The sequence below is a fragment of the Panthera leo genome, chromosome A3 (assembly GCF_018350215.1).
Source record: "Panthera leo isolate Ple1 chromosome A3, P.leo_Ple1_pat1.1, whole genome shotgun sequence".
NCBI lineage: Eukaryota > Metazoa > Chordata > Mammalia > Carnivora > Felidae > Panthera > Panthera leo.
Genome location: NC_056681.1, coordinates 52,731,005 through 52,803,093, shown reverse-complemented (window position 1 = coordinate 52,803,093; position 72,089 = coordinate 52,731,005). Strand labels below are relative to the sequence as shown.

General features: G+C 36.7%; 1 protein-coding gene, 1 long non-coding RNA gene and 1 pseudogene across 3 annotated transcripts; 2 read left to right on the top strand and 1 right to left on the bottom strand.

Annotated features, from left to right (window-relative positions):
* The first annotated feature begins 12,602 nt into the window (after window positions 1-12,602).
* Window positions 12,603-13,348, top strand: LOC122215220 (annotated as a pseudogene).
* Window positions 13,349-27,384: 14,036 nt separating this feature from the next.
* On the top strand, window positions 27,385-50,173 carry SLC5A7 (solute carrier family 5 member 7). Its single transcript, XM_042930193.1, has 8 exons — window positions 27,385-27,562; window positions 31,880-31,993; window positions 32,737-32,892; window positions 37,160-37,308; window positions 40,704-40,847; window positions 44,232-44,385; window positions 48,085-48,302; window positions 49,547-50,173. Exons 1-8 carry the CDS (start codon window positions 27,385-27,387, stop codon window positions 50,171-50,173), a joined length of 1,740 nt encoding a protein of 579 aa, XP_042786127.1.
* Window positions 36,967-57,123, bottom strand: LOC122214994. 2 transcript variants are annotated; one of them, XR_006200179.1, is made up of 3 exons: window positions 56,990-57,123; window positions 53,310-53,476; window positions 36,967-37,361 (listed from the first exon to the last, which is right to left on the bottom strand). It is a non-coding gene; the product is annotated as an uncharacterized LOC122214994 (long non-coding RNA). The 2 variants fall into 2 exon arrangements; XR_006200180.1 differs by lacking the exon at window positions 36,967-37,361 and adding an exon at window positions 48,178-48,284.
* Between the last annotated feature and the right edge of the window lie 14,966 nt (window positions 57,124-72,089).

Genomic DNA, 72,089 nt, shown 5'->3' with positions numbered 1-72,089 from the left:
AGGGCTCTCTTGGCAGCTGCATGAGTTCCTTTCTGGGGTCTGGGTTTTCATATATTGCTTATGGGAATGTTTGTGTTCACTGCTTTCTGGCATACTTTGCATTTTCTGTCCTCTTTATGGGTTTCTCTCGCATGTTTTAGAAGCTCTATCCACGTTTTTGCCACAAAGGAGCATTCTGTTGGACACACAGAGCCGTCGTGGCCTTCCCATGTGTCTTTTCAGCCTGCCAGATGAGGCAAAGTGAGTGTCCCACCTTTCTTGTACGCATTTGCATGCGGTGCTGGCACCGATGGATTCGTAGCCCCTGGGGTTTCTTAAAGGTTCTTCTCACAACCTTCGAAAGTGCATACATATCGTTTTTGCTGATTTTTATGTCTGCATTCACAATGCCCCTTCAAGTTTGGTTTTGTGTTGAATTTGTGATCACAGCCACTAGTTGTACAGACGGTTTTTCCCAGGACGGTGAATCAGGACATGACAGCTCAGAAGATAGTCCCCGACAAAGGTTTTGCCCCACCATTCGTGGTAACACACAGCGGGTCTCTCTCCCTGTGGGCTTGCACAGGTGAGGGCCTAGCTTCTGCGCCTTGTTGTGATCTGAGCTGCAGTCAGGCAAGGGGCAGGTGAACCTCTGATAGGGTACAGGGGGGCAGTGGGGCGGGGCTCTCTGTCTCCTGGGGGAAGGGGGGTGGGGATGTTAGTTCTTGACCAAGTATCACCTTGACCTTGGCCTCTGGGCCTGGGCTCAGCTAAGCGCTGAGCTGCTACGCACAGCCAACTATCCCTCGGCTCTGGAAGTCCTTCCGCACGACTTGAAATACTTTGTAAAGTAGAAAATAAGTGTAGTGACAAGCCCTGGGCCAATCATTAGAAATGCACAGCTATGATGACATTCTATAGTCTTTGTTGCTCTATACAAAAGAGTGAGAATCTCTGGTTGAGCAAAGAAAAACACAAATGATGATACGTGCTTCATTTTGCTTACTCAGAATAACAGCAGAGTTTGAAGAAATACTTATTCCCAGAGGATCACAATAACATGATTATATGCATCTTTAAATAAAGTTTTACTTTTATTATGCAACTTTTATGTCAAATGCAAAAAAAAAATGTTTAAAAGCTGCATAAGTGCACATAAGCACATAAAAGTTCACATAAGCCTGGCACGTGGTAGGTGATATATATTTGTAGAAAGAATAAATGGATTATTTTACCAGCAGGAGAGTGTACATGTGTCTAAATCATCTATAACTAACATTAACAGAAACATATAATTAGATATGCTTATGTAACCATCTAAATGTAATTAATTACAGACTAATTGCATGCAGCTAATAAAATTTAATCTGAATAGAAACGAAACATAAAAGTGTCTAAAATGGAATTTATAGTTCAAATAGGCTTAACTATTGTCTGAAACAAAATTAAATTCTTTGCATAAAGAATTAATTTCCTTTTAATAACCTAAGGTGTCTCTAAACTATTTTGCATTGGGAATATAGGTAGAATATCTATCCTTAGTGCTATTTGAAAATTTTCTATTCATTAATTTATTTAAGGGAGTTAGTGACATAAATGATTTCAGTATTAATTTCTATTAATTTTTGTATCAAATATCTTCTGAATACCCACACCCAACTAGTAAAGACAATGCTCATTTTTGTTTTCTTCCTTACTGAGCAGCAATGCTTAATGTCAAAAACATTTATTAACAGAATGTATTTAAATTCAGCATGAACAGAGCAAACAGATTCTAATCATTAATTACAATATGAAGAACATGATGCAAAATCCAGATGATTCTGTGTAAGGAATGATTAATGTCTCTTACTGTTAGGAATTGGAGAAGACTCACCAAATGGCCCATTAGATGCACATTCACAGACTTCGTAAAATTGAATTAAGTGAGGCGTTAATGCTTATAGATGTTTTAATCTTTCAAATATCAAGATTAAATCAACAATCTTTAGGAAAAAATAAGCAAAGAGACCTGAGGTATGCCTATAGTTTCCAGCTTTTAAAATATTTATCTTTTAAAAATCTAGGATTCCGTAATTTGAAACATAAGAGTTCCCCAAAGGGGCTTCTGGGTGGCTCAGTCGGTTAAGTGTCCAACTTCAGCTCAGGTCATGATCTCACAGTTCGTGAGTTCAAGCCCTGCATCGGGCTCTCTATGCTGACAGCTCAGAGCCTAGAGCCTGCTTTGGATTCTGTGTCTCCCTCTCTTCCTTCCCCTCCCCTGTTCACACTCTATCTCTCTGTCTCTCAAAAATATCATAAAAAAAAAACTTTTAAAAAAGAGTCCTCAAAAGAAAGATAGCATATATATTCTAGATGAAGTCAAGATGATGAGAATACAGGAAACTCTTTCATGGTTAAAGGGTAAGTATTTATGTCTGGTGGATTAAAGCAGGGCTTCTTCATTGTAATATTAAATTTCTCCCAACAGTAAATTGGGACATTAATTCTTTCTAGCCCCAAGAGTGATGGATGAGGAATTAGCTTATCTCTTTTCCTTTAATTACCTCTGTACTTCTAAGTAGCAAAAATTAATAATAATTCATTTGAATTAGAGACACAAAAAATCTAAGGTTTACTTTCAATTATTCATTTTAACTGGATTTTAACTTCCTTAAATGCATAAAATAGTTCTTGTGGGTCCTTAGTACAGAGTCCTTTATCTTACTATAGAAAAATATACAAAGTTCAAGGATGGCCTTGGCTAACATTATTTTGTTTTATCATTAAAAAGTGATGCTGAAATTATGAAATGACTACACAAGTACACTGGAATTAAACAAGTAAGTAAGTTGATAGAAGATGATAGAAACCAAGTTTATCACTGTTTGAGTTAGGAGTTACAGGAAAGAGATAACAATGGAAAGAATGATGAAAGTGGTCCTGGATTTGAGTTGGAGACAACAGTATGAATTCATGTTTTAATATAAATATAGATGGGTATAGATGATATATAGATAATAGAAAAAGAAAGAAAGAAAGAAAGAAAGAAAGAAAGAAAGAAAGAGATATATGTAGAATACTTACAGATATATGTGTAAACATGGTTAGTATTCATACATATTTCCAAACTCTTATCTGAGATAAGTAGAAGCAATGATGTTTCAGAAACAAGGAGCACACCCAGAGACCATATCTTGTTTTGTAATACCATTCTCCATAAAAGGAACTAGAATTTCCTGAAAAAAATTACTTATTCTACAACTGGGACAGGAAATGTATTAAATGAACTTGGACCATCTTGCAGTGGTAGAAGGTAAAGAAATGCTAACACACACACACACACACACACACACACACACACCAATGTCAGTATGGCAAAAGGACATGGCAAAAGATCCTAATTCCAAAGCTGGAATAATTTAAGCAACAAAATAAATAATTTTATTTTGGATCATAACCCCAGAGCATAAAACAAATATCCTTGAGACAATACCAATATAAATAAATGGCTAAACAAATAAATGAATAGATTGAAAAGAAGAGACAATTCTATCCTTCCATGTGGAAAAATATCAAGAAATTTATGTAGATATTCCCACCTCAAAGAGTGGAGTGTAAGTCTCTACCCCTTAAAAGTGGATTGCACATAGTAACTTCCTTCCAAAAAGTATAGTATGGAAAGAGGAAGGGGACAGGAGAGTAACTTTTCAGTGGAGATAAGTGAAAAACGCTATCTCAGCCAAGTGATCTAGGTCAACATCAGTGGTGAGAAACTATGTTGATAGCATGTATGCTTGATATGAAATGATGAGAATGATATCATACATCCCCCAATGGCCTACATCCCCCAAGCCCATAATCACAGTCTAATTGTGAGGAAAACATCAAACCCAATTGAGGTACATTCTATAAAATACCTGACCAGTACTCCTTAAAACTGTTGAGGCCATCAAAAATAAGGAAAATCTGAGACACTGCCACAGTCTAGAGAAACATGAGGGGACATGATGACTCGCTATAATATGGCATCCTGAATAAGGTTCTGGACAGAAAGGGACATTTGGTAAAAACTAAAGATGTCTGAATATATTATGGGTTTTAGTTAATAATAATAATATATCAATATTAGTTAATTGTGACAAATGTACCATACTAATGTAAGATACTAACAGTAAGAGAAATTGAGTGTCGTATATACCCTCTACTATCAGAGGTTTTCTGGAATTTAAAAGTATTTTAAAATAAAACTTCATTGAAAAAACCATGATATTGATTTTTCTCCTATTGGAATAATGATAATTGTAGAGTTTTTATTTGATTGGTTTTATTTTACATTAGAGCTTGCTTTCTCTCCATATTCTTGGCATTTATAATCCCCTATTGACTTCAGTGCTATAAACCGGTTACCCAAATCCTTACTGATGATACCTGAAATATAGAGAGTGAATCTGCATTGTTTTAAATTATATTTGCAATAATAAGAAATGTGTTGTTTTTCAAGGTCAAGATATGGAATTGTTACTGCAATCAAAAACCGGTTAAGACCAAATGTGCTCAGGTAGCTCATGGACTCATTTTGAAGTTGCTTTAGCAACAGTTTATTCAATTAATTTGACAGCCCATCCATCATATATCATGTTCCTATGCTCTTTGTAAATGGAAGGTTTTGCGATCAATGAAAAGCACCCATAATACTATTCTCTTAAAAGAGCATAATTTAAATTTAATGGAAAACTTCTCAAAGGGATGCAGGAAAAATGTTACTGTAGTTTTGAAAAACAAAAGCCTTCTGCCTTTTAAGTAACATATAGTACAATAAAATACACATATAATTTCACATATATATGCAGAGAAAGAAATTATTATTAAGTATAACAGAAGCCTTTATTTCCTGGTTGATAATTTCACAGAAAAAGTTTTTATGTCAAAAAACTAAACAAATATAAAGGGGTGGAATGAAATGTAATTATATCCTCCTAAGAGTAAGTGGCATTGAAATTTATTAAAATTACCTTTTTTGCAAGAAGACTAGAAAAGATTTATAAAAGGAAAAGTTTCAAGTATCTAGCCTAAACATGAAATGCAAGTATACAATTTTGGTTTAATCACATGTTTTCCTTCTTTTTATGTTAATCTTTTTTTTAAATTTTATGTAAATCCAAGTTAGTTAACATATAGTGTAATAATAGTTTCAGGAGTAGAATTTAGTGATTCATCTCTTACACCAAGCACCCAGTGCTCATCCCAACAAGTGCCCTCCTCAATGCCCATCACCCATTTCCCCCATCTCCTCCTCAACCCTCAGTTTGTTCTCTGTGTTTAAGAATCTCTCAAGGTTTGCCTCCTTCTTTGTTTTTATCATATTTGTCCTTCCTTCCCCTATGTTCATCTGTTTTGTTTCTTACATTCCATATAGCATATGTTTCTCTTTTTATTACAGCCAATTACCTTAATAAATTTTTTGGTACTGGGCTACAACTTTTAATGAAAACAAACCATAAATCATTAAATAATTGACCCAAATGTTTATTCCAGATATCACATTCCAGGTTCACTTCAATTCTGTAAATCAAACAGGCCCTAAAGCTGAAAACTATGATCAATTAGAGGATTCTGAAATTTTATCCTGTAGATCTCCAAGCCATTTGCTTCTCGACGATCATCTTATTTCCATGGTTTATTTGGAATCTGAAATAGAAACAAAGACATGTAGTGGCAATCCTAACACTTCTTTTTAGATTTAAGTAACAGCACTGAACAAACCTCTGGTGATATTAACAATTTTGTAGAAAATTACAAGTTATTCTTTCTCAATAAAAAGGGGAAGATTCCTACACTTACCAAATATATTAAAGAATATACTGGTCTTAAATATAATTGGCTTACGACCTTGACAAAATACTATTAGTTGGAGCAATACCTATTGTGTTATTTTTCCACATTATATCATGAGAATGTTTAAACATACAAATAAATGGAAAGCACTGTATAGTAAACATGCACAGTCTCATCACCTAGATTCTGTAGTTAACATCTTGTGATTATTTGCAAATTTCACACATTTACTCATCCTTCCATCCATCAATCATTCTACCTTATTTTTTTCTGGATTTCAAAGAAAGTTGTAGACATATTTCACCCATAAGCATTTCATTATGAATATCAATATTTGTTTATGTTTTTTGAAGTAGAGTTTACAAAATGAAACATCTAAGTCTCAAGTATACATTTAAAAAATTTTAGCAAATCTAGATACACAAACAACTAGCGAACTGCTGTCAAGATATCAAATACCGCCATTGCACCAGAAGATTCCTTCACATTCTTTTCTAGCCAGCGCCTACCCCACCCCAACAGAGGGAACTAGTGCTCTATGTTTCACCACAAATCAGTGCTGCCAGATTTCATGCAATTGCATTCATTTAATCTGTACTCTTCTCTGAAGGCATATTACATTCAACAAACTGATTTTGGAATTCATCCATGTTTCATATATCAGTGATTTTATAGCAGTTTTATTGAGGTATAATTTACATATCATGAATGCATCTTTTTTTTTATTCAAGTATAATTAGCATGCAGTGTTATATTAGTTTGTACAACATAATAATTCAACAATTCTATGCATTTCTCAGTGCTCATCAGGAGAAATGTACTGTTAATCCCCTTTATCGATTTCACCTCCACCCCCCCACCTCACCTGTGGCAACCACCTGTTTGTTCTCCGTATTTAAGAGAAATCCCTATTTTAAGTGTAATTCAGTGAATTTTTGGTAAATATACAGAGTTGTGTGACAATACTGCATTTGAGTTTTAGAATATTTTCTTTAGCCCAAAAAAGTTTCCTCACGCCAGTATGCAATTAATTCCCTCTCTGCTCACCAGCCACAGGCAAATAATGATTTCCTTTCTGCCACTCAAGACTTATCATTGCATAGAATCACAAATATACAGTCTTTTGAGTCTGGCATTCTTTCACTTACTATGTTTTTGAGATTCATACATGTATTAGGTTGTATCAGTACTTCATTCCTTTTATTATTAAGTAGTATATTCCATTGTATTGTTATACCATGTATTGTTTATTCATTCACCAGTTTATGGATATTTGGAGTACCTACTTTTAGACTAATATGAATAATGCTAATATGAACATTTACATATAAATCTTTATATTTACATATAAACTTTTGTGTGAATTCCTGTTTTAAGTTGTCTGAAGTTGCTGCATTGTATATTATGTTTATTATTTAAAGCTTTCAAAACTTGTCAAATTATTTTCTAAAGTGGTTGTATCATTTTATGTTTCTGCCACTAATGTGTGAGATACCAGTTTCTACACATTCTTCTCAACACTTGCTGTTATCTTTTTTATTGCTGCCATGCTAGTAAGTATGTATCTCATTGAGGTTTTGACTTCCATTTAATATGCATTCCTCTAATGACAAATTATGTAGAGCATCTTTCCATATGCTCATTAGTCATTCTTCTTTGGGAAATGTCTCCTTGGATACTTTGCCCATTTACAAAATTGAGTTATTTGCCTTTTTTAGTATTGAGTTGTGTAATGGTTAATTATATGTGTCGATTTGACTGACCCACAGAATGCCCAGATATTTCTAGGGATGTCCGTGAGGGTGTTTCCAAAGATATTAGCTTTTGAACTGGTGAACTAAGTATATAGCAGATGGCCCTCCCCCAATGGGTAGGCATCATCCAATTCAGTGAGGACCTAAACAGAGAAAAAGACAGAGGAAGATTGGCTTTGTTTTCTGCATGACTGCAAGCTGGGATATACATCTATCATATATTTATAATATATTATAAATCTATTATATATATATACACATACACACACATATATATAATTTTGGCTCTGTTATATATATTTTATATAATTTTATACATATTATATATTATATATAATTATATAAAATATGTCCTTTTTGTTCTCTTTCTCTCTTGGGACCTCTAATATGTAACAATTCTTTATATTCTGGACACAAGTCTTTCATCAGACGTATGATTTACAAATGTTTTTACTATCTGGAGTGTCTTTTCTCCCCACCCCTCCAACACACACAAACAGGATAAATTTTTTAAGTGAAATTTTTATTGAGACAACTATACATTCATATGTAGTATGAATAGTATACTATGTATACATATGTAGTATGAATATTACTGATATGTAACATTTTTTCATTTACCCCAATGATATCTTGCAAAACTGTAGTACATATACTACAGTACTACAATATCACAGCAATGATATTGACATTGATACCATCTATTAACCTTATTCAGATTTTCCTATTTTCACTTGTACTTATTTGTGAATGTGTGTATTCATGCATGTGCCATGTTATCACACGTATAGGTTCATGTACAGCAGCCTTTATTTTCTTATACTTCGCTTTATTGAGCTTTGCAGATATTATGTGTCTTACAAATCAAGGCTTGTGCCACCCTTGTGTTCAGTAAGTCTATCAGTACCAGTTTTCCAACAACATTTGCTCCCTTAATATCTTTGTGTCACATTTTGGTAATTATTGTAATACTTCAAACTTCTTCATTATGATTATATTTATTATGGTGATCTGTGATCAGTGAGCTTAAAGTTACTATTGTAATTGTTTTGGGGTGCCATGAAGTGTACTTATATAAGGCAGTGAGCTTAATCAATAAATGTTATGTGTGTTAAGACTGCTTCACTGACTGGCCATCTCTCCCTCTCCTCAGGCCTCCCTATTCCCTGAGACAAAACAATATTGACATTAGACCAATTAATAATTTTACAACTGCCTCCAAGTGTTCAAGTGAAAGGAAGAGTCACACAACTCTCACTTTAAATCCAAAACTAGAAATGATTAAGCTCAGTGAGGAAGACTATTCAAAAGCAGAGATAAGCTGAAAGCTAGGCCTCTGGCACCAAATAACCAAGTTGAAAATGCAAAGGGAAAGTTCTTGAAGAAAATTAAAAGTGTTTCTAATGAACAGTGGATAAGTGCAGTTGATGATAGGAATGTGAAGCAGCCTTATTGCTGATATGGAGACAGTGTTAGTGGTCTGGATACAAAATCAAACAGCCAAAACATTCCCTTAAGCCACAGCCTAATCCAGAGCAAGACCCCAACTCAATTCTTTAAAGAATGAGAGAAGTGAGGAAGCTGAAGAAGTAAAGTTTGAAGCTAGCAAAGGTTTGTTCATAAGATTTAAGGAAAGAAGCTTCCTCCATAACAGAAAAGTGCAAGGCGAAGCAGCAAGTGCTGATGTAGAAACTAGAGCAAGTTATCCAAAATATTTAGCTAAGGTAGTGAACAAAGGTGGTTACACTAAACAATATAGTTTTAATGTAGATGAAACAGCCTTCTATTGGAAGAAGATGGACTAGGACTTTCATAGCTAGAGAGAAGTCAAGCTAGAGAGAAGAAGTCAATGCCTGGCTTCAAAGCTTCAAAGGACAAGCTGACTCTCTTGTTAGAGGCTAATGCAGCTGGTGACTTAAGTTGAAGCAAGGGCTCATGTACCATTACAAAAATCCTAGGGCCATTAAGAAGTATACTCTGCCTGTGATCTGTAAATGGAAAAACAAAGGCTGTATGACAGCACATATGTTTGCAACATGGTTTACCAAATATTTTAAGCTCACTGTTGAGACCTACTACTTAGGGGGAAAAATTCCTTTTAAAATGTTTCTGGTCATTGACAATGCATCTGATCACCCAACAGCTCTGATTGAGATGTACAGCAAGATGAATGTTGTTTTCATGCCTGCTAACACAACATCCATTCTATAGTTCATGGATCAAGGAGCCATTTTGACTTTCAAGTCTTATTATTTAAGAAATATATTTTAGGGGGCGCCTGGGTGGCGCAGTCGGTTGAGCGTCCGACTTCAGCCAGGTCACGATCTCGCGGTCCGTGAGTTCGAGCCCCGCGTCGGGCTCTGGGCTGATGGCTCGGAGCCTGGAGCCTGTTTCCGATTCTTTGTCTCCCTCTCTCACTGCCCCTCCCCCGTTCATGCTCTGTCTCTCTCTGTCCCAAAAATAAATAAAAAACGTTGAAAAAATTAAAAAAAAAAAAAAAAAAGAAATATATTTTATAAGTCTATATACAGCTGCCATAGATGGTGATTCCTCTGATAGACCCAAGAAAAGTCCATTGAAAACCTTTCAGAAAGGATTCACCATTCTAGCTGCCATTTAGAACATTTGTGATTCATGGGAAGAGGTCAAAATATCAACAATAACAAAAGTTTGCAAGAATCTGATTCTAGTCCCCATGGATAACTGTTAGGGTTCAAGACTTCAGTGGAGGAAATAACTCAGAAATGGTGGAAATAGCAAGAGAACTACAATTAGAAGTGGGGCCTGAATATATGACTGATTTGGTGCAATCTCATGATAAAACTTGAACAGATGAGGAACTGCTTCTTATTGATGTGCAAAGAAAGTGGTTTCTTGAGATGGAATTTACTCTTGAAGATGCTGTGAAGATTGTTGAAATGACAACAAAGGATTTAGAATATTACATAAACTTAATTGATAAGACAGAAGCAGGTTTGAGAGGACTGACTCCAATTTTGAAAGAAGTTCCACTGTGAGTTTATAGAAAACATACTTCAACATAATAAAGACTATATAAGACAAACACACAGCTGACATCATACCTAATGGTGAAAAGTTTTCCAAGATCAAGAACAAAGAAAGATGTCCACTCTTAGCACCTTTTTTCAACATAGTACTGGAAGTCCTAGCCACAGCAATAAGACAATGAATGAATGAATGAACGAATGAATAAATAAATAAATAAAACAAAACAAAAGACATTCAAATTGTTAAGAAAGAAGTAAAACTGTCACTATTTGCAGATGATATGATACTACATATTGAAAACCATCAAGACTCCACTAAGGAGTTATTCGAATAAATAAATACAGTAAAGTTTCAGGATACAAAACTGAGATGCAGAAATCAGTTGTGTTTCTATACACTAATAATGAACTATAAGAAAGAGAAATTAATAAAAACAATTCTATTTACAGTTGGATCAAAAGGGATAAAATACCTAGAAACAATTTTTTTTAATTTTTATAATGTTTATTTATTTCTGCAAGCCAGAGAGAGACAGAGCATGAGTGGAGGAAGGGTATAGAGAGAAGGAAACACAGAATCTGAAGCAGACTCCAGGCTCTGAGCTGTCAGCACAGAGCCCCATGTGGGGCTTGAACCCATGAACAGTGAGATCATGACCTGAGCTGAAGTCGGACGTTTAACTGACTGAGCCACCCAGGCACCCCTAAAATGGGAAAAGGAATAAATTTAACCAAGGAACTTAAAGACCTTTACTCTGGAAACTACAAGATATTGATGAAAGAAATTGAAGACAACACAAATGAATGGAAAGATATTCTCTTCTCACAGATTGGAAGAATTAATATTCTTAAAATGTCCATACTATCCAAAGCAACTTATATATTCAGTGAAATCCTTATTAAAATACCAATGGCATTTTCACAGAACAGAACATATACTCCAAAAATTTCTATGGAACCGCAAAAGATCCCACATAACCAAAGCAACGTTGAGAAAAAGAACAAAGCTGGAGATATCAAATCCTCTGATTTCAAACTATACTAGAAAGCAAATACTAAAACAATATGGTACTTGCCTAAAAACAGACATACAGATCAATGGAACAGAATAAAGAGCACAGAAATAAGCCCACACTTACATGATCAATTAATACATGACTAACGAGGCAATAATACACAATAGGAACAAGATCAGGGCATCTGGGTGGCTCAGTAGGTTAAGCATCCAACTCTTGATTTTGGCTCAGGTCATGATATCATATTTTGTGAGATCAAGCCCTACATCAGCACAGAGACTGCTTAGGATTCTCTCTCTCCATCCCTCCCCTCTCCCCTCTATGCCTCTCTCTCTCTCTCTCTCTCTCTCTCAAAATAAATAAATAAACATTTAAATATATATTTTTAAAAAAGGGAAAAATACCATCTCTTCAATAAATGGTGTTGGCAAAACTGGACAGCTACATGCTAAAAAATGACACTGGGGCCACTTTCTTACACCATATACAAAAATAAATACAAAGTTAATTAAAGACCTAAATGTAAGACCTGAAACCATAAAACTCCTCACAGAAAATATAGACAATAAACTCTTAAACACTGGTATTGGCAATATTTTTCTGGACCTGTCTCCTCAAAGCAAAGGAAACAAAAGCAAAAAATAAGGAATTGGGACTACATCAAGCTAGAAAACTATTACATGGTGAAGGAAACCATTATCAAAATGAAAAAGCAACCAACAGAATGGGAAAAGATATTTGCAAATGATACATCAGATAAGAGGTTAATATTGAAAATATTTAAAGAACTCACAACTCAACACACATAAACACACACACACACACACACACACACACACACACACACAAACTAAAAAGTGAAAAATGACTTGAACAGACATTTTTCCAAAGAAGACATACAGATGACCAACAGGTACATGAAAATGTGCTCAACATCAGGGAAAATCCAAATCCAAACCACAAAGAGATATCACCTGACTCAGTCAGAATGGCTAGGATCAAAAACACAAGATAGGCCTCTACTCAAGATGGTAGCCCTGGAGAGCATGGCCGCTGATTCAGAGGTCCCAAAGAGGTGCAGGATTAGGGTGGCCACTGATGAGAGGAGCTGGGAGGAGAAGGAAGAGGAAGAAGAAGAGGTAGAGCAGTGGGTTTTGGTGGAATTGTCTGGAATTATTGATTCAGACTTTCTATCAAAATGTGAAAATAAATGCAAAGTTCTAGGAATTGACACTGAGAGGCCCATTCTTCAAGTGGACAGCTATGAAGAATAGTATGGAGAGTATGAAGACACTCTTGGGACCTGGATTGTATCTGAAGAAAATGTTGAATATGATGATACAGAGGGCAATAAAAAAACAGTGCTAAGATAAAATGCCATACAATGAAGAAACTCAGCATGACAAGGACTCTTCTGACAGAAAAGAGGGAAGGAGAAGAAAACAGGTGATGTGGAATGGCTACAAATCAAGGACAACAATTTCTTCTATAGACCCAACATGATTTTAGCTTTCTGCATGAAAATGAAGATAATAAGCCTTCAGCCTCAGACAAACCTTTGGAAGTGGAAGAGGAAGAGATTAAAATGAAAGATAATTCAAACCTGAGTTATGAACAGGGGAAACCACTGAACTTGGAAATAGAGAAGCCTGGTCCTCTTATTGATATCCCTTCTTCTGAGACAGAGGTTCTGTTTTTATGGAAACTCATAAAACTCACTTCTATTGCCTTAGAAATCACTCCTAGAAGAAATGTTTCTTATAACAACTACTAATGAACTTTTTGGAGTTTTTATATAAAATTATCGTGTAACTTTCAGTTTTTTACTATTTTACTAGTTTTGTTGGCTATACACACATTTCCAATATAGCACAGTTTAATATACCAGAATCATTAAGGATGAGATATGAGTTGAAAGTTTAAAATTTGGTATAAATGACTATAGGGACCCATCACTGATAAGTTCTTTACATTGGAAGTTTTATTAAGGTAAGTGTAAAAGTTTTTTTGTTTTGTTTTTGTTTTTGCTTTTGTTTTTCAGCCATCACAAATCACCATGAACTTAGTGGCTTAAAATGACAGAAGTGTATTATCTTGCAGCTTTGTAGGTCAGCCATCTGACATGGGCTGGGCTAAAATTAAAGTGTTGACAGGACTTCATTCTTTTCTGGAGGTTGGGAGTGGGGGATTATATTTCCTTGTTCATTCAGTTGCTGGCAGATTTCAATTCTTTTCAATTGAAGAATCAAGGTCCCATTTTCTTGCTGTCATCTGAGAACTGTGCCCAGCTTCTAGAGCCTGCCTACATTCCCTGGCTCTCTTCAAAACCACTAATGGTCAAGTCTCTCTCATTCTTTGACTGTCTCCTGTTTCTTCCATCATCCTATCTCTGACCCAACTTGCTAATTACCTCACTCAATATCTGTTCTTTCTTTTTTGGGTTTGTAACAAAATCCCAGAATTATTCTGGTTAGCGATGTGTATATGTGGTCACATGGCTAAGTTCTGGCCAGTGACATGGAATTATAAGTATTGAGTGATAAATGCTTCTGGAAAGCTACCTTAAACTTTAAGGCATGAAGGGAAATGGGCCAGTTCATCTTCTCTTTCTTCTTGCTGAAACATGAACATGGTGGCTAGATATTCAGGAGGCTTTTTGGACTATAAAGTAACCTTGGAAATAGAAGTTATGAATGGCAGAGCAATAGATAGAATATTGGACTCTGTAGTACTTGGATGGCTCAGTCAATTCAGGGTCCAATTTTGATTTCAGGTCAGGTCATGATCCCAGGGTCATGGTATTGAGACTCACGTCAGACTCTGCACTAAGTATTCTCTCTCTCCTTTTGCCCCTGACCTCACTCTGCATCTCTGAAATTAAAAATAATAATAACAATAATAATAATAGTAATTAATAATAATAATGGATCTTGATGATAGTGCCCTGTACTGACAAGAATAAAGAAGGTTAATAATAACCTTTAATAGATTAATAATAATCTTTTTCTTCCTGGTAAAATGACTTCAAGATTACCTTTTGGCATTGTTTTCTCTGGAAATCTACTAGATAAAATAACAATAGAATGTCAACTGCGATGTCAGGCAATAGTGTTTATAATTAAAAATATCCCCTTATTGGTAAACTGTATCTAGACCAAGAAGGCTATGACAACTCTGCCCATTGGAAAATATGGACTTTGGGCTTCTTTAAGTGCTGTGTTTCTTATTACAAAAATCCCTGGAAACTACACTCATGGATGTTACAAGAAATATTGCTTCTTGAGGAGACTGAAGTTTCTAAACCAGTGTGGCTTGTGCACCCACCCAAATCATCTTGTTCCCTTACACCTGAACTGACAATTGGGTGCCAGAGTAGAGCCTCCTATTGCAACAAGCCTCAAGCTGCTGTGCTGGTTCGTATGAAATTAAGTGAGCCTGGTGTCGGGTTCAGTCCCATGAAGCCTATTGGGTACTGTAAGTGTGAATACCATTACAAACCTGTGACTACTGCTGCTGTTCAGGTAGATAAGGCACTGCAACTATCTACTTCTGGCCTTTTATGTGAGAGAGAAGTAACTTTTCTCTTCTTTAAGTCACTCTGTATTAGCCACACATAATCCTACTTAATTCATTATGCATTTTGAAAAATAGAGAAAAGTCCAAGGAAGTAGAATGGAAGATTCTTGAGATTTGTAATCTTGCAAAAGGAACTGATCTAGACTGCAGTGTAGTTCTACCTTATTGGGGAGTAAGGTTAGGAATTCCCTGAGCCTGCACCAATGGCTTAACACAGTTTAGGACGAAAGCATCCAAGAATAGACAAACAGAAAAAGTGCCCCCAGCATAGAACAAAAGCAGAAAGCTGCTTCCACAGGATGAAAGCATCTGAGAAGTGGTAAACAGGGCAATAGACCACAGCAGACGGGTGAAACTGCCTGGAGCTAATTAGCAAAAGAAAAGTGCCTTGTTGACCCTGAGGTAGCATGCTCTATCTATCTTACCCCCTAGGCAAGTTAAGATAAACAGACAGGATGCCTGGTGCCTGCCATAAACAGCCACCTGCTCAACACCAGGGTTTTGTTTTGTATTGACCCAAACCCCTAACACCACATATCTTCAAAACCCCCTTTCTCTCACACACTGGATTTAATGATCATTGTTTTATTGTCTCTTTCTGAACATCCATCACATTTGTAAGCCTTCTGATCCTAATAAATAGGGAGTAAGGACCCATACTCGGGGTTCTTGTCTCCTCCCAGACATTAGCCTCTCTTGTATTTAATTCTGCATCTGCTGTCTTGCTGGACAAGAGAGAATTCCATACTCAAAGTCTGCAACATACCTTACATTGAAGAAGTTAATAACGTCTTATATTCTGAAGAAGAAGAAGAAAAAAAAAAAGACAAGATATAAGTGTTGGCAAAGATGTGGAGAAAAAGGAACAGTCATGCACTGTTGGTAGGAATGTAAATTGGTACAGCCACTGTGGGAAACAATGTGGAGGTTGCTCAACATATTAAAAATAGAGATACCATATGATCTAGTAATTCCACTTCTGGATGTTTATCCCAAGAAAAAAAATGCTAATTTTAAAAGATATGTGCACCCCTATGTTATTGCAGCATTATTTATAATATCCAGAGTATGGAAGAAATCTGTCTATTGATAGATGAATGGATAAAGAAGATTATATATATAAATATATATATATATATATTTTATATATATATATGTATATAATGGAATGTGTATACACATATATATACACATTACATTATATATATATATATATATATATATATATTCTGTTTTAAAAAACAGAAATAAAATCACAAATACAGAGAACAACCTGGTATTGACAGAGGGAAGGAGGGTGGGATGATGAGCGAAATAGGTGAAAAGGATGAAGAGGGACAAACTCTCAGTTATAAAACAAATAACTCACAGAGATGTAAAGTGCAGCATAGGGGATGAAGATAATATTGTAATAACTTTGTATGGCAAAAATGGTAACTACACTTGTGGCGAACATTTTATAATGTATATAATTGCCAAATCACTATGTTGCACATCTGAAACATAATATTGTAAGCTAACTATACTTCAATTAAAATTTAAAAATATGTTTTAAAAACAGAGAGACAAGTCCAGTATTTGGATATGAAAACATCATATATAGCAAAATTCTTTGGAAGAATATACCAAAATCCAAAATCTGTCATTCATATTATCTAGGATACAAACCAAACTACTCAACATAATTAATAATGAAAAAAAATGTGAAAAATTCCCAGTAGAAAAGATAGTAACAGGAAATAAACTGTAGGTGACCCAGATGCTGCCATTAGCAGACCAGGACACTAACATACCTATTTTTAACTATGTTTGACTACATAAAGAAAATATGTCATACTGGAAAGATAGGGAATTCAGCAGAGATAACAATTTAAAGGTAACAAGTAGAAATACCAGAACTATAAAATACAATGTGTGCGTTTTTAAAAAAATATTGGATAGAGTAAAAGTACAATAGAGATGACCCCCCACACCAAAATTTCAAAAGTCAGTGAACTTAAATGTATCTCAATAAGAATGATCTATTCTGCAATACTAAGGGGATAAACTGAAAATACAACTAGAATCTTAAGAATCTGAGGAATAAATTTCAAAAATCTTTCATGGAGACACAGATGTGGAAAAAAGAGAGATTGGGGCAGAAAAAAATTTTAATAATGTAAAATTTCCTGATACCATACACAAAATTAATTTGAGATAGATTATAGAACTAAATGTAAAACCTAAAATTATAAAGCTTTTTAAAGAAAATATTAGAGAAGATTCTTTGGAGCTATAAAGTCTTAGAGGAACAAAAGAAACTAAACAAACTAGAAACTAAAAAAAACTACTCAACTACTTTAATAAAACTAAAGAGAAAAATTAGATTTGATCAGAATGAAAAACTCCTGATCTTCAATAAATAAATAGATATATAGGGGCACTTGGGTGGCTCAGTCTGCTAAGCATTTAACTCTTGATTTTGGCTCAGGTCATGATTTCACAGTTTGTGAGATCGAACCCAATGTCAAGCTCTGTGCTGACAGTGTGGAGCCTCCTTGGGATTTTCTCTCTCCCTGTCTCTCAGCCCTTCTCCCACTCATGCTCACGATCTTTCTACATCTCTCTAAAAACAAATAAACAAACATTTTTAAAAAGGTAAAATAGATATATAAAGAAGGTCTACAACAAAATAATTTTTTTAAAAACAAGTAACTCATCACAAATGGAAACAAAATTGAATGTATATTTCACAAAAGAAGACATACTATTTTTTTTTAAAGATTTTCTTTTTTTAAAGTAATCTCTACCCCCAACATGGGACTGGAACTCACAACCCTGAGATCAAAAGTCACATTCTCTATTAACTGAGCCAACAAGTACCCCAAAAGAAGACATACTATTAATCATTAAGCACATCAACAAAATGAAAAATAAACTCACAATGACACATCTCTACATAAAGCCAGAATGGCCAAAATTAAAAGGAAAATTATATATATATATATATATATGTATATATATATATATATATATATGTATATATATATATGCTGGCAAGGATATGAAGCAAAATCTTATACGTTGTTGGTGGGAGTGTAAAATGGTACCTCTACTTTGGGAAATGATCTGGCATTAAAAACAAAATCTAAGTATACATTTTCTGTGACCCAGAAATACCACTTTTAGGCATTTACCCAAGAGGAATAAAAACCTGTAACCACAAAAATAGCTGTTCATAGCAGCTTTATCCATAATAATAAAAAATTGAACGCACCCAGATGCCTATCAATAGATTATCAACTGTGATATATTCACACAATGGAAAATTACAGCAAAAAAGGAACACATTGCTTATTCAGTCAGCAACGTTGATGAATCTCAAAAAAAAACATATGCTGGGTGGAAGTACATACATTGTGGTTCCATTTACATGAAGTTCTAGAATAGGCAAAATTAATCCACAGTAGAAGAAAATTTAGAACTTCACTTGTCTTTTTGGAACAATGGCAAGGATTGATTCAGAAGGGGTATAAGAGACTTTATGGGGTGCAAAGTAATGTTTTATATCTTCATCAGGGTCTGGTTACATTGGTCTTTGCTTTTACCAAAAATCAGCTAATACACTCTCAAGATTCATGAATTTCAGTGCATGTAAATTTTACCTCCATAGGAAAGGAAACAACTGTAAACAATTAGTGAACTCTAGTTAATGATATGTTTGTTCAGGGGGAATTGTACTTATGTCATTTGTTTTCAAATGCATCAAACAAATGAGATAAATTGATGAATAGGTAGAAGATAGATATGATAAAAAGAAATGTTCTGAAAGAATCTAAATTGTGGCTATACAAGTATTAACTTTGATATGTGTTTCAACTTGAATGTTTTTTTGAGTATTTTCATAATATAATGTTAGGAAAAAAACATAAGGAAAAATGTCTTCTGCTACTACCAAGAATAACAATGGTTTCACAGAATGACTTTGACACCACCAATAGAGGGTGACCCTAAAATACATTACTCATCACTGTTATACTTTTAAAAACTATGATGAGGCTATACAATTATATAATTCCCATATAACTTCTTGTTTCAAATATATGAAGATTTAGTCATCATGTGCCATTTATCATAAGGATAGAAGGAAAAAACTTGGCATTTGCTAGCAATTGCATTTGAATCTAATTGATTTGTTTCCAAGTGATTAATTTGAGTGTTATTGTCAGCACATGGAGGTCTATTCTAATGCACTCAGGTCTTCATTTACTTTGAGTCTCAATTTTCCTTCTGTAAAAGAATAAGGCAGTTCAGCTCAACTAAATTTTTGACTAGTAGTATTCCAGGCACAGTGCTAAGTGTGACTAGATAAAATTTATGGAATGTGATCTTTCCCTTCACAGAGTTCACAGGCTAATAGAAAAATAAACATATGATCTGTTGACCATCAATAGGTAGCAGTAAGTGCCATGGGAAAACAGCCTGGAAGAGGGACATATCACTCTGGCTGCATGTAGACAAAGGATCATGGAAGTTTCTCTTGGATGAAAAGGGGTTAGCCTTATACAAGGTGACCAAGGTGAAGAGGGTTTCACTGAAAAGTTTCTGGGGACTGTTGGTGAGGACTGAGTGTCAGGAAGATGATGAAGTTGGATGTCTCTTCCACATGTATCTCTATGAAAGTGAATTTTTACCTGTCCTTCCAGCCTTACCTACAAAGGCATAAATTGGCTTTAGCTAAAAATGGATCAAGAAGTAGAATTTGCACCTTAGTCTATGATGTGGTTCATGTAATATATGAGCTTCTGAAGCAGCTCTGAGGTTATTAGCAAAACATTTCTTCAACATTAGGTAAGGAAATGGTCAGGAACATTTATCCACCACAATAGTTGTGTAATTAACTGCTATCAGAGGCTGGAACATCAGCAGTTCAACAGTGAATCAAGCAGCAATAACAGAAGTTACAGCTGAGGCAGCAATTACCTACTGTATACTGATCACCAGTGGGAAAATACATGTTGCACTTAGTGTTTTAAAAAATACTGTCCCAATCATTACATTCTTATGAAATCAACAATAACCTTGCACATTTTTTTATTTCCATTTTAGAGGAAAATAATTAAAACTCAAAAAAGGCAAAATAATTTTCTGAAGTTCCCATAACTAGCAAATATCATCTAAAGTTGTGTGGTTTGACTTCAAAACTTTTTCCATCCTGAAAAGCAGTAGGATCCCCAACTTAGCTGATTATCAAAATCACCAGGAAGCCTTCAAAAAAAAATTCTGCTTTCCTATATACCTATAAACACAATGAACAAGTGGAATCTGAAATTAAAATCACAATAACACATTAGTACCCCTAAAATAATACAGATATAATAAAAAAAAAAAACATGTACAAAATCTATGGGATAAAAACTATATAACTGATGAAAGAAGTAAGTAAATGGAGAGATATCCTATGTTCATGGATAAGAAAGGAAGACTTAATATTGTCAAGATGTCAGTTCTTCTCAATTTGATCTATACAGTCAATATAATTCCAGTCAAAATCCCAGAAGTTATTTTTGGGGATGTTGAGAAACTGATTCTCAAGTTTATATGGAGAGGCAAAAGACCCAGAAAAGCCAACACAATATTGCAGGAGAAAAACAAAGTTGGAGGACCTACACTACTCAACTTTATGACTTGCTATAAAGCTACAGCAATGAGACCAAATGGTATTGGTGAAAGAATAGATAAATACATTAATAGAAAAGAATAGGGAGCCCAGAAAAAGACCCACATAAATGTAATCAACTGATAACTGATCTTTGACAAAGGAGTAAAGGCAATGTAATTAAGCAAAGGTAGGCTTTTCAACAAATGGTCCTTGAACCCGCTCCCCCCCCCCCACACACACACACATGAATGTAGTCACAGACCTTACACTCTTCACAGACATTAGCACAAAATGGATCCCAAGCCTATATGTAAAACACACAACTATAAAAGTCCTAGAAGATAACAGGGGAAATTTAGATAACCTTGGCTATGAAGATGACTTTTTTATATACAACATCAAAGACACAATCCATGAAAGATATAATTGATAAGCTGTACTTTATTAAATTAAAATTTTCTGCCCTGCAAAAGACATTGTCTAGACAATCAAAAAAAAACACAGACTGGAAGAAAATTTTTATGAATACATAGGTAATAAAGATAGAGATACAGAGAACTCTTAAAATCCAACAAAAGATACAGAGAACTCTTAAAATCCAACAACAAGAAAATAACATTTAAAAATGGGCTAAAAGTCTTAAACAACACCTCATAAAGGAAGATATACAGATGGAAAATGAGAATATGAAAAGATTATCTGTGTCATATGTATCAAGGTAAATGCAAATTAAAATAAAAATATAATAGTATACATCTATTAGAAGGGCTAGACTTCAGAACACTGACAACACCAAATGCTGCTGGGAGTGTGGAGCAATAGGAACTCTCATTTATTGCTGATTGGAGTAAAAATTGGTGTAGACATTTTGGAAGATAGTTTGACAGTTTCTTACAAAACTGAACATACTCTTATCATGTGATCCTGCACTCATGCCCCTTGGTATTTACCCAAAGGAGTTGAAAACTTATGTCTACACAGAAAACTGCACATAGATGTTCATAGCAGCTTTACTCATAATTGCCCAAACTTGGAAGTAAACAAGATGTTCTTCAGTAGGTTGATAGATAAAAAAAAAACAAAAAAAAAAAACAACAAACTGATACAACCAGACAATGGAATATTATTTAGCACTAAAAAGTAATGAGCTATCAAGCTATTGAAAGGCATAGAGGAAACATAAATGCACATTACTAAGTGAATTAAGCCAACTTGACAAGGCTACATACCATTTGATTTCAACTATATGACATTCTAAAAAAGCAAAACTATGAAGACAGCAAAAAGATTACTGGTTGCCACAGGTTAGTGAGGAAGGAATGAACCAGTAGAGTACAGATTATTTTTAGGGCAGTGAAACTACTCTGTATGACACTATAATGGTGGATACATGTCATTGTACATTTATCCAAACCCACAGAAAGAACACCAAGAGTGAAATCTAACATAAACAATTGACTGTTGGTGATAATTATGTGTCAGTATAGGCCCATCTATTGTAACAAATGTACCCCTGGGTTGTGGTAGTGCTGAGGATGGTATTGATAACAGTGGAAGGTGTACATATCAGGGAGGGAGTATTTGGGAAATACCTTCTATTCAATTTTTCTGTGAACCTAAGATACTCTTAAAAAATAGTCTATTTAAAAAGAAATTTTTGAACTCTTACCCAAGATTTACTGAATCATAATTTTTGCTGTGGGGCCCTAGGATCCACAGTTTTTAAAGTACTCTGTGACTGTTGATGATCACCCTGGTTTGCAAATGACAGGGCAAAATTATAATTGAAGCTGAATGTAATCAATTAGAAATTATGAAAGGTTCAAGTAAAAATTGTATGAGGAAACTGAGACATGATGAAGGATAATGGCTTAAAGAAGACGGATCCCTCAAAATCTTATTATGCATTGTCATTCATATCTGAGTGATGTTCAATGTGTGTATACCAAGTGATGTCCTTCTCAAATTACCAATGTTATAAAAACAAAAGAAAAAGAAATAGAGATGATGTTTGACACTTGTTTCATGGACCATAGTTTGAGTAGAAAGGCCATAGACTATAAACTCGATGAGGACAGGGCTGTCTTCATTTCAGGCTATTCACCTCACACCTTTCGTAATTCCTAGCACAGAGTAGGTCCTCACATTGCATTTGTTGAATGTATAAATCTCCCCTTCCTCCAAGAACAATACCCCAGTCTTATCAAAGCCTTTTTGTGTGTTTTCTCTAAAATCTGTGTGCGTAGATATGACACGTCTTTGCCAGTATTTATAATAGTATATTCAAGTAGAGCTTTTGCTTGTTTGTTCCTGCTTTCCTTTCACTAATGATAAATTGCTTGAGGGCAGGGACTATATAATTTTCCACATGCTTCTTAGTACTCAGAACAGTGCTTGGAACATAAAAGGCGCTTAGGAAATTTCTGTTAAATAAATAAATGATTTGGAAAGGCAAAACCTTCTTTTTTTATTGTCCAAAGCTGAAGTTGAACTTCCATTGCCATGTACTTCACATATTCTTAGAAGAGCAGAAGAAGAGGTGCATATTAAAGACAAAAGAGGAGTGGGTGTCTGGAGCAGACATCCTACAGCAGAAAATCACAAGCAGCATCCTGATCAGATCAGAAGCAGGAGCTCAAAGGGCTCAGCAAATGAGGAAATGTCTCCACAGAAGTAGGCTCAATACATCAGCAATTGTTATTTTCGACTGGTGCTTTCTGTCATGAAAGATAGCTGCTCTGCCAGGTCAGAATTGTTTTGGCCACCTTCAAGGTCATCGTACCTTCCCAGATCTGGCACTGAATCTAGAAGCTGGCAAATCTGGCTTCTTAAAGTGGATTAGGTGGGCCCCACAGAGAGCTTTGTGCCCTGGCTGCCTTCCTGATTCTTGTAGCTGAAAGCCATGGTGATGTTTCTCTGAGGACAGCCACCTCTTTTGTCCCTCTTTGGATTTGAGTCTAGCCCTCAGGACCTTAGCCTTGTGCACTATTTCAAACACTATCACTGCCCACATATGCCCTGCTACAACCACAAGATTTTTATCATTTTGACCTGAAGTGTATTCTGGTAAGAAAGACAGAAATTACTCTGTGGCCTAAGTCCAGAATCAGAAATTGACTTATACATAACTGTCAAATACAAAATCAAGAATGAATGAATGAATTTCTATTGAAAAGCACTTGAGGGGCCCTTGGGTGGCTCAGTCAGTTAAGCATTAGACTTCAGCTCAGGTCATGATCCTGCGGTCTGTGGGTTCAAGCCTGGCATCAGGCTCTGTGCTGACAGCTCAGAGCCTGGAACCTGCTTCAGATTATGTGTCTCCCTCTCTCTGCCCCTCATCAGCTCATATTCTGTCTCTCTCATTCTCAAAAATAAATAAACATTAAAAAAACTTAAAAAAAAAAAAAGAAAAGCACTTGAGTAATAATATGAAATTCCATCTATGTTTTCCTTCTATCAGTTCCTTAAAATTGCTTAAATTCATAACCCCTCATGTAAAAAAAAAAAAAAAAAAAAAATGGAGTGACATTGAAAGGTTATCTAAACCTTTTCCAGAAAAGCAGTGAGCTAATCATTCAAACTAAATGAGATAACTGTTCACACAGACCCTTCTCCCTTGTCTTAATTTCAATTTGAATTCCATGGGACTTCTTATCTCAAACAAGGTGATCTGATGTAGTTAGTGTTTATACAGAGAACAAAGAAAAGGGGTAGTGACATAAATTTGAAAGTTAACTTTCAAATGCAGCGTAAGAAAATGGGGGATGGTGTGAAATTTCACCTTGCAAGAAGTGGACAGTAGTTAAGAACTACTCTTACTTATTCTATCAGTTACTAGATTTTCATATTTCACTGGTTAATACATTGGCATGTTTCAACGTGGAAAGAAAGAAAAACGTGGCCAGAGGGACTTGTTGCTATTCTATCTTTTTACATACACTCACAAATGTATATAAGGGGTATACAAGGTATATACAAGGGTATATAAGGGGTAGCGGGAGGGTCGGTGGGGGTTGGGTGGGGGGGTGCTTGGGGAGTCCCCAGGCTGGGCCCAAGAAAGAATGTATATAAATAAGCAGATATTTATATCTACCAATCCATCTATATATCTAGATAAATAAATATAACTCTATGCTATGCATGTGTAACTATATCCGTTCATATGTAAATAATCTAGGCATTAAATATAGCTATCTAGGGATGGATAGATAGATAAATGATAGATAATATTAAACTTACAGCAAAATTTTTTGTGACGCTAGAATAGGGGATTTGGGTGGGTAAGCAACCTAGTTACATCTACAAGGAAAACTATCTTGTCTGGCTTGTGCGATACTTCATTGTTTTGGACAACTCTTAGAGTCTTTCATTTTAACCCCATTTTTAAGCGAAAGGGATATGAATTTAAAAATGACTTCGGAAACTTTCCTGAAAAGTCTTCTTCAGAGAACCCCTCACCAGGGCAGCTGGAACCAGCCTCCACCCAAGGCCCATGGGACGCAGTGGGAGATAGCCCCTCTACTCCGTGAGAGGCACAAGAAACCACTTCGGGCCAGTCTGGGAAGACAAGAATTCTAGACCCTTCCGGTCTGTTGGACTTCCGCTGCTCCATCTGAAAACAAGATGCCCTGGGACCCTCCCAGTTTCCCCATCCCCTGCTTCGAACCAGAGCCCAGGGAAGTCAGAATGGAAAATGACCCTCCGGAACACGCCCTCCTTTCCGGAGGAGGGGAGAGGGAGTGGCAGCCACTTGGTCCGCACCGCCTGGGCTCGGGATCCCGCAGAGGAGCCACCCCAGAGCCCGGGCTCCCGCCCAGCTCCTCAGCCCCCGCCCCTCCTCACCCCCACACCCATCCCGCGCGTGAGGGCACTTTCCCCGGCACCCGCCCCAGCACCACTTTGTTCTGACGTCCGCCTGCCCAGCTCTGACGATCGCCCCCGCCAGCCACCCTTATAAAGGGGACTTTTGCCAATACTGGCATCGATCGCCACCTCAGCCGCGTCGCGCGTCCTCCGCCGGGGCGCCCACACCTGTCAACTCCGCGCGCGTCCAGGTTCTGGGAGACCTGGGGCAGGAACCCAGCAGCCTGGCGCTACTCCTCGCCCCTTGGCACCCCGGACCCTCCCCCTCCCTCGGCAGCCTTGCAGCCCCCAACCACCAAGGTGCCTGGGCGGCGGTCCCGAGAGGAGCTCCAGCCGGCGGAGCACTTCTCTGCGCGGCGACGACTCCAGGTAGGAGCAGAGCAGCCATCCCGGGCGCGTCGGAGCCCGCTCCCTCGGGGACCCGGTGGCCGCCCAGCCGGCGTTTTAGGTCGGAAGGACTCGGCTTTTGTTGCCTCTTGGTGGGGATGCGCGGGCGGGTCCACTGTCTGGCACCCAAGGCTCTTAGGCTGCAGCGGCGGGAAGTCTGGGCGCAGGAGAAGGACCGAGGGGTAGCGGGAGGGTCGGCGGGGGTTGGGTGGAGGGTGCTGGGGAGCCCCCAGGCTGGGCCCAGAAAAGAACTTCCCAGCTCGGTTGCTCACAAAGGCGGAGCGCACCCAGCCCGCCCGCGCTTCTTTTGCTTCCCCTGAATCAGAGGGAAGCTAATTCTTTCACCCAAGGACTCATCACCCACCTGCGAACACAAATACCTGCATTTCCCCCCAGAAACGTGCTTGTGTGAACGGCGAGTGCTTGAAATAGCCATGGTCACGAGGGTTGAAAAATAACACAGAACAAGAATTCCTGAAGGTGAAGGCGTTAGAATTTGACATATGTCTCTTAAGAAGTCTTGTTTTTAATACGTTTGACCCCCTCTTATATATTTAGTCAATACTGTATTTTTAAATTGTTTTCTTGTACCTACCATTAAGTTCAGGAGGAGGGAGAGATGAAAAGAGCAAAGAACAATGGAAGAGCCAGAAGAGCAGGCTAAAAGGTACATTCTTTAAACAATGTACCATCTATAGTTGCTACAGTAACTTGGACCACAGGCACTTGTTGAAAATTAGAGTTGATGTGCTTTTGAAACTGGTTTTCCTAAAGTTTTTTTTTCCCCAGATATTTGTATGTCACATTACTTTTGGAACCATTCCCTACAATTGTTTGAAAGGAGAGATGGAAGAATGAATGGATGACTGAATGTAAGAATATGTTAGAATTCTCAGGGTAGTCTTACAATAATTCTAGATGGAATAGTAAGTTAGTTCCAAAAGCCAGATGCATCCTCTTTGTAAATGATCTTGACTGAGACTCAGTTACGATACAAGACAAGGTTAATTTTAAATTAAAAGAATTTATTAAGCACAAAAAGTGACCATGATTACATTTGGTAAACAGCCATTTCTATTTTTTTTCCCCCTTGGAGGCTCAAAACAATGTTAAACTGTTAAATACTAATTAGAATAAAATAGTGGACATGTGTTGGCAACTGGTAGTGTCATATGCGATTTCAATGTGCTTTTTCTGTAAGTGGCACAGGATCTTTCATGAGCCAGCTGGTTTATTCCCAGCTGCTTATGCATGCTTGGCTGGTTTATAATGCATTACTGTATTTTCTTCAGAAATCTTAATGAAGTAGCTCACTGTGGAAGAATCTGGACCCCTAGATAAAAATGGCTTTCCATGTGGAAGGACTGATTGCTATCATCGTGTTCTACCTTCTAATATTGCTGGTTGGAATATGGGCTGCCTGGAGAACCAAAAACAGTGGCAGCTCAGAAGAGCGCAGCGAGGCCATCATAGTTGGTGGCCGAGACATTGGTCTGCTGGTGGGTGGATTTACCATGACAGGTAGGTTCTGATGCCTCTGATCCATGCTGCCCACCCTTCCTTGGCTTCTCAGAGTGACAAAGCAAACATTAGCCTTTGTCCTTTGGGGATTCTTTAAGTTCATTACTTACATATCCTAAAAATAATTTTACTTTTTTGAAACAAAAATAAGTGGGTGTCAACTCAGTAGTACTTGAACAAAATGATTTTATAAAAAATCGCTGGACACAATATCAATGAAACAAATCTGGAGGATCCGGACAGTTCAGTGGGTGGGAACAGAATAAAAACAAAGGAGAAAAGTGTCTTAGTCTTACAAGCTATGTGATAAAGTCAGTGTCTCATCATGTTCATTAATACAGGTACAAAGTTGTGAATTTTTGTTGTCTTAAATGATGAATGTCAATGAACATTAACTCATGATAGTTTTCAACTGAATAAATCAATTAGGGGCAACACAATTCCATATTGAGAGATGCCCTGTTTTGAAACCTAATCCTCCCATTTAATAAACCAATTTCCTCAGAGGAAGATAATCACATGTGAAAAATCCACAGCACTGGGGAAAAAAAAAAAAAAAAGATTTCCAGGAGGCTTGATATAAAAGGGGGAAAGCTAGGGCGTGTCCCAACTGAAATGCCTTAGCCTGCATCTGCAGCCCTTTCCTATTCAAAACCCTTTGGGCTCAGAGAAGCTGATATCTTTCCTCCTGTTCCCAAAGGTGGTTCTGTTTAAGTGGTAACTTGTTTCTCTTTTATATTCTTATTTGTTGTTGAAAATATTTCTGAAAAACAACAATTTAAAATTATATCTTTAATATTATTTGATATATATTCACTAACAATAACATTTCACTTCTGATTCTTACTAGGTTTTTAAACATTAGCAACATAATCCAGACTAACCAGAACTCTGAGGGCCCATTGGAAAATATCCCATGAGAAATCATATCCAAATGATGCCCAGTTTCCATCCTGATGTGCTATTTAAATATGACTCATCTGTATATGAAATAGTTTAACAGAACAGTCTGTGAAGACTGCATCCCTGCTGGCCATCTGAAACCTACAATGTTCTAGAATAGTTTATGGACTATAGGTTTTATTTTTCAGACATGCACATTTTATGTTCCTTTAATTCTTCTTCAACTGTATATAGTTTCTTATGATCATTATGAGGCAGTTTATATTTGACCACTGTGAAAGGTCTCTGGAAGTAAGGACTAGAATTAGCACCAAACCCTGGTCTTTTGGCAGCCACACCCTGGGACCCCTCCGCAATGCACCAAGTGCAGGCCTCTAGCTGGCTTTGCTTCCTTTCTAGAATATAAAGGCACAACATTTGTAAAAAGGTCCTTTCTTACCCCCGTGTCTCAATTTTTCTATATACTCACATATATAGAACAAATTGTATTGTGCAAAATATTTTCTGTGATATCTAATATACACAGATAAGTAGGAAAACATAAAGATTAAGAATCATCCATAACGCTACAACTTGCGTATGTTTACTGAAATGTTGGTATAGATTTTCAGATGTTGTTTCCTTATTATCCTGATGAACACCATGCACAACTTTACATCTTAATTTTCATTTTTCATTATAGCAACAATGCTTCTTTTTTACCCTAAAGATCCAGATGTGATACTGGCATCTGAAGTGAAGCAAAACATTGTGATTATGTATTCCCTTCAGGTTTCTTCTATACCAAGAAAATGAGAAGAAAAGCGAAATAAAACAATAAAAATTGATTTCACTCAAAAAATTGTTGAAAAGAATAAATGAGTTGCTGTACATCAAAGTTTTTATTCATTGAAAATTATTATAGTGTTCTATGACTCTAGTTTAATATTAGATCTATTGTGTTCATAAAGGTAATATTTCAGAATTTGTTTTTATGATCTAGAATGATTATTTCAACCTAACAGTTTTTTAAAGTGTATAGAAGAATTTGAATCATGATTATTTCATATGAAGTTTCATAGTCTATCTCAATTTTTAAAGATTTTTTTTTTCAGTCTTTAAGAACTGAAAAGACCCTTGGTCAATATCATAACTCATTTAAAATCTGAACCATATTATCTACACCTTGTCAGATTCATTGATCATATATATTTGTTAAAGAATAAAGATTAAAAAATAAAAATGCATATAGTTTAAAAGAGTTATTCTCACTGATAAATCTGACATGAAATATACAAACATGCAGAGCAAATTCTGGCATAGAAGGGACTAGAGTGATAAAAATGGATGGACTTTAACCAGGATAAGTAACCAAGCCTTCACTTCTTATGTTTACAATCATTCAGACACCAATTTTGTTTTTGGATAAGGGAGAGGACATCTACACAATGAAAAATGATCACTTATAAGCTTTGTGCTCATAAGACCATTTCCTTTATGCAATGAAACATTGCTAGTGTGTTCTTAGGAGTTCCAGTTTCCTAGTTTTCAGATTCTCCTATAAGGAGGATCAAGTCTGATTCTATGACTGTGAAAATAATTTCTTCAAGTCCTAGTTAGACACTTAGTGGAGGGGGAAACCCTGTTTAAATTTATAGGAGGGCTTAAAATGAGAAAAACAAATAATAGCTTTTGTTATTTATTCACAGCCATGTAAAAGCTAGCAAGCAGATGAGAGGGGCTGATATATGCATATTTGTCCTAATTTAGGGTTTTTGTATTTCCATTTAAATGCGCTTAAGATTTTTTTTCTAGGGAGGTCTTTTCATGTTAACCTTTAAAAAAAAACACTAACCTTAAAACATTCCCTTCTTTGCTTGGTATCTGGATTAAATGCAGATAAATTTTGGAATGAACACAGTAGAAACACTTGTCTTTGATAGTTTCAAATACATGTTTACTTTACTTACATTCTAATTGTGAGATTTCAGAGAACTTTTCAGAGTCAAACTTTTTTCCCAGTTGGATGATATAGCCTAGAATTCAGACTCCTATCTGATAAGCCAGCCCATGTTCCTCATAATTTTTCACACATTCTACAAGGGATTCTTTTAGATATTTTGGCAATATTCTTAAAAGGAAATAAACTATAAAGATTTGGGGCACCTGGATGGCTCAGTTCAGTGACCTACTTCGGTTCAGGTCGTGATCTCGTGGTTCATGAGTTTGAGCCCTCTGTCAGGTTCTGTATTGACAGCTCAGAGCCTGGAGCCTGCTTGAAATTCTATGTCTCCCTCTATCTCTCTGCCCACCCACCCCCCCACCCCCGTTCTTTCTCTCTCGCTGTCTCTCAAAAGTAAATAAACATTAAAAAAAAATATAAGGATTTAAGTGTTCCATTAACTTTAGCTTTTCAGGAAGAAGCATATATGATACTGCCTTCTCAGAGAAAATGGTAGAGTTTATAGATCCTTCTTTGCCCAAACTTGTTTACCCAACATGTGTTTTCTTTGGACCCTTGACCTCTTCCTTCAACTGTTATGCTACAGGAGTTCTATTAAATAACATCTGGAGAAGACATATTTCTTATTATTCTCTGTGAAATATCAAATATCTTACTAAAAGACCCAGGTTAGAATGAAGAATGCAAGTGGGTATGCAGTCAACATTCAAATTCTAATATCAGCCCAGGTCCTAAGCATATGTTAGGTACTTGAAAAGAAGGAGGAAAAAGATAATTTAAAGTCACTTTAGGACACCTTGGAGTAAAAGTGTCCTCTCTCCTTTAATAATTCAAGACAGTAAATAAAATGTTAGGATGCAGAACAGCTCTGCCAAAATCCTATGTACCCAGAGTGTTTAAGAAGTGACCCTATTAATTAAAAATAAAATTTTTAAAAATACATACATCTACAACTGTGAATGCCTCTCCCTGCCCCCTCCTTGAGAAGATAATCGTGATCCATGTGAAAAGATCAATACAATTAAAACAGAAAAACCTTAAAATAAAGAAACTTGACCTCAACAAACGCCAGGCAACACTGTCCAATAGAAATACAATGTGAGTCGCAGAGGTAATGTTAAATTTTCTACAAACCTTTTTTAAAGAACATTAAAAAGTAGAGGAATAAGTATAATGTAGAATAACGTAATAAAAAATAAAGTAGAATGTATTTAACTCAATACATTGAAAATGTTTCCATTTCACCATATAATTAATGCAAAAACAATTATTGAGACACCTTACATTCACCTTCACATATGAAGTCTTTGAAATCCAGTATATATTTTACACCCAGAACACTTCAATCCAGACTAGCCACATTTCAGGTGCTCAGCAGTCACAGGAGGCTACTGGCCACTGTGTCAACGTGAGCAGGTCTGGGGTATGAGGAGTTTGGCAGCGTCTTTCCCTCACTCTTCATTCTATTTCAGCCACCTGGGTCGGAGGAGGTTACATCAATGGGACAGCTGAAGCAGTGTATGTACCAGACTATGGTCTAGCTTGGGCTCAGGCACCAATTGGATATTCTCTGAGTCTGATTTTAGGTAAGTGAAAATTTAAACTTTAGTGACACACTCGGTAAAGCATAAAGAACAGGAGTACAAATAACAAATGAAATAACAAGTCAAATTGTAAATAACTATTGTGCAAAAAAAATGTTACCAGAATTCTCTCAAGTAGGTATTACAAGAAATCAGTAACACTAATGCTTAGATTATTTGGTCTCTTGATTATGGAATATGTTTTTAGTCCCTTGATCTGTTGGCAAGAGAATAGTTAATTTCCTAATGTATGATTTTTTTCTTTCAAAAATAGTGTAGAGATATCATTAACAATGAATCAACTTGAATTGTACCTGAATTTCTTTTTGTGAATAAAACTAAGAAAAGGTCAAGAATACTATATAACAGAGTTCCTAATATTTTTTGCCCTTAAAATACTTTTATTGGATTTTGTGCTTAATCAGTGTCTAAATGTTATTCTGGGTGATACAAAGGCATTTTAGCGAATGCCACGCTGGTCCATGTTTTTAAATTTACATGCCTCAGATATACTATTCAATGGCCCTTTCGATGCATACAATGACAAACGTATTAAGAAAGTCATGTTTTGTTACTAAGTATGTCTTGGTTCTGTATTCACAGTGTATTTTAGTCTGGTTCCTCCACACATATAAATGTTCTAAAAAATGTATTTCCCTTGAGAAATTATAACATAATAAAATGTTGGCAAAGACTATTATATTATGAATTTTTTATTTTCTCATAAACACTTTAATTTCTTTTAGGTGGTTTGTTCTTTGCAAAGCCTATGCGTTCCAAAGGATATGTGACTATGTTAGACCCGTTTCAGCAGATCTATGGAAAACGCATGGGTGGGCTCCTATTTATTCCTGCGCTAATGGGAGAAATGTTTTGGGCTGCAGCCATTTTCTCTGCCTTAGGTAAGGACCTCTGCCTCTCTCTGGTTGATGAGCAGCACATACACAAATTTACTCCCTTCAGCCACAAGCCAGGCTACCTGCAGCTTCCCTCACCTGATTTAATGCAACCATCTCCCTGCTTATGGTTCAGCCCTCTTCCTCTGGTCTACATATGGTAGCCAGACTCATCCTTCTAAAACACAAATCTGATCATGTCCCTTTACTGTCCCTTTCTAAACTTTTAAGTGGGCCCATAAAGCTTTTTATGACCTAGTCTCTTGTTTCTTTCATCATCCTCCCCCCCACTCCTCCTTACTTTTCCAGAACTCTAGACCTCCTGTCTTGCCTCTGACACTGTGCAAGCCCAGGTGCCCTCTGCTTTGGACTCCTTTCCCCCCCTACAATTTTGCACATCTGCCTAGAAAACCAGGAAATGTCCTTCAATCTTCTTATAGATGTCACTTCCTTGGGCCAGACATCCTGACCTTGCCAGATGCCTTTCCCATGGGCTTCCTTAGATACCTAGAGTTTTATTTTCATTGGACTTGTCACTTTGTATTATTATGTGCCTGTTTATCTATATCATGCCCAAATCCAACCTCACAAAGGGAGTTCTAAAGTTCTTGAAGATAGGACTTGTATCTTGTTAACAGTTATAATCTTCTCACAAATGAATGAAAGAATGAATGAATGAATGAATCATCTATGGCTATACTTTCTTCAAAAGAGGAGAAGAAGAACAACATTATTTCTTTTCTCAGTGTAATCCCAGTACATCCTAAAGTACTGGGTTGTATATATGTTTAGGGATCTAGAAAATGAATGGAGACTTCTTAGGGTCTAACTTACTACTAAGACCAATTAATGCTAAGAACAACTTATCCTTGGCCCATCAGTTCTCAGCCCACTTGCAAGGTTTAGAAAACAAGATAGTGGAAGATCGGTCAGGCTCAATAATTTGCCTTTTCATCAAGGGGAAATTTCACTGAGTGCTGAGTTCCTTCTTGAAGATTAATAGAGTTGGAAGTTCCATAACCTTCCTCAGTGAGCTGTGTCCGTGTTTGATATCCAGGCATCCACATATGTTTCTCTCCATCTCTTCTTACAAATGAAGATAAAAGGCTTATGTCTATAGCTAGACCCTAAGTGGTCAAAGCAAAAGTAAGATAAGATGAATTTCCTTCTATGGTGTATATTCTATACTACAAACTTACCTTCCGGCTTCAGTATTATCATCAGATCTGACCTCTGTAATGTCAGACATTAGTTTATACTTCCTTTCATGACATTATTTTTTAAACTCCCATATAATCTTATCTTCTTGATCTCCAACTATAAAATGAAGGGATGATTTGATGTAGAAAAGAAAAGAGTTTGATAGCTATAAAATATTGTAATAACTCAGTGGAAAATGTTGCACTTTCTAGGTACTATATAATAATTCTCCACAACTACCACTGCACCTATAGCCTAATGAAATAATGTGTAAAAATACATCTCCTTTCCCACCTCGCTGTCATTAGCCTACAAGCAATGGTAGTTTGTCATTGGTTTTAACACTAGAAAATGTTGGTTTTAAGAACAGCCTGCTGAGATATTTAAAAAGGAGTGGGCTCAGTAGCTAACAGAATGAATACAAAATGTTCACTTTCATGGAATACAGATCAATTTATGTAACAGAGCCCTGAAGGGAGAGTTAAAATAATAAACTAATATTTCTAAAGTATTTTTGAAATATAAACTTAAACCAAACTCTAAACTTCACTCAGTTACTTATTATTGTATATGTGTGTGTATCTACATCTGTGTGTTATGTCACTATATATGTAAAATGTGTTGATATCTATATATCCCTCTCTACACAGATGCACACACATATCAAAAACATGTATAAAAAACATTGCTGCTATTGTTTGGAATATATGCTTTTGTAAAGAGAATGTGTCTTTCTAAATTAACACATATTTTCTTCAAAAATAATAGTGGGACAATTCAAAATTAGTGTCTATTAGAAATAAGTTGGAACACTTAAGAATAGACAAATATAACATTATCACCTTCTTGTGAATGTGCTGAAACTTAGGAGAATTTTAAACTACCTTCTTGGCATAAATGGACAACATCCTTTACATACTTTTTTTTTTTTAAATGTGTATTTATACTTCTCACAGCTCAAATTCGATGAATTTTTATAACTTTATTGTATGTTTATTTTTATGGCCTCATGATTAAACTAATATTTCACAGCAGATCTGGAAATGTAACTTCAATTTTAGTCACTATAAATGATGGAATTATTTAGAAAATATTTTAGAGAAAAAATTAACCCCAATCTTAATAGTGATAGAAAAATTGGTGATTTCTTTAAAACCACTGAGTTACAACCAAATGGCAGTATTTACCAGGACCCAAGTCTTTAAAATCCTAGTCCAGTGATCTTTTTTTCTGTAGCATGCAGTCTCCCTCCCTACCTTTTGGAGGTATGGAATTAATAAAAACGTCACAACGGTAGAAAGTTAAACAGCAGCCCAAAGAGGCAGGTAATAATTGGAATTTTCATTCCTGAGACATGACTTAGAAATGTTGTTAAAGTCAAGAACCAGACCAAAAGAAGATTGGCAAAGAATCACAACTAAGGTTTCAACATGAAGCAAAAACTCAGTCTGCTATCCAAAGTCACCACCTTTGCACTGATCCAAATTGACCACCTTCCTTCATCTTCATTCTCCAATACCAGACTTATCTTTTTACTAATTCATTTTTACTCATAAAAATAATTTAATTTTGTTACCAAAGCCAAATCACTCAGAAAAAAATTCTTGAAAAATATTTTATATTGTTATCTTAGATCAAAATAGTTTACACTGCTCCTTAAGAAAATGGATTTTCGTCTCTGGTGGTTTGCATACGCTATTAGCATGCATTTGAGGAGTGGTAGCAGAACATAAGATTGAAATTAATGATACAAAAAAATCACAGATTTGTTGCAGGTATGTTGGGGTTCCTATAATTGCTGTGTTTAACAATATGAAACATAAACTATGTAACTTTTGAAAATGGTGGAGAAAGGATTTGTAAAGCAGCAGGTGAATTCTGAACTGGAAGTCCAAGAACCATAGTGGTCCAGTGTCCCTATCCTCATATTCTCATTGGAAATATAGACATCAAAAACACATAAACAGTCAGAAAGTAAGAAAAACATAAATTTTATTTCTAAGGCAGGTTTAAAATTCTGATAAGGAAAATTACTTAAAAATATGATGTTGAGGGGCGCCTGGGTGGCTCAGTCGATTAAGCGTCCGACTTCGGCTCAGGTCATGATCTCACGGTCTGTGAGTTCAAGCCCCGCATTGGGCTCTGTGCTGACAGCTCAGAGCCTGGAGCCCATTTCAGATTCTGTGTCTCCCTCTCTCTCTGCCCCTCCCCGTTCAAACTCTGTCTCTCTCTGTCTCAAAAATAAAATAAAATGTAAAAAAAATTAAAAAAAAATATGATGTTGAAATCTAGGGTTCAATACGTTTGTGTCCTAGCAGTAGGACTGGATTAAATTTACCAGTTTTATTACTTTCTCCTACAATGTTGTCTTAAACCTTGGCACTTTATACCATCTGTCATCTAAGAAAAGCTAGCAGGGGTCAGAGTTAATGCAAAATGGAAAATGAACATTAATTGTAAAATGTGGAAGTGGGTGATTGTGCTTATCTCGTGAATATGAGTAGATACATTGCATATATTTAATTAAAGTCTGTTTCAGATAGCTAGTAAAATTATTGTAATTTCTTTTTTTTTTTTTAAGTCTATTTATTTTGAGAGAGACAGAGATAGTGCAAGCAGGGGAGGGGCAAAGAGAGAGAGAGAAAGAGAAAGAGAATCCCAAGCAGGCTCCACACTGCCAACCCATGCAGGGCTTGAACTCACCAACCATGAGATCATGACCTGAACTGAAACCAAAAGTTGGATGGTTAACCAACTGAGCCACCCAGGTGCCCTTGAAAGTTCTTATAATGGTATTAAATTTAATATATTTCATGGAATTCTGAGGTCATATCATCAATTTTGGGTGCCCCCACCTATATAAGTTACCAAAGTGCCAATTTCAGGAAGGAAGAATATATTATAGATTTTAAGATTTTGATATGACAATTCACTTTGGCTGTTATCATCCAATACATTTCACATGACACAGAGGCACTACCTGCTGGTACTGAACATTCAGTGTATCCTTGAACAGAAAGTGGAATCCATTTGAGTACCTTGACCATAGCATTCTCTTGTCTGCTTTCTTCAGGAGCCACCATCAGCGTGATCATTGACGTTGATGTGCAAGCTTCTGTCATTGTTTCTGCGCTCATTGCCACTCTGTACACGCTGGTGGGTGGTCTGTACTCCGTGGCCTACACGGATGTAGTTCAGCTTTTCTGCATCTTCATAGGCCTGGTAAGTGGGGCCATTCACAGACTTTCTTTCTTCCTTTCCTTTCCTTCTTCTTTCTAAAAGATAATGTGGTATTTTATACTAACTCAGCAAAATTGAATAGAAACGTTATTTTCCATCATGAGCAATACATAGTAAGTTGTGTATGATTTGAGACTTTAAATTTCTCAATTAATTGGATGAAAAAATGTAGTCATTTAGTTGGATTTTGACAGAAAATATGCCCTCAGTTTAATTCTTAGCAAGGTCTAGGACTTGCTTTGCTTCATGCCCACATTTGATGGAAACTTATGTATGCTCTCCCTTGAGTTTGAAAGCAAAAAACACTTCACTCAGAGTTAAAATGTCAATGTTGGTGCTTACCTGCATTAGTCTTTTAACCTTCCCCTGTATTAGTTTTAATTCCATAAGACTGCTCATAAGACAGAAACTATCCCATTGGAAAAACTGTGGATTTCAATATTTATCATCACTATTTGGGGTCTCGAAACAAAGAAAGGGCACAAGATTTATTATGTATTGTTTGTAAGTTCTAGATTAAATTAGGTAATATATGTGTGTTTATTCAGTAAAAAATACTGAATTATGGAGACGTGAATATTGTTGGTATTATATTAAAAGTGCTTTTGTGTTTTACATGCACATTTTAGTCAATGTTGAGCCTTTGCAAACTCAACATCTTAAAATGTCAAGACTGTATTATTATCCATATAATATCCAATGCCTAAGACAATTCTAAGGTAGTATAAAGAAAATGGTGTGACCACTCCGTGCTGGGCACTGTATTGAGTTCAGACATGTGTATGTTATCTCAGCTGTGTGTCCTGTAGGGGTGGTGCCCTTGTAGAAAGGCCACGGACAGAGCACATTGAGACTGCACATCATGACTCACTTTCCACAGATGATTAAAGCACCCTTGAGCCTCCTCTTTTTTCCTTATTTTTCTCATAATGAAAAGCTCTTCACCCTATGCTAGTGTTCACACTAGACAGTCAGAAAAATTAAGTTGAATCTCAGACTCATTTTTTGTTTTTGTTTTTTTTGTTTGTTTTCTAGCATCATTAATAATGGAGGAAAAAATTTAAAAGAACTGACTACAACTAAAGTTACAGTTCAGCCTTAAATTAACATATGCTAGCAATGATCATAATATTTCCTCTTTTTCCCCTAGAATTGATGTGCATTTCATGGAATTTCATTCACTTATATTTTAATTGAATTCAAGTATATTTAATTTGCTCAATGACTCCTACTTTTTTAATTTTTAAATTGCCAAAAGCAAGTGGGCAGTGCTGAAATTCACAATTCTCCTTAGCATCATCATACACTTCCAGAAATAAATCTCTGTTCAGAACCTTGGAGGCATGGTTGGTTTGGCAATGACAGCTCTCATGATGCACTTGGTATTCTAACAAACACAACCCCAGGGGATGAAGCTATTTATTGACAATAAATGTAATTTCTCATTGCATTTCATGAGACCAGACCTTAAAATGCACAGGTGCATAAATCAAGCATGCCAGTAGAAAGATGGTAGGGCAAATATATGTGGGTATAAATGTTAGAGTGCTTTTATGCTACAGAATGTAACTAAACTGATAAGGAATCAAGTTGTCTTGGTTATAAGTTAAGGGTCTATTGATCTGACTGAATAAAAGGCCAAGAATGGTTTGTTTTCCAACCTTCAAATGGCTATACATGGGTGCATAATTAATGTATCAACTCACACCTTACCATTTCCTTTTCTCAAATTCTCCAATTCTGTTGATTTTATCACCATCCTTGGAGCTCCACAACTGTAAACATGAGGTTCATCTGCTCATTTTCCCTCTCTGAACTCTCTTACCACTCTAATGTAAGGACTGTTGAATCTCTCTTCATAATCCTTTTTAGTACCAATGTCTTTCTATTTCCAATATCATCACTCTATTTCGGGCCTTTACCTGAGTCATATCAGTGTACCTACTGCTTTTTCTGACTTATCCTTCTCCTAAGCTCACTGTTCACATCTAGAAATTAAAATGCAGAAGAAATATACTAAACTCTTTTTAAAACTCAGAAGAAACAACAGGTGTTGGTGAGGATGTGGAGAAAGGGGAATCTTCTTACACTGATGGTGGGAAAGCAACAGGTGCAGCCACTCTGGAAGATATTATGGAGGTTCCTGAAAAAGTTAAAAATAGAACTACCCTGCATTCTAGCAATCATACTACTAGGTATTTACTCAAAGAATACAAAAATACTAATTCAAAAGCATGCATGCACCCTGATGTTTACAGAAGCATTATATACAATAGCCAAATTATGGAAGGAGCCCAAATGTCCACAAACTGATGAATAGATAAAGAAGATATGGCTCATATACACAATGGAATATTAGTCGTAAAAAAGGGAGTGAAATCTTGCCATTTGCAATGACATGGATGGAGCTAGAGAGTATTATGTTAAGCAAAATAAGTCAGTTGGAGAAAGACAGATACCATATGATTTCACTTATATGTGGAATTTATGAAATAAAACAAACAAGCATATGGAAACAGAGGTGAGCCAAGAAACAGACTCTTAACTATACAGAACAAACTGATGGTTACCAGAGGGGAGGTCAGTGGGGGAATGGATGAAATAGGTGATGGGCATTATGGAGGGCACTTGCCATGATGAACACCTGGTTTTGTAAGTATTTAATTGTACACCTGAAACTAATATTACACCGTATGTTAACTAACCGGAATTTAAATAAAAACTTAAAAAAAAAAAACTTAGAAGAAATGCCACTAGCTTCTAGCTGCCTGCAAAACAAAACACCAACCCTCAGCTTACAATTCAAATTTCTCTCCATATATTTATGTTTATCTTTCCCATTTCCCTAAGCCACTTGTAGCCCAAAAGATGTGTGTGCACATCCTGTGTGTTCTCCTCTTTGCCTTGTTCCATATAGATGGTCTCCCCATTCACTTCCTTCTTTTTGTATTAGCACTGGACTCATGCCTGAAGGTTTGTGTCACCCACCAAGTTCTCAATCAGGTCTTTCCTTGTCATGTTAAAAATTGGACATCTTTATCTAATTCAAAGAAAACAACAAGTGCTTATATATCAATATACTCAATGTTCTCAAATTTAACATTTTCTTCTTCAAAGATTTGTTGACTGCTCTTATATTTGATATGATATGGTGTAATTAAGCACAGGTATAGATAATATGTTAGTCTAACTTTTGTAAATAAGTATTTCATGGCATCCCACAGAGAACTTAATTCCAAGTTCTCCTCTGTCTGAACAAGAGGAACAACCAAGCTATGTGGTCTATGAGGAAACAAAATATGTGGCAAAACCTTGCTTATGTTAAACAGGTAAAAAAAATTGTAGCTTAACAGTCTCATGTCCCTCTTTGGTTGCAGTGGATCAGTGTCCCCTTCGCCCTGTCACATTCTGCAGTTGCTGACATTGGGTACACTGCTCTGCACACCAAATACCAAAAGCCTTGGCTGGGGACCATTGAATCATTTGAAATCTACACTTGGCTTGATAGTTTTCTGTTGTTGGTAAGTAATGCCCTTACCTGAGGAATGCAGTCTCATTTTTCCTAAAATCAAACATATTTTTAAGATTTTAAGACTTATATGTATATGTCACCTACTGGCTCATGTATGTTTCCACACTGACTACTTCCTGTTGGAAGGCTGGAGCCACTTACTGACTGTGGTAGCTGATTAGTGTCAAAGTGGAGAGAGAGTGAAGCCTTCAAGGGACAATGTCAATGGGGTAATATATGGTGTGTACCCATTTCTGCTGTGCTATAAGTGAAGAACACCATGCCCTACCCCCAGGTACCTCCCCAATCTGAAGCCAAGCCTTCTAAAAGCTTTAATTTGTATTTTTGGTTTAGGCATTACAACCCACTTATTCTGAAATAAGTAATCCATTCAGTCTCTAATTACTGAGTAAGTTAGTCATGCCATAAGACCTTTAGTGCAGACAGAAATTGGAAAAAGAGGTGTCCCTCAGGAAAGATCCCAAGAAAGAAGTCTTGGGAAGTTGGAGATAGCTTGGGAACTTGACAGGACTTTGTGGTGAAGGTGGGGCACAGAAGAAATAAAGGCAGATCACAGATTGAGGAAAAATGGGAAAACCAAAAGAAACTGCCAGGTATTGTGATTTTGCTACTTGGAATGGTTACTTACAAAAATAAACACTTATTTTGATTTCAAAGTAAGAAATAGATTAACAGTTATATCAAAATTAAAGAGAAATTGTTTATTTTTTTTCCTTTTTAGAGGGTTCACAATAGTTTGTAATTTCACTTTGTCATTATGGCACTTCGGTAAATTTCAGCCCTGAAGGCAGATTTGTCTGTCCCAATAAGGAATTTCCTGGTAAGAAGACAGGAAAACAAGAAAACAAGTTGTTTCTAGTGTTGGTGAGGAGAGCTTCTTTCCCAAGGATTGTAAATGTATTGGCCGACATTTTTCTAGATTGGATTATAATTATGAATTCAATGGATAATGGGGTTAAATATTATGTGTGTATGAACTTATATCTGCATAGCAGATATATTTATGGTTACATAGGAGAAGATTATGACAGAGAAGATAGGCAGTTTGTTCATAATCACACCATTGTCTGAGTGAAGGATTGAAATGGAGAATCAAGACCCAAAAGTTATTTCTCCTACACGACACTTTAGTCCTCAGATTTACAGATCTTGAAGATAAGGCTATATATCCAATGACTGCTAAGGTTTCTTCCACCTCAAAAAATTATATGACTAAGTTATGTTCATTCTTCAAAATGCAACACAAGTGAAAAGTGGAATAATAGATAATGAATGAATGGATGAACTACAGAAGGAAGCCTCCAAATGTTTCACGAGTGGTCTCCAGCCTTCCAATTGTCTCTCTGAACTTCCACTTGTCATAAATTTATGATTTATGGACTCCTGCTCTGGATACCTTTAAGGTATCACCCTGAACCTGCTCACTGACAACATTCCTCACCTGGCCCATTGTAATGGCCCTTCATGGTCTCCCTGCAGCAGCCCACCCAAATCTCACTTCTCCACACCCATCTTCCACCTCACCATCAGAGCTTCTGTTTGTTTGTGGAGGTCAGATTTCACCTCACAAAGCTCTGGTGACTTAAATATCCAGAGAGATTGGCATGTAATTTATGGTGTAGAGATTCATATAAGCATCTAAATTGTTGATGAATGTTCATTGGCATAGAAAATGTTAGTGATATACATACATTCCTGACTTATCACGGTTTGACTTAACAATTTCTCAACTTTATGGTGGTGCAAAAGCAATAGAATTCAGTAGAAACCATACTTTGAATTTTGATCTTTTCCTGGGCTGGCAGTATGCGGTACTATCCTGTCTCTTGTGATGCTGGGCAGCGGCAACCAGCCACAGCTCCCAGCCAGCCACGAAGAGTAAACAACATACACTGACAAACATTCTGCACCCATACACCGTGTTGTTTTTCACTTTCAGTCTAGTAATCAATAAATTATATAAGATATTCAATGCTTTATTATAAAGTAGGCTTTGTGTTAGATGACTTGTCCAACTGTAGGCTAATGTCAGTGTTCAGAGCACCTTTAAGGTAGGCTAGGGTGAGCTATGATGTTCAGTAGATTAGATGTATTAAATGCATTTTTGATTTTGACTTCAGATATTTTCAACATATGATGGATTTATTGGGATATAATCCCACTGTAAGTCAGAGAAGATCTGTATTGACTTACAGGTTGCAAACCAAAGGAAAAGTTTTGGAAAAATATAGACTTGAGACATGGATTATGTATTTTAGAATTTATTATTTTACTTTTTTTTTTTTTTAACTTTTGAACATGTATAGCTTTTATAAGGAGGAGATTGTTCTGGAGTCAATATGTAACAAGCACTCTCATTGGCACAGGTGTGACAATGATAAACAGTACATTCCAGAGGCAATTAAAGAAACAACTTCAATACACTGTGATATGGGGAATTCATTCACCAGTTCACTCATGAGCAGTGACTGTATGAGAGTCAGAGGACCATGGCAGTAATCAAGGGGAAGGTATTCCCTTGCCTCCTGTCTCCCACACACCCTGACCTTTAATTAAGCCAAAGACATGGTGGTCTCATAGTTGTTTCATTGTTTTTGTTTGTTTGTTTCTTCTTGTTTTCACATTAGATTCTTTGCCAGGTGCTGCTGTCTTCTCTCTCCATCTCTGCCTAGTGACACCTTCTCAGTGCTTCAGAACTGACTCCCTGTCATTTCTGACAGGTGTTCAATCAGGTGTTCCTGATTGCCATGCAGCTGTATATACTTCTTTATAGCAGGCAACAAATTACATTATAGTTCACTGTATCCAAAATGTTTATGATTGTGTATCCTCAGTAAGAATTTTAAGTACATCCCCAGGCACCTGGGTGGCTCAGTCATTGAGTGACCTACTTTTGGTGTCAGCTCAAGTCATGATCTCATGGTTCATGAGATCAAGTCCCACTTCAGGTTCGGGGCTGACAGCATGGAACCTGCTTTGGATTCTCTCTCCCTCTCTCTGCCCCTCCCCCATGCTTGTTCTCTCTCTCTCTCTCTCTCTCTCTCTCTGTCTCAAAATATATAAATAAACTTTAAAAAAAAGAACCTCCAGATGAAAACAAAGCTAAGGCTTCTGGGCTTCTGGGTAGTTGCAATGCAGCTTAAAGTAGGGAAACCAAAGAATAGAAAAGATTGTGTGATATAATTATGAAGGAAAAAAACTTGAAGAAATTCTTTGCAGTTGAAAATGTGATGATTGCAGTTGAGATGTTTGGCATGTATGAGAGCCATACAAATGACTACTGTGCATGTAACTGTACAACTTCTTATTTAAAAAATACCTAATAGATGTTATTTGCCTCTAATTTATTCTGAGTCCCTGCTGTTCCATGCAGATGCTGGGTGGAATCCCATGGCAAGCCTACTTCCAGAGGGTCCTCTCTTCATCCTCAGCCACCTATGCTCAAGTGTTGTCATTCCTGGCAGCTTTTGGGTGCCTGGTGATGGCTTTACCAGCCATACTCATTGGGGCCATTGGAGCATCAACAGGTATATCTCTTGCAACTTCACTAATGGACCCACTGAGGCTTCACTGAAGTGACCAATTACCACCCAACCGGCCTCCCTCCCCCGTTTTCCCTCTTATCCGCACATAGTTGATTGTTTCTCATCATATTCATATACAGACATTTGTTATAGCACTCAAACAATTGTATTTTAGCTCCATGCCTCCAAAAAGTGTTTGATTGCTCTCCCCACCAATAAAACACTTGTGAGCATGCCCTTCTCCCCCCCCCCCCCCTTGCTGGTATACTTATCAATTGTGTCTATGTAATCCTGTTAGCAATGTTTCTCAACCAAGGTGCACATTGACATCATCTGGGGAGGGGAAGGGACTCTTGAAAAAAATACCCATTTCTATCCTGCCCCACAGGGATTTTATTTTAATAATCTAAGATGGATCCTGAGAGCAGTGGTTTTTAAAGCCTCTTGGTGGCTCAAAGTGCAGCCCAAGTTGAGAGCCACTGGCTTAGAAATTTACCTGACACCTACAGACCATTTTGAACTTGAGATTCCTGATTTACATTTTTTATAGTTTGCTAATTACAGGTTTTCTTTCTTGGAGAAATAAATAAATAAGTTTTCAAGATAAAGATAAACTCAAGGCACTAAGTAACTTAGAGAATAATTTACTCAAAATCAGTAAAAAAAAAAAAAAAAAGCATTATGAAATGCTTATCTCCCAGTAGCCTCTATCTAGAACATTTTTTAAATCTCACCCTTAATTTTACTGAACTTGTTAATTACTCTTGATGCTTATATATCTATGCTATGCAGCTTCCAAGGGTATTTCATGAAAATACAACAGAATAATCCAAATTCAAAGGGGTCCTGTAGGTAAAGGTCATTAAAACAGATTAAAGAAGCTTACCTTTTACTCTGCTGTGTTTGTAAAGTTGATACAGGATGATACTCATGTGGATACTTTTATTTTCAATTAGTACAGCTGTTTATTAGATTATTTAACTTTTACAAGAAGTAGTCATGATTCATAATGTACACTCTTAATTCCAATTGTTCATCCATGACATAAACAAACACTTAACAAGATGACTGACAAAGGTGATTATGTGCCTTTGAATAAAAGATAGCATTTATGTCACAATCAGAAAACAGATCCGGCCATCAGGAGCACTCATGCATATGTGCATGTATGTGTGCGTGTGTGTATGTGTGTGTGTTGTAGGGCAACACACTGAAAAACACAATGTCAGCTATTTTTTTGGAATAGGTTCATATTCTTGGTTGTTGTTTCTGGTACCATAATATCTCAAGGAATGCTGTAAAATTGGCTTCAACAAAGCATGGGTTTGAACTGCAGTGGAAAATGGGGGAATAAAAAAATAGTAGGATCCAAGGGAAACCACTCTTATTCAGTCCTGTACTTATGCCATCAAAGAAGTTCAGCAAATAAAAAAGGAGCTATAGTAATGTACATTTAAAGATTCCATTTTATTCTTCAGCATATAATGGTACAAACAGTAAAGAACTATATATTCAAAGACAAACTTTTTTGTTTGTTTTTCACCACTATTTTCTCCATCTTGTGTGGTGCACAACAGGATATTTTTTGTAACCCTTACAATGAAGCCTTCATAGCCATTCTGTGAATAATATGCAAAAGCATATTAGCACAATGCAGAATTACCTTTGTTAAAAAATAAATTTAAAGATGTAATTCCTTCTATGAATTCTAGAGTTCAGCAGGCAAACATATCATAAAATTTAAATGATCTTATCGCATATTTTACTAGTGGTTCACCTGAGATTCTGTTGGAGAAGCATAGTATTAATGTTGGTGAGTCTTAGACTGCTAATTGATAGGTTTTTATAATTCAAAACACTCAGTTGTATGAAAAATTAATGGTTCATGAAATCAAGCCCTGCATTGGGCTCTGCTCTGACAGCACAGAGCCTGCTTGGGATTCTCTCTCCTCTCTCTCTGCCCCTCCCCAGTTCATGCATGCACACTCTCTCTTTCTCTCTCTAAATAAACTTTAATTCATAGATACATGCATAAACAATGGAAAATTTTGGAAAATAATGCTGACCGTGTTTAATTGATCATGCAATTCCTTCAATTATGATAAAAAACTTAAATTTTCTGAAATAAAAAAAGTACAGTGTTTTATTTTCTTTATAGTATCAATAGCAGGAATAATTTCCAAGTTTCAAATTTTAAAACTTAAAAGCACATTTACCTATTTTATTTTTTCAAAAAACCTTTTATATATTTCAAGAAACTTCATGTTGCCTACTTTAGCTTTTTAAAAAATGTTTCGAACATTTACATACATTCTTCTCTGTATGAAAATGTACAGTTGTATAATTTATGTATGTAGTTTTTCTTCTTTTTTCTTTTTTTTAATATTTATTTATTTTTCAGAGGGGGGGGAGAGAGAGGGGGGGACAGAGGATCTGAAGCAGGCTCTGTGCTGACAACAGATAACCTGATGCAGGGCTTGCTTGAACTCATGAACTGTGAGATCATGACCTGATGCTTAACCGACTGAGCCACCCAGGTGCCCCATGTATGTAGTTTTTCTAAGTCAGCTTCACAGTGTTATTTTGTGAAGATCACATAAATTGATAGTATTCTGTAATTAAATTTTACTCCAAAGGTCAATCTATCGAATTAACTATAATTTGGTGAATTCCCAGATTTGGCTGAATATTATCATCATTCAGACATATGCAATCAGAATATTTCAGGATAGGGATGTAGGACTCTGCATTTTAAAGGCACGCATGAGAGATCCCAATGTTCATTCAGGTTTGCAAAACACTGGATTAATCCAATGGTGATTCTTCCTTTTATTTCTTGCTTTAACAAGATCCGACACTTGCCATCCTCTGCCCATTTTTTTCCTTATCCTCACAACTATCAAACTGATTCATTGCTTTTAATAGCCTGGCCCACAGACTTAGCCAGAGATGTGCTGCAAAACATTGCCTGTACACCTCTGATGCGCATGCCCTCCTGCTTCCTCAGGAGTCCTTTTGCCTTTTATGTTTTGAGTTCCATTACATGGAGTTCAAAAACCTCCTGAAAATGTCAGCCTCATACCTGCACTTTCTACTCAATAAAACAAGGACTTTGCTTTATCTATCATGCCTCCTATTTCAAGTAAGTGGAATTCAATGCAAGAAGGGATTTAGTTGGGAGAAAAACAATGCTGAGGGAGCTCCAAAACCAAGTTTTGGAGGAACTTGTCCCCTCATACCTCCAACTGGCTGAAGAAATATTCTATGCTTTTGTTTTATAACATGTTTTCTATGTTTCTGTACAATTTGATGTCACAACTGCAGAAAAGAAATAGATAATAGGCAGGTAGTAGATAAATGAATAGATAGATGATAGCTGGTGATAGATAGATGATAGATGATAGATGATAGATAGATAGATAGATAGATAGATAGATAACAGGTCTTGTGAATAGGGCTAAGTGTAACCAAAACCCATTAGAAGCCAGAGTTGAATATAAGACCATTTCACTTGACCAGTACATGGATTTCCTACCTATTTAGACCAATGTACCTAATTATACTAATTACACTTCTCTGATCAGACTAATTCATACATTCTGAATTTATTTCAAAAGCTCCCAGAGAATAAGATGACCCCCAAATGGATAAAGAGCATGTGGTTCTTTAGTTATTATTATATTTGTCATTTCTATTCAACAGACTGGAACCAGACTACATATAAGCCTCTAGATCCCAAGGACAACGATGAAGCAGACATGATTTTACCAATTGTTCTGAAGTACCTCTGCCCTGTGTACATCTCTTTCTTTGGTCTCGGTGCAGTTTCTGCTGCTGTTATGTCATCAGCAGATTCTTCTATCTTGTCAGCAAGTTCCATGTTTGCCCGGAACATCTACCAGCTTTCATTCAGACAAAATGTAAGAACAGTCTTTTCCAGTGTAGCATTATTGCTTTTGTCATCATTGCATTTATTTTATCTGTAATATTATATATTTACTAATATCCTATATTAAAATCTGACCCTACTCTGATTAAGCACACAAGATTAAATAATGCTGAATTTTATTTATGCTGTATATGAATATTTTTAATGCATGTTACTATTCATGTTAGTACGTAAGGGAACAAACCAACGTAAGCATTTTTCAAGAGGTACAGTCATATTGCTACAATTCACATTTCTTGTCTTTCTAATGAAAGTAATGAAACCCAAAACATCTTAGAAAAACTTTGAGTTTAATCATGTACTATAAGAAACTTGAAGCAGAGCATGGTGAGTATGTTATTTTGTGGTCATTTGTGTAGCATCTGCCCCACCCTTCACTTGAACTCCCAAGTCCATGTTCATGAGAAAATAGCCTCTCAGTGTGATTGTCCTTAATGAATCAAGTGGGTGCAGAACAGCCAGGAGTTCCTGCCCACCTTCTTCCTTCACTAAGGCTTTGTTCTTTGTTTTTCCCTAGTTTTCTAGGTCATAGTTAACAAAATGGCCCCACATGTTTTTAAGGTGGCTGGCCTTAAAGATGGTAGGACTCCTAGAAGAGAGGAAAGAAGGGTGGGCCATACATCCTCCTGGCCACATAAGAACTATTCCTTAATATGAAAAGTACGTAAAATCCTCTCTTCATTATTTTTTTAAATTTTTTTAATGTTTATTTCTTTTTGAGAGAGAGAGAGACAGAGCATGAGCGGGAGAGGGGCAGAGAGGGAGACACAGAATCTGTAACGGGCTCCAGGCTTTGAGCTGTCAGCACAGAGCCCGATGCAGGGCTTGAACTCATGAACCATGAGGTCATGACCTGAGTCGAAGTCAGTCACTTAACCAACTGAGCCACCCAGGTGCCCCATCTCTTGCATTATTATTCCCCTGTGACAGCACATAAGCTCCTCTCACCTCTCCCCCTGCATATTCAGAGAAAAGTGCAGCTGACCTGTGCTTCCTGCACAAGACACACAGAAACCTCTCCCAAAGGCCCGCCAGGGAAGCCACCTGGATTGCTTGCTTCCTATACTGTCGTTTAGGTTGGTTTTGCCTGCAATGAGCTATTTGAACCAGGGGAATTGTTTAGACCTGCTTTAAAGCACAGAAATGCATTTCATTCTTCACTTAAATGAGCCAGTGCACTGTGTGAAAAGCTGTCACTGTGGCATTTTCTTGCAGGCATCAGACAAGGAAATCATCTGGGTTATGCGAATCACAGTGTTTGTGTTTGGAGCTTCTGCCACAGCCATGGCCTTGCTGACGAAGACTGTGTATGGGCTCTGGTACCTCAGCTCAGATCTCGTTTACATCATCATCTTCCCGCAGCTGCTCTGTGTGCTCTTCGTCAAGGGAACCAACACATATGGGGCTGTGGCAGGTTATGTGTCTGGCCTTTTCTTGAGAATAACTGGCGGGGAGCCATATCTGTACCTGCAGCCCTTGATCTTTTATCCTGGTTATTACCCTGATAAGAATGGCATATATAATCAGAGATTCCCATTTAAAACCCTTTCCATGGTTACCTCGTTCTTATCCAACATTTGCATCTCCTATCTAGCCAAATATCTATTTGAGAGTGGAACCTTGCCACCCAAATTAGATGTGTTTGATGCGGTTGTTGCAAGGCACAGTGAAGAAAACATGGATAAGACAATTCTGGTCAAAAATGAAAATATTAAATTAGATGAACTTGCACCTGTGAAGCCCCGACAGAGCATAACTCTCACCTCAACTTTTACCAATAAGGAGGCTTTCCTCAACATTGATTCAAGTCCAGAAGGGTCTGGGACTGAAGATAACTCCTAATGACCCCATCCACATAAAATACTGCTTTCACAAACAGAGTGTTATAGCAGGCTAGTCCAGGAAAGATGGGTTGCAGCATATAAAAAATATACTTAAAAAATAAACAGCATTCAGGTGGATAAAAATCCATACAAAAGTGCAGTTGCACAAATGCAAGCCAAGTTAGAAGGAATCATGTATGAAAGCAACAGATTGCTTTCTCATCGGTATTTCTCATCCTCGTTTGATTCTGACTCTAGATATTTTTGTTAAATATTCAAAAGTGAATTAAGCCCCACTCAAAGAACAGAGGGTTAGAGTATTTATCTTTATTCAGAAAAAAGAAGTAGGTATGAAACAGCCAAGGAAATTCAGTAGACTTGATCTAGACCTTGTCTGCTAATGCACTCACTAGTGGGTCTGGTTTATTTTCATGATGAAGTTCAGAGAGTAACTTGCCATCACTCAAATGAATGGTGCAAGAAATTAATGGGTGATTGTCCTGGTGTCCTGACGGTTAACCTATTCTTGCATCTTCTTAACTAGAACATTTGCTGAATATGCAATTTGTTTCTCTTTGTAGTGACACACATTATTCTGAGCACAGGCAAAGCAAACACATATGCAAAATACTGTGTCGTGGAATTTCTTTATGCACAAGGTAATAGGAAAAGTAGAATCCATCTTTGTAGAGGAGCACTGGCTGCTCTGAGTATGCCCAACAGCTACCATGTGTATTGAGAAGCATACCTAGAGTATGGAAGGCATGATTATTAGACAACCTTAAAGCAATAAATCAAGAAGGCCATTAAGCAGAAAGTGACAAGAGCAGGTTTTTGTCTTCATCTGAAGTTTATAAAGTTTTGCTTCATGATGAAAGAAGTAGTGTCCCATATTACTATCTAAATTGGTACTGGAAGTGACATTGAGCCTTATCTAAGGTGAGATAACAGTATAGCGCCAATTAAGGTTAATGAGAGACAAATGGCACCTCCTGATAAAACTAGAAAAATAAAACCCTCTCAATTTTGGATATTCATTAGTGAAGATGATTTAATGTTAAGAGAGTGACTCTGTGGCACTTTTTGCAAAAGCCAGTCTTAGGTACTAGACAAATCATCACTACACAAAGTAGACAGTGAATTTTAAGATGCAGATGAAAGAAGAAAATAAAAATAAGTCCTAAAGGGAAAAAGCCATCGATTTTAACATTTGGTGTCCACATAACTTTCATGAGGTTGGTCATTAAATATTATTTTGCTCCTTTTCTGGAGTTAAAAAATATGTATGTGTGTGTGTGTGTGTGTGTGTGTGTATATATATACACACACATGTATATGTATATATTTATATTTATTTATTTATTTATTTATTTAATGGTTTGTACCATTTTAGAATTTTAAATGCTTTCCCCGTAGCCACATTATAGAAATAATCAGAGCTATGTCTACAAAAGCAGAGTGAATTGATGAGCTAAAAAATTATCTGAGCATTTGATCAAATAAAGAAAGGCACCATGACTTATTTAAACTAAAACATTTTGTCCAAAAATGTTTCTGTTTTGCAATTCATAGACAAAATGAAGTTAATTCAGTGTTCAACGTTAAGTATGAAAGTGTTGTTCAGGAAGTTACCATTCCTTTTTTAAAAAATTGTAATTGCCTAAAAGCATCAAATGACACATGAGATAAATTCACAGGTGATTCTTAGAATATGAATTAGATAATTCTACCTGTTGTAATATCCCATATTTTAATGCTTTATCAAAACTTGATGGAGAATATGATGTCGCATTCAGAATGTTTATAGAACATCATCTATACTTTGGGGCATCTGGGTGACTCAGTCGGTTAAATGTACAATTCTTGATTTCAGCTCAAGTCATGATCTCACGATTGTGAGATCAAGCCCTACATGGAGATCCACATTGGACATGAAGCCTGCTTGCTTAAGATTCTCCCTCTCTCTGTCTCTCTGTCTCTGTCTCTGTCTCTGTCTCTATCTCTATCTCTATCTCCCTCTGCCCCTCCCCAGGTGACACACACTCTCTCTCTCATAAATAAAAACATCATCTATACTTAAATAAAAAGAGAATTCTTTTTACTCATCTATCTGCTCAGAATCTACTCCATGCCTATTACCCAATAGAGCACTTGGAAGGAGCACATTTTTGGAAGTGGTGTGGGAATCCCAAGGTTCTCAGACATGGATGGAGAGAACTGGGCATGAATCTCACTAAGGACAAAGTGCAATGATGGAAACATTTGGCATGGAAAAGTGATTAATTGTTGGGGACTACAGTTCCTGATGCATCTAGTCTTTCCAATGTACCATGCTCTCCAACACACTGCCTGAATAATTATTTTTATGCACTCCATCACCCTAAGTTTTTGTACAACTTATTTATGCATCAGCTTCCATAGAAGACATCACCCATATTGTAATAGAGTAAGCGGGCATGTAGAGTCTCTTTGAAGATGTTATAGTTCATAATTTTGTTGGGCAACAGTTGTCCAAATATGCTCAATATGTGCAATAACCATATTTAAATCCAGTGAAAAAGAATAAATATTAACAATGAAAATTTCTTCCACTCCACTTATTTTGTAATAGTATAAAGATAAAAAGGGAAAAAAGTTTAACTCATCTAAAACATTAAAAACTAGGCAACTTAAAATGATGTAAGCCAATAAAAAATGTTCTTTTTTAAAAATTTTTTAGTGTTTACTTATTTTTGAGAGAAAGAGGCAGAGACACAGAGTGTGAGTGGGGAAGGGGCAGAGAGAGACACAGAATCTGAAGCAGGCTCCAGGCTCTGAGCTGTCAGCACAGAGCCCGACTAGGGGCTAGAACTAATGAACCGCGAGATCAAGCTTAACTGACTGAGCCACCCAGGCACCCTGACAATGTTCTATTTTTATTTGACACATTATTTCATACCTACTCTCAAACTAGATTTATAAAAATCTAATTTAGTATAAAATACACTTACAAATGTGCTAAATATTAACAAGATGGTTTTTTAAAAGGACAAAAAAAATGTTGACGATCAAAAAGAATGAAACAGCAATCACAGGATGTTTACTTAGGCTCATTTGCATGCATATTTCTCCATTTCCAAGGAAGAAACAAAGTTGTGACATGCAGAAGACAATACCTTATGCTCATCCCTCGCTCTGTGTTGACATCATGGGCAGTGCTGGAGGCTTTGTATACTTCCAGCTTTGCTCAGTGGACTTGATTTTCAAAAATCCATCCTCCATGAAAATAAAACGACAGGAACATTTTAGACACTGGCTATATATTAACCTCTGGAGGCAATACCTGTGGATAAAGCATTAGAATAAAGCATATATTTTATTTTCATACTTCTACAATAATTGTAACATGTTTCTTGGATGATTTTAATGTGTTTTTTTCACACATATTTTCTAAAACATCAAGCTTGGACTGAAATGTCAATAAGACTTCAAACTCTCAGTGTCAAAATTCAACATCACTGCTACAGTTAATAGTAATGAATTTTATGTGAATGTAAAATGAATGTAAGCCTGAAATAAGTGAATTTAGTGGAATGGCTATTAGGTTTTTTAATTTAGAAATAATGAATTAACATTGTACTTTAAATATAAAGTGTAACATTTTCTTTTTAGTCTTCGAGAAAATCTACCCTGGCATAATGTATAATTTATTATAAGTTTGCTCCTGAGCAGACAGATATGTATAATGGTTCTAAATATATATTTTTGTCTGTCACAATACTATATAAACTATGCTTAAATTAAGTAGATTTTCAGCTATACATGTAAATGTTTTCAATGTAATGATATTGTATTAAATTGTCCTGGTGAGATTCAGGAGATCATTGTCTAGGCTTGGCTTTTTGGGGCCCTCTCTTAAAAAAAATATAAGTGGTGCTTCCAGGCAACTATGCAATAGAATTGAAATAAACCATCTCATTGCTGGAACCTGTATAAATATGAAATGGAAATGTTGCACCTTGTATAAATCTTAGGGCAATATATGAATATCATGTCTCAAAACAATGTGAATTATTTTTCCTGGAAAAGAAGTTCTGCCACCACACACAGTACTTTCTTTGAATCAAAGAAATCAATAGACAGAATATCTCTTCCACTAATACCAAGAAATCTGCATCTTAAAAATCAAATAGCTGTTTGATAATTATTGACCTGGGATACACAACCAATCACTAAGAACTGGTTCTCATTATTCTCTATGTACTTTAATATCTCTCACCTAACTCTATCAAAGTGTCTTTAAACGTGTAACTATATATACCCTCAGAAGAACCTTGGCCCCTTAAGCCTAAATCATAAGCATGTGTGCCTCTGGGTATATAGAGAGAAGAGGTCTAGGATGAGCTTCAGGATGAATTAAGGAAAAGAATAAATAGTTATAGGAGGAAATATACCAATTTGTCTGCTATCATGGACCCACTACTGGAGAGTCTGTATTTTGCTTTATCACAAATCTATACTACAGAAAATTAGGAGCTAGAAAAGACAATGTATATTGGAGCCTATGTATGCTTTCTTCATTTTACTCCTGTATTAAGAGAGTTTAATTTGATCATGAGCATTCTCTTAAGGCAGATATTCCAAGAGATACAAAGAGCTACAAAGCTCTTTGTAGGACAAAGATAAGGACAAATTATTACTTCTTCATTTTTTGTACAGTGACCCAAAGAAGAACCCCCAAATGGTATTATTTAATACTCCTATTATTTAATACTTTGGAAAGTTTATTTATTTATTTTGAGAGACAGTGAGAGACAGAGCATGCAGGGGATGGGCAGAGAGAGGGAGAGAGAGATCCCAAGCAGGCTCTGCACTGAGTGCAGATGTGGGGCTCAGACTCATGAACCGTGAGATCATGACCTGAGCCGAAACCAAGAGTCAGATGCTTAACCAACTGAGCCACCCAGGCATCCCTCCTCATATTTAAATTCTCTATAATCAAAAAGCATATGGTAAATTTGTTTTTATTTTTGGTTGAAAAGCTATGGTTCTATATTTAAAATAAGTACCGCCCTATGTACTTTGAAGCTAAAATGCTGTGTTGGTTTATTAATTTTGAACTAGAAGCAGTTAAAAACATAAACCAGGTAGGACCCAAAGCCTGATAATAAGAGTAGTGGATACTAATGAGAGGAATAAGTGAAAACCCCCCTGGTGTTGCTACAAAATTCAGCTGGAGTGAGTGAGCCATAGTACTAGAATGGCTCAGACTCCATGGCTTTTGGCCTCATTGTGGCATAACCTGGAAGACACTAGGTAAGAGTGGAAAGGCAAAGTAAGACACATATAGCTCCCACTAGTTACTTTGCCTTAGACTGAGGATCTCAATGGTATGACCAAGCCACTTAACCTCTGCAGCCCGATTCCCAAATGAAGATTGCATTTATCTGTTATTAGGCTGAAGTTATATGATAACTAAATGGTTAGGTGGTTAGATAGAACACAAACAATGTAAAAATATGGAAATATAAACATAGCACTCCAACTGAGAAAATTGGACAAAACCTATCTAGCTATTTGGGAAATTATTTTGCCTATGAATCTTGTCATATTCAACTAGTTTTAAACCTGGATTCTAAATTAGGGATGAAGAAAGAAGAGTCATGTTTTGAAATATATTGAGCTACAGGTTATATTTGCTTTATGTGGCTTTTCAAGGACCTAATGTAACAGAATTTTAGTGCTGTTCTGCAAGCACTTAAATTATGGTCCATGGATGAATACAAAGTTAACAAGGAGTGACTAAATCTATGGGAAAGTTTATCTCATTATTCATGTGGGAATTTTCAGGCAATACCACCTACCAAGAGTCCTTTGTGCTCAGAGTAAGGAATGGAAAGTCTATAGGAGGTTTGTAGGCTTGGAAAAGTCAATAAAAAATTTCTTTAATTTAGTTATTTTGTATATTTCTGATCATTCCATTTAAAAGCATCACATAACTCAATCATTTTTTAAGATAAGAAAAATGAGAGGAGATTGAAAAAGCAAATTGTGTTTTTTTAAAAAAAAAACTACTCAAAGCTGGCCTTCGAAGCTCATAAATGTTAATCCTTGGGCAGGAATGGAAATACGCTGGCGGATACCAATAGAAATTAACATGAAGTTTAAAAGCATCAGGATCCAAAAAGTATTGCAAACCATATTACTCTATATAGGTTAAAATGTCCCAAGAACAGATGGCCATGGGCATAAAGTGTGAGCTATGACTTAAGTGCAAGGAACAATCTGGGCTGAATCCATGCAAAGCAATTGCAGCCCAGACCACATTTGTCTGTGTTCACAGAGCGTGAATAGATACAATGGATGCCGCATGATTTATTTTCTGTTACTTAAGGTTGAATCAACATTTATCCTTCAGAAAAAATCTAACCCACATTGGCTTCCATTTCATAACAACTTACTTTTCATTTTATTTCAGTTTTTAGAATAAAATTTCTATTAAATAACACTAAGTTTAGTATTTCCTACATTTCACTTTTTGGAGAGAACTATAAAGCTCCAGTAAACCACTTGCTACTAGAGATTTTAAAACATAACATAAAATAAACCCATCTATCTGACAATGGCCTTATGAATATTTGATTCAGTCTTCTTTTTTTACATCTATTATTTTCAAAATAATTCTGAGATCACTGTTTTTAGAAAGATGGCTAAAAGGAAAAAGTTAAAATTAATTTTAGTTCAATTTACCTTCTAATTTAAGAAAAACTTTAGAGAACTTTAAACAACATAAGCTAAAGTAAAACAAGTTTTCAACATTCATGTTGATGACCTATTAGAAATTTTACTTTCTTACCTTCATCCCAGTTGAACCAAGGAGTTAGGAGATGGTACCCTTCATTCTTGGTTTAATCTTGAATGAGTTAATTGACCCTTCATGGTGCCAAGTAATTTTTTGTAAATGATCTTTAGAGTATAACTCTAACTTGGAATTTAACAACTACATGAGTCTACATCTGACACAATTGCATAGAACAATGGGATTACAAGAGTTCTCTGGATATCTTAGTATTCCTGTCAGTGCCCAAGCTTTCTGTGACTCTAAATACCATGAGAATTATCTCTGAGGCCATTTTTCTAGTTAATTGATAAGACCCAAAGTATAAGAAAACTTCTATATTAAATGACTGTTGCCCACAGTAGGGCTCTGGATTATACCCAAAGATGTTGGGAAGACTGGAGTGTTTTCTTGCTATATATTTACATTTCAGGAGAAACAAAGCTCAGATCTTGGAAGAGCTAGATCATAAAAGCCAAATTTTGAGTTTTTCTGAATTTTGGAGATTTTATTTAAATACCAAAAAGTTTGGAATTAGAACCCATGCCCATTATCCTTCCAAGGAGACTACAAGGTAAGAGGGACAACTGTGTTCTTCACCTCTATAAGCAAAGAAAAATCATTTGTTTTCATCTCTCATCTGTAGTGTTCACTGCTCAGGAACACTGTGTGCCATACACTGTCATACCTTTCTATGTGTCATGCCCCCTTAACCCAATCTTGTTGCCTATTAAAATAATTATATCTCCTGACTTACTATGATTGAGTACCTCCACTTTGACTCTACTGTTTTGAGGTCCTATCTCCTGTCGCCCTGACTGCTATCAATGAGCCCCTGCTACCATTAGCTTTGGCCTACAAAAGAAAACACCACTGAATTTCCATCACTACTGTGTATTCCACTCCAGTAAAGCACACTTCCCAGAATGTTTTAATCCCTTCCTCTACTATCTAATATGGTAATTCTGGTATTTCAACTTCACTGAGCTAGGCCAAAACATTTTTATGTTTCTGGGAACCATTCCAGGAGTGAGTTTATACTATCTCCAGTGGTCCTTGCCAGGATGTTAAATCCCGTACCTCAGGCAAGTGTTCCCATCAAAAAATTTCTCATTTGGAAGAAGCACCAATGATTTAGCATACAAGACACCACCACCCCTTGTCACTGAACACTCAAGTGCTGACAAGATGACCACATGAGTGAAGTGGCCATGGTGGCAGGGATAGAAGTTATAGATGGTACTGGCAACACAGGCTCCTTTTTACCAAGTTGATCTAGATACTGCTACCCCAAGTGTCTAGTCTACAGAAACACTGAGTCCTGATATGGCATCATTTTTTAGCGAACCAATGGGCCATGTGGTGCCAAGTTGATTTTACTGGGTTTCTTCTGCTCTGGAAGAATAAGCAGTTAATTCTGAAAAGGATAGAATATATATATATATATATATATATATATATATATATATGTATGTGTGTATATGTATATATATGTATAATATATGTATACATATATATGTATGTGTGTGTGTATATATATATATATATATATATAGTTTTTTTTCTGGATATTGGCTGACTTTCTTGACAGTGCTCCCATCTAAGAGTTTATAGAGTATCGCTTCTCCAATACTGGATTCCTCATAACTTCACATCAAACCAAGGGACCTACTTATAGCAAAGGAGGTGTGCAAAGTAGGCCTATGTCCATGGGATTCTTTGGTCATATTTTGCAACATATTACCCCGAAGTTGCCTGCCTATCAGAGTGTAACAACCTGGTGAAGGTACAGGTGAAACACTGCTTCAGAGGAAAGACTTTATGATAATAGAGTGACATTTTCTAGAATGCAGTATATACCTGGGAATGACCTTTATCTGGTACTGTGTGCCCAGTAGGAAAAATGGGAACCAAGGAAGGGGGAAGCATAACTGAGCCTACTAACCAACACCCCTACTGACCCAATGGGGAATTTGTGCTACCTATCCCTGTGACTGTGAGCTCTGCATAGTTGAAAATCCTGACTCCAAAGGGGAAACACTTCTGCCAATGAAATCAGCAAGAATCCCATTGTATTAAAAGCTACCCCTATCTCCTGGGCACTTCAAGCTCATTAACTGAGGCTCTATCAAGCAAGAAGAAAAGTCACCATCTTAATGGGGATATTGACCCTGATCATCAAAGGGAGCTAGAACTGCTGTTGTCCCCTGAGAGTAGGGAGGAATGCATTTAGCATTCAAGAGATTACTTTGTGCCTTTGTTATTCCATTTCTTACTTGTGAGGATAAAGGGAAAAGTTCAGCAAATATACTTGAAAAGGGGCAAGGTGGCCCACCCTTATATCTCTCAGGGATGAGGCTTGCATGAGTCACCAAGTTTGTCATCAAAACCTCAGACTTGCTAGTGAGGGTAAAGGGAATTTAAGATGGCTAGCAAAGAAAGGAGACCATGAGTCCTGGTCATGGCCCTGAAAGCAGGTACACTGGTAGAGGTTATAGTTGGTATCGTTTTCTTTCCTTTTTCAAGTTTTTCTAGGAAAAGAGATCCACTGGAATCTTGAAAGAGTTGGTTAAAGTTCTGGACCCCTAAAGTAATGTTTGCCTACTCCCTCCTTCCAGGTGGTCCTTTAATCCATGTTGGAACATACTGGTGAAGGATAGTCACCTATTTCTGAGTCAGCTTACTCAAATACTAGAAAGTTCCCCATATTCAACATGTATTCATTTTATTGAGCAAAATCTGCATTTCCCTAGAACTTGAAACAAAATTTTATCTATATGACAAAGTGCAAATTAACCTTTTCCCACAATTTTGATTGAAAAAATATAACATGTAACAGAAGAGTCCCACTCTTGCCACTCAAACATCAAAGATAATGTCATATGGGTAGTAACAATCTGATTAATATGTGAACTTCTGTCACCTTTTGTCCTCATGGGGAAAAAATGTAGCTAAGGTAGTAGAGAGATGGTGGACTGTAAGATGGCAATTCAGAAGAAATCTGTCGTATGTTCCATTCAGAAGAAATACAAATTCTAGTCTAATATACTGTAATATAATTTGCCATCTTGAAGAGGCAACAAAAGGAAATTTCTACCAGTCCACAAACAGTCATAAGTTCTCCACATAAGTCCAAAATTCCACCACGTCTGGCCTTGCCCTGTCTTCCTTCTCTTTCTCTCCCAAAACTTCTGGCCAGGATTTCTCTGTGACCTTCTCTTGCTTTTTCTTCCTCCTGGGAAGGGATTTACCCATTTTTGTCTTCCTCAGCCCTATATCTTTACTCTGTACTTTGACTAGCAGAACAAAGGCAGTCCTTTTCAAAGCATGAAAAAGTAGGAGCTATGCACACTTCCATTTTTACAAAAATGTATTTTTTCAATATTTGAGCATCAACTCTGCTAATATTTTAAGAGCACAACTTCTTCATGGTTTCTAAAACAATATTTAGGTGTTCACAAAATCTAGAGCTTAATAAAATAAAACAACAGAAAAAAATGAGAATGCTTTTAATTTTACAGGGAAAATCTACTGCCTATCAAAGGCCACTGTCATAATGCACATGGTTATAAGATATCATATTCTGTGGATTAATCTCTCCCTCTTCACTGAAGGAATAGCTTCCATGAGAGCATGAAATGATCCATCCTTTATCTAGAAGTTATTTATCTTGTCTGGCCTTTTGCTTATAGATAATGGTTGTTGGTTTCAGACATATCTTACAAAGGACTTCAGATAATTCAGGGAAAGTGTCCTAATTTATGATCATTATAAATATGTCAAAAATTGAATTGAATAGAGAGGAAGCAAACCATAGGATTCCCTGCCTTTGCCCTTTGTAGTTCCCTTACTAGAAATATTTCAGCTAATTAGGGGTACCAAAGAAACAAAATTGTACACATATTTCATTCTGGTTTTTCCCCCTTTCTGGTTTTTATTATAGTATGTGAAAAGAAACCAATCCAATACCCTAAAAATATTACTCTGTCAATATTAACCCATTGGTTACACAAATAAAACTTACAGATACTTAGAGAGTTATGGAACTCAGATCTTTTTCCTCTGAGAATATTAGTAAATCCACAGGTCAGAAGTATAATTCCAGGTATTACCTAGTACACACATATTATGCTTGGTTAGCCAACAAGAAAGCCCTGAGGTTCTGAAGAGTGTTTCTGAGGTGGAAATAGAATCATTTATTCAATTTTATGAGATAAGGCAACAATTTTATTAGGTACTAGTAGAAATCAAAGATCAAGCAATCATAAAACTTCTAACTGTATTTATTAGGAAGCAGATGATTCATATTTTTAGAAACCACATTCTGATTTCATTTAATAAACCATATTACAAAAAGACTCCAGGACATCACCCAGGTGGCCAAGTAGGAGACCCCAGCCTCCATCTCCCCACAAAGATCAACAATTGGGCAGCTATCTATGAACAAAAACATCCTTGGGAGATCTCAGGAGTCCACTTAAGAAACTTCAGGAACACAGTGGGAAACCCTGAGAATAAGTGCACAAAAAGGTAAGGAAGAACAATTTCATTTTGCTTGCATCATCCCATCCCCCTGAGCAGTGCTCAGACCAGCACTGCTGAGCACCACATGGGAATTCCTCAGCTAGAAAGGACCCCTCAATAAGAAAGACAGACCAAGGTGAGGAAACAGCCTGCCTAGGTTTTAGGGTACCACATGAAGGACTCACTTCAAAGTCACCTCACTCAGACACTTGTAAAGTAAGATGAACAGAGACAGCTAGGATCAAGGAATAAAAGCAGAGGACACTGGTACCAACCATGCTGAATGACTGAGTTTCCCTGTAACCTGCTCTGCAAAGGACCCCAGGAGCTTTCATCTCTGAAGAAACCCATGACCAGGAAAGCAGCCTTTTTACCAGGTGTTCACCCCATGGGTATTTGTATTCACAGACTCCAGCCTCCTGAGTCCCTCCCTACTTGCTTCTACTCCCACCATGACGGAGTCCAGGAGCTGCACCAACTGAGGCCTCTGCAGCTACAACACACCAGCCTTGACCTCTGCATGTGACCCCCCATCTCAATGTATATGCTTAATACTAACCCCTCCAGCTGTGCATTTACTAATCACTAGCCTCTACCATCATGTATGTGTCCATGGAAAGGTCTTACAGACACAGAAGTGAACCCCAAAACCTAGGTTCTAACAGATGCTTGTGGCCCATATCTGGTCCTATCTCCAGTCACCATCTTGCACCACTGGCTCTTTGGCAACTAGCCCACACGGTTGCTTGTAAGCTTGGCTCCATACCTAGCTCCTTTCACTGGCCTGCACCACTGGGTCTGCCTGTAGCAACCCCTTCCAGCTATGCACCTTCATGCCAGTGGCCCAGCTCCCTTCATCACCTTCCACTGTCATACATGCACCCATGAGGAGACTCTGAAGTCCAAGGAATACATGCTGACATGCAGGGTTCCCACAGCTTCCAGCACACCCACACTTGACCCAGACCCTTGCTGATGGCTGTGGCCCCCACTACTGTGTTTGCCATTAACCACTACTACTGCACAGGTATCTCCAGCTGGCCCCCTCACTAAGTATGTACAGAACACCACCTCTAGTCACCAATGCTGTCTGCCATAGTTCTTAGCCACTGGACTGGAGGTGACACTAAAGATCCCTATAGGCTTTACAGCCACTGCAGACTCTTGCCATGTTCATGAGAACCATTCAGTTGTTGATAGTGTGGATTCCAGAGGCTTGGGCCAAGGAGACATCATGCCACCCCAGACTTAGAGCCACCACATTGCCCTGCACAACTAGACCCAGTGTCACAGTACATTGCAGGATTCTCACACCTACAGGTGAAGAGCTTTCTTTACAGAAGTCAGATCATGAGGTCTGGAAGAGGTAATGACTTCTTCAAATGTGCAGACACCTGAAAAAGGTTATGGGGATCATGAAGAATCAGGGAAACATGACATCAACAAAGGAACACTTTAAACTTCCACGTATGGACCCCAAAGAGATGGAGATACATGAATTGCTTGGCAAAGAATTAAAAATAATTCTTCTGTGGGCACCTGGGTGGCTCAGTTGGTTAAGCATCCAAATTTTGATTTTGGCTCAGGTCATGATCTCACAGTTGTGAGATCCTCCCCCACTGTGCTTTCTCTCTCAAAAGAAATAAATAAACATTGATAATAATAATAATAATTCTGAAGATGCTCAGAGAGCTACAAGGGAACATAGATAAAGATTTAACAAAATCAGGAAAACAATATAACGAAGTGATAAGTTCAACAGAAATATAGAAAATATAAAAAAGAACCAAACACAATTTTGGATCTGAAGAATACAATGACTAAAATGAAGAATGTAATATAGCGTCAACAACCCACAGCACCAAGCAGAAGAAAGAATTGGTGAGCTCAAAGATAGATCATTTGCAGCTGTCCAGTCAGAGAAGCAAACAGAAAAAAAAAAGGATGAAAAAGAATGAAGAAAGCCTGTGGCACTTGTTATCGGAAGATAAACAAGAGAAATAAGAGAAAGGATTTACACTAGAGTCCTAAGAGGAGAAGAAAGTAATAAAGAGAAAGTTTACATAAAGAAATAATAGCTGAAAACTTCCCAAACCTAGAGAGAGTTTTGGACATCAAAGTTTAATAAGCTAATAGATCACCCCATAATTTCAATCCAAAATGATTTTTGACAACAAGTATTATAATAAAACTATCTAAAATCAAAGACCAAAAATAAACTTTATTTATTGTAGTATGGAAGAGAATTAACCACTTAACTCTGATATAAAAGTTAAAATATAAAAGCATTAAAAATAGCGTTGCATTGGAGGAACCTGGGCAGTTCAGTCATTTGAATAGCAGACTCTTGATTTCAGCTCAGGACATGATCCCAGGGTCATGGGATAAAACCCTGCATCAGGCTGTGCACTGAACATGTAGCCTGCTTAGGATTCTCTCTCTCTCTTCCCCTACCCCTCTCTTGCACTCATGCTCTCTCTCCCTCTCTAAAATAAATTTTTATAAATGAATATATAAATAAATAAAACTTAAAAGACAAAAATAGCTATGCAATAACTTGTTAAACAATACACAATATAAAGAGATGCAAAATGTTACATCAAAAACATAAAACGGGGACAGGACAATAAGAGTGAAGAGTTTTTTATGCAACCAAATTTAAGTTGTTAGCTTAAATACACTGTTATATTACTAAGGTGTGCCAAGTAAGCCTCAGGGTAACCACAAAACAAAAACCCATAGTAAATATGTACAAGATAAAGAGAAGGTAATCAAAGTATATGACTACAGAAAATCAAAAATTCGTAAAGGAAGACAGCCAGACAGATAAAAAAGAACAAAGAAACTATAAGACAGGGAAAAAAATTAACAAAATAGTAACAGTAAGTCTTTACCTATCAGTAATTACATCAAGTGTGAATGGATTAATTCTTTAATCAGAATTTTCTAACACAGAGTGGTAAAATGGATAAAAAACACCCACAAGACTTAACTATATGTTGTCCACAAAAGACTCACTTCAGCTTCAAGAATATACATAGGCTCAAAGAAAAAGGATGGAAAAAGATGGAAACCAAAAGAAAGCCAGGGGAACTACATTTATAGCAGAAGAAATATACATTAAGTCAAAACTGTAAGAAGAGACAAAGAAAGTCATTAGATAATGATAAAGTGGTCAATTCATCAAGAACTATATATATATATGTATATATATATATATATGCACACACACACATATATCTCCAAAATAAGAGCATCTAAATATATTAAGTGAATACTAATAGACCTGAAGAGAGTAATAAATGATAACACAATAGTAGGCAATTTCAAAATTTTTAAAAATTTTTTTAATGTTTATTTATTTTTGAGACAGACAGAGAGAGACAGAGTGAAACAGAGTATGAACAGGGGAGGGTCAGAGAGAAGGAGACACAGAATCTGAAGCAGGCTACAGGCTCTAAGCTGTCAGGACAGAGCCCAACACAGGGCTTGAACTCATGGACTGTGAGATCATGACCTGAGCTGAAGTCAGATGCTTAACTGACTGAGCCACCCAGGCACCCCAGTAGTAGGCAATTTCAATACCCCACCTTGAACAATAGATAGGTCATCCAGATAGAAAACCAAAAAGGAAACAATGGATTTGATGTGTAATATACTCCAAAGGAAAATAACAGACCGAATAGAGCCTAACTAACAGAACCTAACAAAACATCCCATCCCATGAAAGAATACAGGCATACCTTGTTTTATTGTACTTCACAGATACTGTGAAATCTGAAAAATGAAGGTTTTTGGCAACACTGCATTTAGCAAATTCATCAGCACCGTTTTTGCAACAGCATTTTCTGACTTCATTTCTATGTGTCTCATTTTGGCAATTCTCACAATGTTTCAAACATTTTCATCATTATTATATTTGTTATGATGATCTGTGATCAGTGATTACAACTTGTTGAAAGTTCAGATAATGGTGAGCATTCTTTAGCAATAATGTTTTTTTTTAATTAAAGTACATACATTGGTTTTTTTTTTTAAACATAATGCTGCTGCACACTTAATAGACCACAGTATAGTAGTAATTTTACATGCACTGGAAATCAAAAAATTCACTTGACTTGCTTTATTGCAATATTCACTTTATTGTGGTGGTCTAGAACCAAACCCTTAATATCTCCTAGGTGTATCTGTACATAATCTTCTCAAGGCAGAGGGAACATGTTCCAGGATAGATCATATGTTAGTTCACTTAAAATGTCTTAGCAAATTTAAGAAGATTGAAATCATATGAACTATCTTTTCTGACCACAATGACATGACACTGGCAATCAGTGACAAGAAGAAAAGCTGAAAAATACCTAAGTATGTGATTAAACAGTATACTACTAAACAACCAGTGGATCAAAGATGAAATCAAAAGAGAAATTCAAAAAGTAGTTTGAGACAAATGAAAATGGAAGCACAGCATACTAAATGTCTGGGATGCAACAAAAGCAGTTCTGGTTTTCTCTGAGGGGGCAGCAGGCAGAGGAAGAGGGAGAGAGAGAATCTTAAGCAGGCTCTACATCAAGAGGAGAGCCCAATGTGAGGCTTCATCTCACAACCATAAGATCATGACCAGAACTGAAATCAAGAGTTGGACACTTACCTGACTGAGCCACCCAGGCACCCCAGCAAAAGCAGTTCTAATATAGAAGGTCATAATGATAAATGCCTACCTCAAGAAACAAGAGAAATCTCAAATAAATAACCTAACCTTACACCTCAAGGAACTACAGAAAGAAAAATAAAACCCAAAGTTAGTGGAAGAAAAGAAATAACAAAGATAAGAGTGAAAATAAGTGAAATAGAGACTAAAAAGACAATAGAAAAGATCAATGAAACTAAGAGTTGGGTTTTTTAATGTTTTTCAGCTTTTTTTGATAATATAAAAAAAAATTGACAAAGTTTTGTTAGACTCAGCAAGAAAAAAAAAGATAAAGGATTTAAATATAAAAAAATAAGAAATGAAAGAGGAGATTTCAAAACTGAAAGCACAGAAATGCAGATCGCAAGAGACAACTATAAACAATTATATACCCACAAATTCGACAATCTAAAATAAATGGGTAAAATACTAGCATCATAAAACCTACCATGACTTAATCATGAATAAATAGAAATCTGAACAGACCAATTACATGTAAGGTGATTAAATCAGCAGTCAAAAACCTTCAAACAAACAAAAGCACAGGACCAGATGGCTTCACTAGTGAGGTCTATTAATCATTCAAAAAATAATTCATACCAGTCCTACTCAAACTCTTGCAAAAATAAAAGAGGTGTAAACACTTCCAAACACGTTTTATGAGGCCAGCATTACCCTGGATACCAAAAGTAGACAAGGATGTGTCAAGAAAAGAAAGTTACAGATCAATATGCCTGACTTACATAAATGCCAAAATCCTCAACAAAATATAAGAAAAATTAATTCAATAATACATTTAAATAATCACATACAATTATCAGTTGTGTTTGAGATACAAGGATGGTTCAATATTTGCAAATAAATTATAAGGAAACACCATAATAAAATGGAGGATAATAGTAATATGATCACCACAATTGATACAGAAAAAGCATTTGACAAAATTCATGATAAAACTTGCAACTAAGTGTAGAGGGAATACATCCCAAAATAATAAAGACCATATATGACAAGCCCACACCTGAAGCTGAAACTTTTTCTCAAAGATCAAAACAATAAAAGGATGCCCACTCTCACCACTTTTATTCAACAGAGTATTGGAAGTCCTAACCAGAGACATTAGGCAAGAAAAAAATAAATAAAATGCATGAAAATCAGAAAAGAACAATTAAAATGTCACCATTTGCAGAATGACACAATATTATATATACAAACCCCTAAAGACTCCATCAAAAAACTGTTAGAACTAATAAATGAATTCAGTAAAGTTGTAAGATACAAAATCAACCTACAAAATTCTGTTACATTTATATACACTAATAATGCTCTATCAGAGAGAGGAAATATAAATCAACCTCATTTACAATTGCATCAAAAAAAAAAAAACAACAAACAAAATACCTAGCAATAAATTTAATCAAGGGGGTGAAATACCTGTACATTTAAAACTATAAGACACTGATGAAAGAAATTGAGGAAGACACAAATAAATGAAAAAATATCCCATGCTCATGGACTGGAAGAATTTATATTGTTTAAATGTACATACTAATCAAAGCAATCTACAGATTCAGTGCTATCTCTATCAAAGTCCCAATGGCATTTTTCTCAGAAACAGAATAAAAAATCCTAAAATTTGTATAGAACCGCAGAAATTCCTAAATAGCTAAGGCCATCTTGAGAAAGAAAAACAAAGCTGGAGACATCACATTGTCTTATTTCAAACTATATCACAGATCTATAGTAATCAAAATTGTGTGGTATTGGGGCACCTGGGTGATTCAGTTGGTTAAGTGTTCAACTCTTTATTTCAGCTCAAGTCATGATCTCAGTTTGTGGGATCCATCCATGCATCAGGCTCTGCACTGACACTGTGGAGCCTGCCTGGGATTCTCTCTTTCCCTCTCTTTCTCTGCCCTTTCCCTGCTCGTGCTCATGCATTCTCTCTCCCCTTCTCTAGATAGGTACATGATAGATAGATGATAGATAGATGATAGATAATAATAATAATAATAATAATAATAATAATGATAGGTAGATATATGATAGATAGATGATAGATAGATAGATGATAGACAGACACATAGATCAATAGAATAGAGAGTCCAGAAACAAGCCCATACAAATATGGCCAATTATATTTGACAAAGCAGCCCAGAATATACAATTGGAAAAGACAGTCTTTTCAATAAATGGTGCTGGGAAAACTAGCAGTTACATGGAAAAAAAATGAAACTTGATCACTCTTATATCACACACAAAAACTAACTCAAAATAGGGGATGCCTGTGTGGCTCAATTGGTTAAACTTCTGCTTTGACTCAAGTCATAATCTTGTGGTTTGTTAGTTCAAGCCCCATGTTAGGCTCTGTGCTGACAGCTCAAAGCCTGGAGCCTGCTTCAGATTCTGTGTCTCCCTCTCTCTCTGCCCCTCCCCTGTTCTCTCTTTCTCTCTCTCTCTCAAAAATAAATAAACATTGAAAAATTTAAAAAAAACCTCAAAATATATTGAAACTTGAACATAAATACCTGAAACCACAAAACTTCTAGAAGAAATCATAGGCGTTTACCTCCTCAGTATTGATCTTAGTAATGATTTTTGGGATATGACACCAAAATCAAAAGGAACAAAAACAAAATTAACACATGGATCCACATCAAACTAAAAAAGCTTCTGCATTGGAATGGAAACCATGAACAAAATGAAAAGACAACTTACTGAATGGGACAAAATATTTGAGGTTAATACCCAAAGTACACAAAGAGTTCATACAACTCAATAGCAAGACAAAAACAAAAAAACCCAATGTGATTTAAAAATGGCTAGAGGAGGGGCGCCTGGGTGGCTCAGTCGGTTAAGCGTCCGACTTCGGCTCAGGTCACCATCTCGCGGTATGTGAGTTCGAGCCCCGCGTTGGGCTCTGTGCTGACTGCTCAGAGCCTGGAGCCTGTTTCAGATTCTGTGTCTCCATCTCTCTCTGACCCTCCCCCATTCATGCTCTGTCTCTCTCTGTCTCAAAAATAAATAAACGTTAAAAAAAAATTTTTTTTAAATAAAAAAAAAATGGCTAGAGGATCTGAATAGACATTTTTCTAAAGATGGCAGATGACCAAGAATTACATTACAAGATGTGCAACACCCCTAATCACCACTGAAAAGCAAATAAAAATCACAATGAGGGGCTCATGGGTGCCTCAGTTGGTTAAGTGTCTGACTTGATTTCAGCTCAGGTCATGATCTCACAGTTCATGGGATCCATCTTTGCGTTGGGCTCTGCACTGACAGCACAGAGCCTGCTTGGGATTCTTTCTCTCTCCCTCTCTCTCTGCCCCTCCCCTGCCCACACACTCTGTTTCTCTCTCAAAATAAATAAATAAACTTTAAAAAAATCACAATGAGATTTTATCTCATTCCTGATAGAATGGCTTCTCACATATATGGACTCTAAAACAATAAGGAAAAAATCAAGCTCATTGATACAAAGAAAAGACTGGTGATTGCCAGAGTCTGAGAGGAGGGGGATAAGTGGAATAGGTGAAGGTTTTGAAAAGGCACAGACTTCCAGATATAAAATAAGTCATTCACCAAGATACAATGTACAGCTTGGTAACTCTAGTTAATAATACTGTGTTGTTGGGGCCATCTGAAGTTCCCTTGTCTCTCAAACAAAGCAGTGTTGAGGCTATAGGACTTTGAACTCCAAGAGTTCAGGTGGCAAAGAGACACAGAAACTTTCAGGGACCCACCAGGACAACCTAACAGGCCACACGTGCGTGATTGTGAGCTTGGAGAGAGAAAAATAATGGAGGGGAGTGATCCCCTTCTGCGGAGAGACAAAGGGAAGAGAAAGAGAAGCCGGGGAAGCATAGCACTGTATCTGGACAAGAGGGGAAAAAAAACACAGAGCAGGATGGAGAAAGATCCAATCTCTAACTGTTGGCTTTCCCTAGACTGGGGCCAGCTGCCCGGATCGCACACCTGGGGAGGAGGGCAGCCAGCCTTGGGCTTGGTAACTAGCTCAGAGGCGCAGTCTACAGAGGGAGAAAGCAATTCCCTCCCTGGAGTGCTGTGGGAAGAAGGTATATATCCACTCAAGAAGTGGCACTTCCCTGAAACTGGGTGGACTAAGTGGGAACCTTAATGTCATCGGGGTTTAAGTCCCAGCAGAGAGGCATAGGAGTCAGCGGAGTGGGACAAACCATGTGCTTAGCACTGTGTGGTGGCAGAGCAGCTCTTCCCTGGAACCCGGATGCACAGAGCAGGAATCTTTAAGACATTGGGGTTTAAATCCAAGCTGAGTTCCAGGGAGGCCCAGGAGTTGGCAAAGTGGGACAAACCGCCTCACTGGCACCTGTGGCACAGTGAAGACAGCTTGAACAGAGTGGTTTGGGACACCTGGCCCATGGAAGGGTGACTGTGGTGTCACCATTTTTCTCCCCAACACCAGCGAGGTGGAGCTTCAGGGAATGGACAGAGGTCCCACAGTGGAGGTGGACCCACCTGCACCAAACTACTCCCCTCCATGCCTGGTAATTGCAAATCTACCAGAATGGGATTGACACTGATGAACCAGACAACCCCTCCTCCAGACCAGCTCAGTTGCATTGCCTGATTTAATTCTCTGACAATCCTTATTATTATATAGATATATTCTTCCTTTCTTTTCTCCTTCTTATCTCTTCCCTCCTGTAGTCTGGTTACTCTGGTTGTTGGTTTGTTTAAGCAGACATATTTCATCCATTCTCTTGATACATATTCCACACCTCCTTCTTTATTTTCCCTTCTCTCTCTCTGGATTAAGCCATATACCTTCTCTGGTCAATTTTTATTTTATCTTCTTTTCCCCTGCTCTTGTCATTTCTCTCTTTGTATGGGATAAGACCTCTTCCATCAGGACTGCCTCCACCCTGTTGTTTAATGTAGCTGGTGTTTCTTGTTTTGGTTTTTGTTTTTTCTTTGTGTGTTTATTTGTTTGTTTGTTATCCTTTCCAGGGATACTTCAACAAACAAATCCAAGCACACGTGGTGCAGGGCCCAAAATATCACTACAAGTAGAGAGATAAAGTAACCAAAGTCACAAAAACAGAGAGTAAGTAACACTCTCCAAAAACTGCCTGAAGGGCCAGACCCTGGACAGTGTATGACCCCTTTTTAATATAGTAGTGCTCACAGGTGCAGGGCACATAACAAGCTTTTAAAACACATAAGAGAAAACTAGCCAAAATGATGAAACAGAAGAATTCTCCTCAAAAGAAATTCCAGGAAGAAATTACACGTAAAAATTGTTCAAAACAGATATAAACAATATAACTGAACAAGAATTTAGAATAATAGTTATAAGATTAATCTCTGGACTTGAAAAAAGCATAAAAGACAGCAAAGAACCTATTGTTGCAGAGATAAAGGAACTAAAAAATAGTCATGATGAATTAAAAAATGATGGAAATGAGGTGTAAAATAAACTAGAGGCGGTGACAGCGAGGATTGAAGAGGCAGAGGGGAGATTAAGTGAAGTAGAAGATAAAATTATGGAAAAAGAGGAAGCTGAGAAAAGAGATATAAAAAAATTCTGGATCACAAGGAAAGAATTAGAGAACTAAGGGAATTCAATGAAATGGAACAATATCCATATCATAGGAGTTCCAGAAGAAGACAGAAAGGGGCCAAAAGTGTACTTGAACAAATCATAGCTAAGAACTTCCCCAATCTGGGGAAGGAAACAGACATTGCAATCCAGGAGGCACAGAGAACTCCTTTCAGATGTAACTTGAATCAGTCTTCTGTATGACATATTGTAGTGAAAGGGGCAAAATACAAAGATAAAGAGAGAATTCTGAAAGCACCTAGGGATAAACAGGCCTTAACCTACAAGGGTAGACACATAGGATAGTAGCAGACCTATCTGCT

Excerpts from the sequence above, each read along its gene's own strand:
- SLC5A7 (XM_042930193.1), top strand. The coding sequence starts at position 27,385 with ATGGCTTTCCATGTGGAAGGACTGATTGCTATCATCGTGTTCTACCTT. Across the intron at positions 37,309-40,703 it reads TCTGCATCTTCATAGGCCTG|TGGATCAGTGTCCCCTTCGC; the intron begins GTAAGTGGGGCC and ends CTTTGGTTGCAG. Across the intron at positions 44,386-48,084 it reads GGCCATTGGAGCATCAACAG|ACTGGAACCAGACTACATAT; the intron begins GTATATCTCTTG and ends TCTATTCAACAG.